At 40.7% G+C, this 72,089-nt stretch overlaps 2 protein-coding genes across 2 annotated transcripts; both read right to left on the bottom strand.

Annotated features, from left to right (window-relative positions):
• Positions 1 to 27,187: 27,187 nt before the first annotated feature.
• Positions 27,188 to 27,490, bottom strand: LOC113925266 (late cornified envelope protein 1D-like). The gene has a single exon (XM_027599932.1). It carries the CDS (start codon positions 27,488 to 27,490, stop codon positions 27,188 to 27,190), a length of 303 nt encoding a protein of 100 aa, XP_027455733.1.
• A 13,362-nt stretch (positions 27,491 to 40,852) lies between these two features.
• Positions 40,853 to 42,640, bottom strand: LOC113934698 (keratinocyte proline rich protein). Its single transcript, XM_027616236.1, has one exon. The coding sequence runs from the start codon at positions 42,638 to 42,640 to the stop codon at positions 40,853 to 40,855; it is 1,788 nt and encodes a 595-aa protein (XP_027472037.1).
• Positions 42,641 to 72,089: the final 29,449 nt, after the last annotated feature.

Here is a 72,089-nt window from a genome sequence, read left to right on the forward strand (position 1 = left end):
GTTGGAGAGGATGCAAGGAATTGGACACTCATGCTTCACTGGTATGAAAATAAATCAGTACACTAATTATGCATAACAATACAATGATTCATTAATTCAATACATTATGGTGTGTAAATGAATTAGAATGTAAAATGAGAACATTCTTTTATACTGTCCAAATATCTAAGAATTTAGCCTTAGGAGATAATGTAACTAAACTCAAAGGGTATGCAGCTTGCAGTGCATTAAATTGAACACAACCCAAGGAAGTGTTGAAAGCAAAGAACTTTTTATTACTTGTTACAAGTAAGGAGACAGAGAGATAGCTCTCAAAGCACTGTCTCTCCATGGGCTTAGTACAGGATGCTTTTATTCAATGCATTCGGGGTGAGGGCAGGGAGCTTGCATATACATTAAAGGAACTTATGGGGGTGCCTGGGTGGCTCAGTCATTGGGTGTCTGCCTTCAGCTCAGGTCCTGATCCCAGGGTCCTGGAATCGAGCCCGGCACCGGGCTCCCTGCTCTGGGGAAGCCTGCTTCTCCCTCTCCCACTCCCCCTGCTTGTGTTCCCTCTCTTGCTGTGTCTCTCTCTGTCAAATAAGTAAATAAAATCTTAAAAAAAAATAAAGGAACTTATGCATATTTTATTACTTGGGCACTTCTGTTCAACTGTGCATGCCTAGCATGCCAACATGCTAATGCATAGATCCTATGCTCAAAGAAATGTTGGACTCCCCCATAGGAGGAGATCTTAGTACTATAATGAGCTAAAGGTAACTTTAGGACAACTCGGAGGGGCTTCTGCACAGATCCTCATCTCCAATCTGGTTCTAAGTGGCTCATGTAAGGGGCTATCAGGTGAAACATCTAGCTGGGCTTTCTCCCTGCTTTTGTCTCTTCCCCACCCTCCCTCCTGCTGATAGCTTTCAGCCCTCTGACCTGGATAACTCCTTGTGGCATCCTAGCTAACAATATGGGATGATAAGAAAACAATATATGCATAAACATATTCCTTGTAGAAAAATACAAGTAATAAGAGTACAGTAAATTGTCACACCAATATTTTTATACTTCTTTAAAAATAACAGAAGATAAAAAGATTTAAAAATGTCTTTTTAAAAAAGAGCAAAATACATAAGCTACATAATATTTTTAAATGAACAAGATATGTATAAAATGTTAAAACTTTATTGAAAGAAAAAAATTTAAAAACTTTATCGAAGGATACTAAAGAAGATCTAAGTAAATAAGATCTATACAGGAGGAGGAGCAAGATGGGGGAGGAGTAGGAGACCTAAATTTCAACCGGTCCCAGGAATTCAGCTAGATAGGTATCAAACCATTCTGAACACCTATGAACTAAACAGGACATCCAAGAAAAGAATAGCGGCAACTCTCTGAACAGAAAAGTGACCACTTTCTGGAAGGTAGGACATGCGGAGAAGTAAATCTGAGGCGATATACAGGAAGATAGATGGGGGCGGGGGGGGCCTCCATCAGCCGGCTACCAGCAAGTGATAGAGCAGTGGAGCACAAAATCGGAACTTTTGGAAGTCAGCTGTGCTGAGGGACGTCGCTCCAGTGCCTAAGCGGGGGTAAAACCCTCTCTGGGACAGTGTGCTCTCAGGACCCTCGGAGTCACAGAAAGAATGGGGGTGCCTGAGTGCGGCAGATCTCCCAGGTATCAGAGCAGGGAAGCCGGCTGCAGAGAGGGAGCCGAGGAGTGGGCTCTCTGCTTGGGATTGCCATAAACTGTGATCCGCAGCACAGTTGGGCAACTGCTCTTCCAGCAGGGACCCAACAAGCGGCAGATCCGTGGAGACCCCCTTTCTCCCCAGGAAGAAGTGGCATGGGAGTGCACCACAAGAATCTGCTGGGTTTGGAGACTCTAAACAGGGTCGTTTGCCAGAGACAGAAACACTCGGTCACAGGCCGGGTGAGCACGGAGTGGGGCCAGAGACCAGGGAGACAGGCATGATTGACTGCTTTTTCCCTGGGGGCCCCGAGTTCTCCACTCCTGGAGGGGGGGGGGGCGGATTGGGAGGCCGCCATTTTCAAAGCTGTACAGAAAGCTTGCAGGGAAAAAAAGCTACCAAGAGCAAACCCAAGCAGATTACTGAGCCCAGCCCCCAGCAAAGGCAGTGCAATTCTGCCTCCCACAAAGACCTCTCATAATCACTGCAACAGTCCCCTCCCCCAGAAGATCAGCAAGAACAGCCAGCCAAGACCAAATTTACCAATCAATGAGAACAGCAGAACTCCAGCACTAGGGGAATACAGCACATAGAATTCTTGGCTTTTTTCCCCATGATTCTTTTGTCTTTCAAAATTAATTTTTTCTTTTTCTTTTATTTTTGAATTTTTCTTTTTCCCTTTTCAACCAACATCTTATCAATCCCTTTTTTAAAAATCATTTTTATTTTTCATTTTTAGAGTCATATTCTATCCCTTCATAGTAGTTAACCTTATTTTTGGTATACATATAAGTTGTTCCCTCTTTAAAATTTTGAGATACAGTTGCTTCTAACAGACCAAAATATACCCTAAATCTCTAGTGTATGGCTTTGTTCTAGTCTCCTGACTAATCATGTTCTCTCCTCACCTTTTTTTAAAATTTCTCTTTTTTCTTTTTCCAACCAACTTCTTATCGTATCAATTCCTTTTATAAAATCTTTTATAATTTTCATCTTTACACTCATATTCCATCCCTTAATCATATTTACCCTTATTTTTCTACATATGTAAGTTTTTCTTTCTTTAAAATTTTGGGAGGCAGTTTATTCTAACAGACCAAAATACATCCAAAATCTAGTGTGTGGCACTGATCTATTCACCAGCCTGATCATATTTGATCATATTCTTTTTTAAAAAATCTTTTTTTCTTTTTTCTTTCTTTCCTTTTCATTTTACCCAGTTTCAGGTCACTTCTGATTTGTTTAGGGAATATTTTTCTGGGGTCATTGTTACCCTGTTAGCATTTTGTTCTCTCATTTATCTATTCTCCTCTGGACAAAATGAGAAGACAGAAAAAAATCACCTCAAAAAAAAAAAAAAAAAAGAACAAGAGGCAGTACTGACTGCCAGGGACCTAATCAATACAGACATTAGTAAGAGGTCAGAACTATAGTTCAGAATGACGATTATAAAGATATTACCTGGGCTTAAAAAAAAAGCGTGGAAGATACTAGAGAAGCCCTTTCTGGAGAAATAAAAGAATTAAAATCTAACCAAGTTTAAATCAAAAAGGCTATTAATGAGGTGCAATAAAAAATGGAGTCTCTAACTGCTAGGATAAATGAGGCAGAAGAGAGAATTAGAGATATAGAAGACCAAATGATGGAGAATAAGGAAGCTGAGAAAAAGAGAGATAAACAACAACCGTACCACGAGGGCAGAATTAGAGAGATAAGTGATACAATAAGACAAAACAATATTAGAATAATTGGAATCCCAGAAGATGAAGAAAGAGAGAGAGGGGCAGAAGGTATATTGGAGCAAATTATAGCAGAGAACTTCCCTAATTTGGGGAAGGAAACAGGCATCAAAATCCAGGAAGCACAGAGAACTCCCCTCAAAATCAATAAAAAATAGGTCAACACCCCGACATCTAGTAGTAAAACTTATAAATCTCAGAGACAAAGAGAAAATCCCGAAAGCAGCTCAGGACAAGCGGTTTGTAACCTACAATGGTAGAAACATTAGATTGCCAACAGACCTATCCACAGAGACCTGGCAAGCCAGAAAGGACTGGCATGATATATTCAAAGCGCTAAATGAGAAAAATGTGCAGCCAAGAATATTATATCCAGCTAGGCTGTCATTGAAAATAGAAGGAGAGATAAAAAGATTCCAGGACAAACAAAAACTAAAAGAATTTGCAAACAAGAAAACAGACATACAAGAAATATTGAAAAGGGTCCTCTAAGAAAAAGACAGAGCCTAAAAGTAACATAGACCAGAAAGGAACAGAGACAATATACAGTAATAGTCAGCTTACAGGCAATACAATGGCACTAAATTCATATCTTTCAATAGTTACCCTGAATGTAAATGGGCTAAATGCCCCAATCAAAAGACACAGGCTATCAGATTGGATGAAAAAAAAAAAAAGACCCATCGATATGCTGTCTGCAAGAGACTCATTTTAGACCCAAAGACACCTCCAGATTGAAAGTGAAGGGGTGGAAAACAATTTACCATGCTAATGGACATCAAAAGAAAGTTGGGGTGGCAACCTTTATATCAGAGAAATTAGATTTTAAACCAGACTATAATAAGAGATGAGGAAGGACATGATATCATACTTAAAGGGTCTATCCAACAAGAAGATCTAACAATTGTAAATATCTATGCCCCAACATGGGAGCAGCCAATTATATACAATTAATAACAAAATCAAAGAAACACATTGACATTAATACAATAATAGTAGGGGACGTTAACACCACCACCACAGAAATGGACAGATCATCTAAGCAAAAGATCAACAAGGAAATAAAGACTTTAAATGACACATTAGACCAAAAGGACTTCACAGATATATTCAGAACATTCCATTCCAAAGCAACAGACTACACATTCTTCTCTAGTGCCCATGGAACACTCTCCAGAATAGATCACATCCTAGGCCACAAATCAGGTCTCAACCAGTACCAAAAGATTGGGATCATTCCCTGCATATTTTCAGACCACAGTGCTTTGAAGGTAGAACTCAATCACAAGAGGAAAGTTGGAAAGAACTCAAATACATGGAGGCTAAAGAGCATCCTACTAAAGAATGAATGGGTCAACCAGGAAATTAAAGAAGAATTAAAAAAATCCATGGAAACAAATGGAAAGGAAAACACAACTGTTCAAAATCTTTGGGATGCAGCAAAGGTGGTCCTCAGAGGAAAGTATTTAGCAATACAAGCCTTTCTCAAGAAACAAGAAAGGTCTCAAATACACAACCGAACCCTACACCTAAAGGAGCTAGAGAAAAAACAGCAAATAAAGCCTAAACCCAGCAGGAGAAGGGAAATAATAAAGATGAGAGCAGAAATCAATGAAATAGAAACCAAAAGAATAGTAGAACAGATCAACGAAACTAGGAGATGGTTCTTTGAAAGAATGAACAAGATTGATAAACCCCTGGCCAGACTGATCAAAAAGAAAAGAGAAATGACCCAAATCAACAAAATCATGAATGAAAGAGGAGAGATCACAACCAACACCAAAGAAATACAAACAATTATAAGAACATATTATGAGCAACTCTATGCCAGCAAATTAGATAATCTGGAAGAAATGGATACATTCCTAGGATGTATAAACTATCAAAACTGAACCAGGAAGAAATAGAACAGACCCATAACCACTAAGGAAATTGAAGCAGTCATCAAAATCTCCCAACAAACAATAGCCCAGGGCCAGATGGCTTCCCAGGGGAATTCTACCAAACATTTAAAGAAGAATTAATACCTATTCTTCTGAAACTGTTCTAAAAAATAGAAATGGAAGGAAAACTTCCAAACTCATTTTATGAGGCCACCATTACCTTGATCCCAAAACCAGACCAAAACCCCATCAAAAAGGAGAATTACAGACCAATATCCCTGATGAACATGGATGCAAAAATTCTAACCAAACTACTAGCCAATAGGATCTAACAGTACATTAAAAGGATTATTCACCACAACCAAGTGGGATTTATTCCTTAGCTGCAAGTTTGGTTCAACATCCACAAATCAATCAATGTGATACAATACATTAATAAAAGAAAGAACAAGAACAATATGATCCTGTCAATAGATGCAGAAAAAGCATTTGACAAAGTACAGCATCCTTTCTTGATCAAACCTCTTCAGAGTATAGGGATAGAGGGTACATACCTCAATATCATAAAAGCCATCTATGAGAAACCCACAGCCAATCTCATTCTCAATGGGGAAAAACTGAGAGCTTTCCCCCTAAGGTCAGGAGCACGGCAGGGATGTCTACTATCACTACTGCTATTTAGCATAGTACTAGAAGTCTTAGCCACAGCAATCAGACAACAAAAAGAAATAAAAGGCATCCGAACAGGCAAAGAAGAAGTCAAACTCTCACTCTTTGCAGATGATATGATGCTTTATGGGGAAAACCCAAAAGGCTTTACTCCAAAACTGCTAGAACTCATACTGGAATTCAGTAAAGTGGCAGGATATAAAATCAATGCACAGAAATCAGTTGTATTTCTATACACCAACAAGACAGAAGAAACAGAAATTAAGAAGTTGATCCCATTTACAATAGCACCCAGAACCATAAGATACCTTGGAATAAATCTAACCAAAGAGGCAAAGAATCTGTACTCAGAAAACTCTAAAATACTCATGAAAGTAGAAGAAGAAGAAATGGAAAAACGTTCCATGCTCATGGATTGGAAGAGCAAATATTGTGAGGATGTCAATGCTGCCTAGAGCAATCTACACATTCAATGCAATACCCATCAAAATACCATCCACTTTTTTCAAAGAAATGGAACAAATAATCCTAAAATTTGTATGGAACTAGAAAAGACCCTGAATAGCCAGAGCAATGTTGAAAAAGAAAAGCAAAGCTGGTGGCATCACAGTTCCAGACTTCCAGCTTTATTACAAAGCTGTCATCATCAAGACAGTATGGTACTGGCACAAAAACAGACACATAGATCAATGGAACAGGATAGAGAGCCCAGAAATGGACCCTCAACTCTATGGTCAACTCATCTTCGACAACCAGGAATGTCCAATGGAAAAAAGACAGTCTCTTTAACAAATGGTGTTGGGAAAATTGGACAGCCACATGCAGAAGAATGAAACTGGACCATTTCCTTACACCACACACAAAAATAGACTCAAAATGGTTGAAAGACCTCAAGGTGAGACAGGAGTCCATCAAAATCCTTGAGAAGAACACAAGCAGCAACCTCTTCGACCTCAGCCGCAGTGACTTCTTGCTAGAATCATCACCAAAGGGAAGGGAAGCCAGGGCAAAAATGAACTATTGGGACTTCATCAAGATAAAAACTTTTGCATAGCAAAGGAAACAGTCAACAAAACCAAAAGACAACCGACAGAATGGGAGAAGATATTTGCAAATGACATATCAGATAAAGGCCTAGTATCCAAAATCTATAAAGAACTTACCAAACTCAACACCCAAAGAACAAATAATCCAATCAAGAAATGGGCAGAAGACATGAACAGGCATTTTTCCAAAGAAGACATCCAAATGGCCAATGGACACATGAAAAAGTATTCAACATCACTCGGCATCGGGGAAATCCAAATCAAAACCTCAATGAGATACCACCTCACACCAGTCAGAATGGCTAAAATTAACAAGTCAGGAAACAACAGATGTTGGTGAGGATGCAGAGAAAAGGGAACCCTCCTATAGTGTTCGTGGGAATGTAAGCTGGTGCAGCCACTCTGGAAAACAGTATGGAGGTTCCTCAAAAAATTCAAAGTAGAGCTACCGTACAACCCAGCAATTGCACTACTGGGTATTTACCCCAAAGATACAAATGTAGTGATCCGAAAGGGTACATGCATCCCAATGTTTATAGCAGCAATATCCACAATAGCCAAACTGTGGAGCGAGCCAAGATGTCCATCAACAGATGAATGGATAAAGAAGATGTGGAATATATATACAGTGTAATATTATGCAGCCATCAAAAAAAAACAAACAAAAACAAAAAAACACGAAATCTTGCCATTTGCAACAATGTGGTTGGAACTGGAGGGTATTATGCTGAGTGAAATAAGTCAATCAGAGAAAGACATGTATCATATGATCTCACTGATATGAGGAATTCTTAATCTCAGGAAACAAACAGGGTTGCTGGAGTGGTGGGAGTTGGGAGGGATGGGGTGGCTGGGTGATAGACATTGGGGAGGGTATGTGCTATGGTGAGTGCTGTGAAATGTGCAAGACTGTTGAATCACAGACCTGTACCTCTGAAACAAATAATACATTATATGTTAAAAAAAATAGTAGGAAGGGAAAAATGAAGTGGGGGAAATCGGAGGGGGAGATGAACCATGAAAGACTATGGACTCTGAGAAACAAACTGAGGGTTCCACAGGGAAGGGGGTTTGGGGGATGGGTTCACCTGGTGATGGGTATTAAAGAGGGCACGTATTGAATGGAACACCGAGTGTTATATGCAAACAATGAATCATGGAACACTGCATCAAAAACAAATGATGTAATGTATTGTGAGTAACATAACAATAAAATAAAATTTAAAAAATAAGATCTATACACATGTTCATGATATAATGGAAAGAAAAAATAAATATCACTAAGATGAAAACTGCCTTAATCTTATTATATATATTTAGTACAATACCAGTTAAAATTCCAACATCACTTTGCTTTGCTTTGTTTTGCTTTTGTGGAATGTGATAAACTCATTCTAAAAATTATATGGAGAAATAAACCCTGGTAGATAGCATGATTGATCATACAACTTAGTGATAAAGATAGTGGATAATCTCATAGAGATCCATGGCTAGAGCATGGAGCAGAATTGTAAGCCTAGTTTTAGATACAGAAAAATATGCAAACTTGCTATATGATTGAAGTGGTAGTGCAGATTTTTAGGGAATAATGACTATTTTATAATGACCAAATGGTTATCTATATGGTGAAAATAAAATTCATACAAATATATAAAAATGAAAATTTCTTTAAAATATAAAGAAAATATAGTAAAAATTACAATAAGTAGTGATAAAGATTTCTTAAATAAGGCACTGTAGTGTTTCTTTCCTATGTGTCTACTTTACTACTCACATAGAACACCTTGCTTCTAACCCTCATGGTGTTTTTTTTCTCCCCCCACACCGACAAGGATTAGCAGACACCAGCTGGATGTCCTACAGTTTAACTCAGTTCTGACACCATCTACCTGGAATCAGTGTCAGAGCCCACAGGTTAAAGCCCCAGTCCCATGAAACTGCCCTCCAACTTCAGATGCCAATCACAGGTAGTAGGTCACCAGGTTCCCACAACTTTTGTTCAATTTGACATTTAAACAGAGGTTCCCATGACTCCCTTCTCAGGTTTGATTAAATTGCTAGAAACTCACAAAACTTAGGGAAGCACTAACATTTACCAGTTTATTAGGAGATATAATAAAGGATACAGAAGAACAGTCAGATAAAGACATACAGAACGGGAGGTCTGGGAGGGTCCCAACTACAGGAGTTTCTGTCCTCTTGGAGGGGCGCCTGGGTGGCTCAGTCAGTTAAGTGGCTGCCTTCAGCTCAGGTCATGATCCCGGAGTCCTGGGATAGAGCCCCGCATAGGGCTCCCTGCTCAGCAGAGAGCCTGCTTCTCCCTCCCCCTCTGCCTGCTGCTCTGCCTACTTGAGCTCTCTCTCTCTCTGTCAAATAAATAAATAAAATCTTTAAAAAAAAAGTGCTAATATTCTGTCCCCTTGGAGGTGGGGTGCATCACCCTCTTGGTGTACATGCGTTTGCCAGCCTGGAAGCTCTCTGAATGCTGTACTATTGGTGTTTATGGAGGCTTCCTCAGGCATGATCAATTATTAACTCCATTTCCAACCCTCTCCCTTCTCTGGAGGATATGGGGTGAGGCTGAAAATTCCAATCTCTTAATCATCGCTTGGTCTTTTTGGGGACCAGCCCTTATCCAGGAACCACCCAGGAGCCCACCCAGAGTTGCCTCAGTGGAAACAAGAAATTACTAGTGTTTCAGGAGCTCCTTGCCAGGAAATAGGGGCAGAGACCAATATACACATTTTCTATTTTCTGAGTCATAAAAAAATAAGAAAGTAAAAATCTCACAAACCTGGCCATTTTAAAAGTATATAATTTTATTCATGAAAAGAAAACATTTAAAAATGTAAGAAGCCAACATTGGGAAGATATTTGCAACATCTTTCTATGGAATAAAAGGTGGAATGTGCAAAGAATTCTCACAAATCAAATGAATAAAAAATATTCCTAAGGTAAGAAAGAGCAATTTACAAAAGAAGAAAACGTTGTTCAAAATATATGAATAGATGCTCAAATGGATAACACAGCAACAATGAAATATACACAAAAAATATAGAATGAGTATTTCATACACACTGAACAATTATATAAACATTTGATATCACAAAGTATTGCCAGAATGAAGCAACAGGAACTCTTGTACTAACAGAGGGATTTTAAACTGGAGACCCATGTGACAATATATTGTAAGGTTAAAAATGAGCATATCTATAATCTGACCTTGGAATTCCTAGGTAGGTAGATATAAATATAGATATATATCCTTGGGAGGCTGTTCTACACATAAACAATATGTAGAGATTTTTTAATAATGAAATTGTTTAGAATTGCAAAATAATTAGAAGCAACATAAATGTTCTTTAATAAGAACTGATTAAATAGTGTGGTTGTAAGGTGGAGTACAATATAGCAGTAAAAAATAAACTAAATGACACTGATTAACATGAATATCTCACAATTGATTCTGTGATAGAAAAGCAAGTTTACACAAGTGCATCAAATATGTAGTATTTAAGTTAAAATATGTAAACAATTCCACATATTTTAAGGAAATTTAAAATGTACTAGAAATATAAGGAAGTACATAGGAATCCTTAACCTCAAGCTCAGGATGAGTCAGGCTAATGAATTAGGTCTGGAAGGAAGGAAGAAAATAGACATCAAATGTATGAAATTTTTTTATCTCAGTATGGATAATGGGCAAGAAACTATTTATTAAATAAATATTCTTTAAATATCAATTTTTCACAATAAATTTAAAATATTTTAATTTAAAATTACTTAAACTATGTTTAAAATATTTAATTCAAAGTTTTTCAAAAAATTTAATTCAACATGGAACACTACATCAAAAACTAATGATATACTGTATGGTGACTAACATAACCTAATAAATTTTAAAAAATTTATTTCAAAATTAAAACTTAAAATTCTCTATAATTATATTTTATTGTATATTATATAATATTATTATATATAAATTATATATAACATAAGTATAATATATGAATATTATATATATTATATCATTATATATAAATATATTTCATATAAATATATTATATTTAAATATAATACATAATCTGTATAAATATATTTATTATATAATTATTATATAATTATTATAATCAAAAATTAAATAATTTAATTTAAAATTTAATTTGATTTAAAATGTAATGGCATGATCTCAGTATTTTTGTACTCATTGAGGCCTGATTTGCGACCCAGTATGTGATCTATTCTGGAGAACATCCCATGTGTACTTGAAAAGAATGTGTATTTTGCTGCTTTAGGATGAAATGTTCTGAATATATATGCTAAGTCCATTTGGCCCAGTGTGTCATTTGAAGCCCTTGTTTCCTTGTTGATTTTCTGCTTAGATGATCTGTCCATTGCAGTAAATGGGGTGTTAAAGTCCCCTACTGTTATTGCATTATTATCAATGAATTCATTTATGTTTGTTATTAATTGTTTCATGTATGTGGGTGCTCCCAAGTTGGGGGCATAAATATTTACAATTGTTAGATCTTCTTGTTGTAGATCTAGACTCCTTTATTATGATATAGTGCCCTTCTTTATCTCTTGTTATAGTCTTTGGTTTAAAATCTAGTTTGTCTGAAGCCATAAAATACTTAGAAATAAACTAACCAAAGAGGTAAAAGATCTATAGTCTGAAAACTATAAAACACTGATGAAAGAAATTTAAGATGACACAAAGAAATGGAAAAACATTCTACACTCATGGATTGTAAGAACAAACATTGTTAAAAATATTTATACTACCCAAAGCAATCTACACATTTAATGCAATCCCTATCAAAATATCACCAGCATTTTTCACAGAGCTAGAAAAAAATCCTAAAATTTGTATGGAACCACAAAATATCCTGAATAGTCAAAGCAATCCTGAAAAAACAAAGCGAAGCTGGAGGCATCACAATTCTGGACTGTAGTGATTAAAACAATATGGTACTGGCACAAAAGCAGACACATAAGTCAATCGAACAGAATAGAAAACCCACAAATGTACCCACAACTATATGGTCAACTAATCTTTGACAAAGCAAGAAGGAATATCCAATGGGGAAAAGACAATCTCCTCAACAAATGGTGCTGGGAAAGCTGGACAGCAACATGCAAAAGAATGAAACTGGCCCACTTTCTTACACCAGACACACAAGCACACACAGACACACACACACACACACACACACACACATATTCAAAATGGATGAAAGACCTAAAAGTGAGACAGGAAACCATTTAAATCCTAGAGGAGAACATAGGCAGTAACCTCTTTGACATCAGCCAAAGCAACTTCTTGCTAGACGCATGTCCTGGAGCAAAGGAAACAAAAACAAAAATGAACTATTGGGACTTCATCAAGATAAAAAACATCTGCACAATGAAGGAAACAGTCAACAAAATTAAAAGACCAACCTTTGGAAAAGAGAAGATATTTGCAAATGACATATCATATATAGGGCTAGTATCAAAAATCTATAAAGGTCTTATAAAACTCAACACCCAAAAAACAAATAATCCAGTTAAAAAATGGGCAGAAGACATCAAGAGACATTTTTCCAAAGAAGACATACAGATGGCCAACAGACACATGAAAAGATGCTCAACATCACTCATCATGAAGGGAATACAATCAAAACTACAATAAGATATCACTTCACACCCATCAGAATGGCTAAAATTAACAACATAGGAAACAATAGGTGTTGGCAAGGATGTGGAGAAAAGGGAACACTCTTATACTGTTGATGGGAATGCAAACTAGTGCAGCCACTATGGAAAACAATATGCAGTTTCCTCAAAAAGTTAATAGCTCAGTGATGGCCATTAAGGAAGGCACATATTACATGGAGCACTGGGTGTTATACACAAACAATAAATTATGGAACACTACATCAAAAACTAATGATGTACTGTACGGTGACTAACATAACATAATAAAATTTAAAAATTTAAAAAAAATTTTTTTTAAAGTTAACAATAGAACTACTTTGGGGCACCTGAGTGACCCAGTCATTAAGAGTCTGCCTTCAGCTCAGGTCATGATCCCAGGGTCCTGGGATTGAGCCCTGTGTTGGGCTCCCTGCTCAGCGGGAAGCCTGCTTCTCCGTCCCCCACTCCCCCTGCTTGTGTTCCTGCTCTTCTTGTCTCCCTCTGTCAAATAAATAAATAAAATCTTTAAAAAAAACAACAATAACAGAACTACCTTATGATCTAGGAATTACACTACCAGGTATTTACCAAAAGGACACAAAAATACTGATTCAAAGGTATACATGCACCCCTGTTTATAGCACCAAATTATGGAAAGAACCCAAATGTCCACTGACTGATGAATGGATAAAGATGTGTATATGTGTACACACACACACACACACACACACACACACACACACACACACACACACACAGGAATATTACTCAGCCATAACAAATGAATGAAATCTTGCCATTTGCAACAATGTGAATGGAGCTAGAGCATATTATGCTAAGTGAAATAAATCAGTCACAGAAAGACAAATACCATATGATTTCATTCATATGAGGAATTTAAGAAACAAAACAAATGAACATAGTTGGGAAAAAAGAGAGGCAAACCATAAAACAGACTCTTAACTATAAAGAACAAGCTGAAGGTTGCCAGATGGGTGGTGGGTAGGATGGGTTAAATGGGTGATGGGGATTAAGGAGGGCATTTGTTGTGATGAGCACTGGGCTGAGTGTTGTATGTAAGTGATGAATCACTAAATTCTACTCCTGAAACTAATATTGCACTATATGATAAAAAACTGGAATTTAAATAAAAACTTGATGAAGTCCCAGTCGTTCATTTTTGCCCTTGCTTCCATTGCCTTTGGCGATGTTTCTAGGGAGAAGTGGCTGCAGCTGAGGTCAAAGAGGTTGCTGCCTGTGTTCTCCTTTAGGATTTTGATGGACTCCTGTCTCACACTGAGGTCTTTCAACCATTTTGAGTCTATTTTTGTGTGTGCTGTAAGGAAATGGTCCAGTTTCATTCTTCTGCAGGTGGCTGTCCAATTTTCCCAACACTATTTTTTGAAGACACTTTTTTCCATCGGACATTCTTTCCTGCTTTGTTGAAGATTAGTTGACCATAGAGTTGAGGGTCCATTTCTGGGCTCTCTATTCTGTTCCATTGATCTATGTGTCTGTTTTTTTTTTTTTTTTTTTTAATTTTTTATTGTTATGTTAATCACCATATATTACATCATTAGTTTTGGTGCAGTGTTCCATGATTCATTGTTTGTTCATAACACCCAGTGCTCCATGCAGAACGTGCCCTCCTCAATACCCATCACCAGGCTAACCCATCCCCCTACCCCCCTCCCCTCTAGAACCCTCAGTTTGTTTTTCAGAGTCCATCATCTCTCATGGTTCGTCTCCCCCTCTGACATACTCCCCTTTTCTTCCTCTCCTGTTATCTTCTTCTTTTTCTTTTTTCTTAAAATATGTTGCATTATTTGTTTCAGAAGTACAGATCTGTGATTCAACAGTTTTGCACAATTCACAGCGCTCACCGTAGCACATACCCTCCCCAATATCTATCACCCAGCCACCCCATCCCTCCCACCCCCAACCACTCCAGTAACACTCAGTTTGTTTCCTGAGATTAAGAATTCCTCATATCAGTGAGGTCATGTGATACATGTCTTTCTCTGATTGACTTATTTCACTCAGCATAACACCCTCCAGTTCCATCCACGTCGTTGCAAATGGCAAGATCTCATTCCTTTTGATGGCTGCATAATATTCCATTGTGTATATATACCACATCTTCTTTATCCATTCATCTGTCGATGGGCATCTTGGCTCTTTCCACAGTTTGGCTATGGTGGACATTGCTGCTATAAACATTGGGGTACACGTACCCCTTCGGGTCCCTACATTTGTATCTTTGTGGTAAATACCCAGTAGTGCAATTGCTGGATCGAACGGTAGCTCTAATTTCAACTGTTTGAGGAACCTCCATACTGTTTTCCAGAGGGGTTGCACCAGCTTGCATTCCCACCAACAGTGTAGGAGGGTTCCCCTTTCTCCACATCCCCGCCAACATCTGTCGTTCCCTGACTTGTTAATTTTAGCCATTCTGACGGGTGTGAGGTGGTATCTCATTGAGGTTTTGATTTGGATTTCCCTGATGCCAAGCGATGTTGAGCACTTTTTCATGTGCCTGTTGGCCATTTGGATGTCTTCTTTGGAGAAATGTCTGTTCATGTCTTCTGCCCATTTCTTGATTGGATTATTTGTTCTTTGGGTGTTGAGTTTGATAAGTTCTTTATAGATTTTGGATACTAGCCCTTTATCTGATAGGTCATTTGCAAATATTTTCTCCCATTCTGTCAGTTGTCTTTTGGTTTTGTGGACTGTTTCTTTTGCTGTGCAGAAGCTTTTTATCTTGATGAAATCCCAATAGTTCATTTTTGCCCTGGCTTCCCGTGCCTTTGGCGATGTTTCTAGGAAGAAGTTGCTGCGGCTAAGGTCGAAAAGGTTGCTACCTGTGTTCTCCTTTAGGATTTGGATGGACTCCTGTCTCACGTTTAGGTCTTTCAACCATTTGGAGTCTCTTTTTGTGTGTGGTGTAAGGAAATGGTCCAGTTTCATTCTTCTGCATGTGGCTGTCCAATTTTCCCAACACCATTTGTTGAAGAGACTGTCTTTTTGCCATTGGACATTCTTTCCTGCTTTGTCAAAAATAAGTTGACCATAGAGTTGAGGGTCCATTTCTGGGCTCTCAATTCTGTTCCATTGATCTATGTGTCTGTTTTTGTGCCAGTACCATACTGTCTTGATGATGACAGCTTTGTAATAGAGCTGGAAGTCCGGAATTGTGATGCCGCCAGCTTTGCTTTTCTTTTTCAGTATTCCTCTGGCTATTCTGGGTCTCTTCTGGTTCCATACAAATTTTAGGATTATTTGTTCCATTTCTTTGAAAAAAGTGGATGGTATTTTGATGGGGATTGCATTGAATGTGTAGATTGCTCTAGGTAGCATTGACATCTTCACAATGTTGATTCTCCCAATCCATGAGCATGGAACGTTTTTCCATTTCTTTGTGTCTTCTTCAATTTCTTTCAGGAGTATTTTATAGTTTTCTGAGTACAGATCCTTTGCCTCTTTGGTTAGATTTATTCCTAGGTATTTAATCGTTTTGGGTGCAATTGTAAATGGGATAGACTCCTTGATTTGTCTCTCTTCTGTCTTGTTGTTGGTGTATAGGAATGCCACTGATTTCTGTGCATTGATTTTATATCCTGCTACTTTACTGAATTCCTGTATGAGTTCTAGCAGTTTTGGGGTGGAGTCTTTTGGGTTTTCCACATACAGTATCATATCATCTGCAAAGAGTGAGAGTTTGACTTCCTCTTTGCCGATTTGGATGCCTTTGATTTCTTTTTGTTGTCTGATTGCTGTGGCTAGGACTTCTAATACTATGTTGAATAGCAGTGGTGAGAGTGGACATCCCTGCCGCGTTCCTGACCTTAGGGGAAAAGCTCTCAGCCTTTCCCCATTGAGAATGATATTCGCTGTAGGTTTTTCATAGATGGCTTTTATGATATTGAGGTATGTACCCTCTATCCCTATACTCTGAAGAGTTTTGATCAAGAAAGGATGTTGTACTTTGTCAAATGCTTTTTCTGCATCTATTGAGAGGATCATATGATTCTTGTTCTTTCTTTTGTTAATGTATTGTATCACGTTGATTGATTTGCGTATGTTGAACCAGCCTTGCAGCCCAGGAATAAATCCCACTTGGTCGTGGTGAAAAATCCTTTTAATGTACTGTTGGATCCTATTGGCTAGTATTTTGGTGAGAATTTTTGCATCCATGTTCATCAAGGATATTGGTCTGTAATTCTCTTTTTTGATGGGGTCTTTGTCTGGTTTTGGGATCAAGGTAATGCTGGCCTCATAAAATGAGTTTGGAAGTTTCCCTTCCATTTCTATTTTTTGGAACAGTTTCAGGAGAATAGGTATTAATTCTTCTTGAAAGGTCTGATAGAATTCCCCTGGGAAGCCATCTGGCCCTGGGCTTTTGTTTCTTGGGAGATTTTTGATGACTGTTTCAATTTCCTTAGTGGTTATAGGTCTGTTCAGGTTTTCTATTTCTTCCTGGTTCAATTTTGGTAGTTGATACATCTCTAGGAATGCACCCATTTCTTCCAGGTTATCTAATTTGCTGGCATAGAGTTGCGCATAATATGTTCTTATAATTGTTTGTATTTCTTTGGTGTTGCTTGTGATCTCTCCTCTTTCATTCATGATTTTGTTGATTTGGGTCATTTCTCTTTTCTTTTTGATCAGTCTGGCCAGGGGTTTATCAATCTTGTTAATTCTTTCTAAGAACCAGCTCCTAGTTTCGTTGATCTGTTCTACTGTTCTTTTGGTTTCTAGTTCATTGATTTCTGCTCTGATCTTTATGATTTCTCTTCTCCTGCTGGGTTTAGGCTTTCTTTGCTGTTCTTTCTCCAGCTCCTTTAGGTGTAGGGTTAGGTTGTGTATTTGAGACCTTTCTTGTTTCTTGAGAAAGGCTTGTATTGCTATATACTTTCCTCTCAGGACTGCCTTTGCTGTATCCCAAAGATTTTGAACAGTTGTGTTTTCATTTTCATTGGTTTCCATGAATTTTTTTAATTCTTCTTTAATTTCTTGGTTGACCCATTCATTCTTTAGTAGGATGCTCTTTAGCCTCCATGTATTTGAGTTCTTTCTGACTTTCCTCTTGTGGTTGAGTTCTAGTTTCAAAGCATTGTGGTCTGAAAATATGCAGGGAATGATCCCAATCTTTTGGTACCGATTGAGACCTGATTTGTGACCTAGGATGTGATCAATTCTGGAGAATGTTCCATGGGCACTAGAGAAGAATGTGTATTCCGTTGCTTTGGGATGGAATGTTCTGAATATGTCTGTGAAGTCCATTTGGTCCAGTGTGTCATTTAAAGTCTTTATTTCCTTGTTGATCTTTTGCTTAGATGATCTGTCCATTTCAGTCAGGGGGGTGTTAAAGTCCCCCACTATTATTGTATTGTTGTCAATGTGTTTCTTTGCTTTTGTTATTAATTGCCTTATATAATTGGCTGCTCCCATGTTCGGGGCATAGATATTTACAATTGTTAGATCTTCTTGTTGGATAGACCCTTTAAGTAGGATATAGTGTCCTTCCTCATCTCTTATTACAGTCTTTGTTTTAAAATCTAGTTTGTCTGATATAAGGATTGCCACCCCAGCTTTCTTTTGGTGTCCATTAGCATGGTAAATGGTTTTCCACCCCCTCACTTTCAATCTGGGGGTGTCTTTGGGTGTAAAATGAGTCTCTTGCAGACAGCATATTGATGGGTCTTGTTTTTTAATCCAATCTGATAGCCTGTGTCTTTTGATTGGGGCATTTAGCCCATTTACATTCAGGGTAACTATTGAAAGGTATGAATTTAGTGCCATTGTATTACCTGTAAGGTGACTGTTAACTGTCTGTTGTCTGTGTTCGTTTCTGCTCTTTGCTGTTTTTAGGTTCTCTCTTTGCTTAGAGGACCCCTCTCAATATTTCTTGGAGGGCTGGTTTCGTGTTTGCAAATTCCTTTAGTTTTTGTTTGTTCTGGAAGCTTTTGATCTCTCCTTCTATTTTCAATGATAGCCTAGCTGGATATAGTATTCTTGGCTGCATATTTTTCTCGTTTAGTGCTCTGAAGATATCTTGCCAGTCCTTTCTGGCCTGCCAGGTCTCTGTGGATAGGTCTGTTGCCAATCTAATGTTTCTACCATTGTAGGTTACATATCTCTTCTCCCGAGCTGCTTTCAGGATTTTCTCTTTGTCTCTGAGACTCGTAAGTTTTACTATTAGATGTCGGGGTGTTGACCTATTTTTATTGATTTTGAGAGGGGTTCTCTGTGCCTCCTGGATTTTAATGCCTGTTTCCTTCCTCATATTAGGGAAGTTCTCTGCTATAATTTGCTCCAATATACCTTCTGCCCCTCTCTCTCTCTCTTCTTCTTCTGGGATCCCAATTATTCTAATGTTGTTTCGTCTTATCGTATCACTTATCTCTCGAATTCTGCCCTCGTGATCCTGTAGTTGTTTCTCTCTCTTTTTCTCAGCCTCTTTATTTTCCATCATTTGGTCTTCTATATCGCTGATTCTCTCTTCTGCCTCATTTATCCTAGCATTTAGTGCCCCCATTTTTGATTGCACCTCATCAATAGCCTTTTTGATTTCGATTTGGTTAGATTTTAGTTCTTTTATTTCTCCAAAAAGGGTTTCTCTAATAACTTCCACGCTTTTTTCAAGCCCAGCTAGTATCTTTAAAGTCATGATTCTGAACTCTAGGTCCGACATCGTACTAATGTCCGTATTGAGTAGGTCCCTGGCTGACGGTACTACCTCTTGTTCTTTTTGCTGAGGTGATTTCTTTCGTCTTGTCATTTTGTCCAGAGGAGAATAGATGAATGAGAGAACAAAAGGCTAACAGGTTTACAACGTCCCCAGCAAATATACTGTATACAAATCAGAAAAGACCTGAAACCAGGGGAAAAGAAAGGGAAAGAAAGAAAAAAGAAAGAGAAAAAGAAAAAAAAAAAAGATAAAAACAAAAACAAAACAATTCAAAAAAGGCAGAATATGATCAAATATGATCAGGCTAGTGCATAGATCAGTGCCACACACTAGATTTTGGGCGTATTTTGGTCTGTTAGAAAAAAGTGCCTCCTAAAATTTTAAAGGAAGAAAGACATATATGTACAAAATAAGGGTTGATACAATGAAGGGATGGAAGATGACTGTAAAGATGAAAATTATAAAAGATTTTATAACAGGACTTGGTAAGATAAGTTGTTTGAAAAAAGAAAGAAGATTTAAGGAAAAAAAAAAAAGGAAAAAGGGAGAGAATGTGATCAGGCAGGAGACTAGAACAAAGCCATACACTAGTGGTTTAGGGTATATTTTGATCTGTTAGAAGAAACTGTACCTCAAAATTTTAAAGAGAGAACAACTTATATATATATGCCAAAAACAAGGATAACTACTATGAAGGGATAAAATATGACTCTAAAAATGAAAAGAAAATAAAAAATGTTTTTTTTTTTTTTTTTAAAAAAGGGATTTATAAGATGTTGGTTGAAAAAGGGAAAAAGAAAAATAAAAAAAAGTCAACAAAAATTAACTTTGATGAAATAATGAATCATGGTAAAAAAAAAAAAAAAAAAAAGAAGCCATGAATCTATGTGCAGTATTCCCCTAGCGCTGGAGTTCTCCTATTCTCCTTGATCGATCAACTTGGTCTTGGCTTGCTGGCTGTTTGTGTTGATCTTCTGGGGGAGGGGCCTGTTGCTGTGGTTTCCAAATGTCTTTGCCGGAGGCGGAATTGCCCCGCCCTTGTCGGTCCGGGCTAAGGAAGCTGCTCCAGTTTGCTCTCAGGAGCTTTTGTTCCCTGCAAGCTCTCGGTACAGCTTTGGAGGACCAGGGCGAAAATGGCGGCCTCCCAGTCTCCGCCCGGAGGAGCCGAGAACTCGGGGCCCCACTCCTCAGTGCGCCCCCAGAGAAAAGCAGTCACTCCCGTGTCCCCGGTCTCCGGCCGCACTCCGTGCTCACCCGCCCTGTGACCGAGCGTTGCTATCTCTGGCACCCGACCCCGCTCGGAGTCTCCAAACCCAGCAGATCCCTGCAGTGCGTTCCCGCACCGCTCCTCCCCGGGAAGGAAGGGGAGTCTCCCCGGATCTGCTGCTTGTTGGGTCCTTGCTGGGGGAGCCGTGCCCCGACTGGGCCGCAGATCACAGTTTATGGCAACCCCGAGCTGAGAGCCCGCGACTCTGCTCCGTATCTGCAGCCGGCTTCCCCGCCCCGACACCTGGGAGCTCTGCCGCACTCAGGCACCCCTGGTCTCTCTGTGACCCCAAGGGTCCTGAGACCACACTGTCCCGGGAGGATTCCACCCCCCGCTTAGCCACTGCAGCGGCGTCCCTCTGCCGAGCCAACTTTTAAAAGGTCCGATTTTGTGCTCCGCGGCTCTAGCACTTGCCAGAAGCGGCCGGCGGAGGCCCCTCCCCCGCCGTCTATCCTCCCGAATATCGCCTCGGATTCACTTCTCCGGACGTCCTACCTTCCAGTAAGTGGTCGCTTCTCTGTTCAGAGAGTTGTTGCTACTCTCCTGTTCGATCTCCTGTTGAGTTCGTAGGTGTTCAGAATGGTTTGATCCCTATTCAGCTGAATTCCTGAGACCAGACAAAATCTAGGTCTCCTACTCCTCCGCCATCTTGCTCCGCCCCCTATGTGTCTGTTTTTTATAAAAAGCTTTTGCACAGCAAAAGAAACAGTCAACAAAACCAAAGACAACCAACAGAATGGGTTGCTGGCTGGCTCCTTGGGCTTAATGACTCTCAGTAAAAATTTAGTAGAGTACTCTTTGGGTACTGATCCCTTTCCTCCCAAAGATGGTCTTTGTTTTTCTTTGGGTCTTTTATGTCGTTTGTCATAAAAAGGAATTATCATAGGGCAGAACACAGGTGTAAGTCCTATAAACCTGCTGTTCAAGCCAGTCCCACAGATTGATGAGTTCACGGTTCTCATCAGACCAGTGTCTGTTTGGACAAATTTTGCTGTGGGTTAATGTGCACATGAGGCAAAGGCAGTTGTTAAGAAACACCTTGGAAGTCAAAACTACAAAATTGGTGGGCAAGGGTCTAGCACTTAAAAGCTGTTAGAGTGCTCACCACCTAACCCAAAATCTCCTATCTCAGGATAAGTTGATCAAGGTTAAATTGACACTAGGTCATCTGCCAAGACAAACTTCTGTGCATCAAGGTACGCAGTAAAAAAAAAAAACACAAAATCCCCAACTCTGTGATGCATCCCTCCTAGGTATTACCATGGCTCTAAGACACCCAAGGCTTGGCCAAAGCTATTAGTGTGCATATAAGAAAAATCAGATGAGGTTTTCCCTTTCATCTTATTCTATGTCCTAAGATGTTGGCTTTGTGACCAGTGAGAATATTCTCCCTGGTCTCTGCCATCTGGAGGGTGCACTTACCACTTACAGGGGTGCACCCCAGTGACCAGTGGAATAGACTGGGGATCCAAGGCATGCAGTTACAAGGAGCTGTTGTCCATGGAAGCTCTCGAGGTTTGTCATAAGGGGTCCCAGCCCATAAGGTGTCTTTGTCGTCCCAACCTTCATTGCTTGTTAGTGCAGGAAAAATCCCATTCCAATTCCAATAGCACTGAGGTAACTGGGTATCATAGATCAGCAGATCTGTGACTGGAAGTGTCTCTCATTTGTGGGATACCAGAGACACTGGAGACACCACATCATTCTTACCATCTGTGTAATGGAGGTCTTTGCATTCTTTGACTATTCTTGGAGTAAACTTCGGGTCATAGGGCCTACTCATCTGTTCCCTCTTAGGACACTACTTGCATCCATGGCAAAGATTTATACTCAGCCTGGAAAGTTGTCTCTGGGTCTTTCCATAGAGAGGCTTATTGGATTGAGTTGTTATTGGAATAAATATACTAATGCTGATCCCACTTTTTAGTGGCCAGATGGTGGATCTTTTGAATTGGAAAAACTTCTATATTTGAAAAAATTTTAGAGACTTCTCATTCTAAGCAATACCTTATTGGTTTTTATGGGAAGATCAATTTGGAAATCCCTTGGATTCTTAACTTCTGCAGGGACTCTCATTGCTAATGGGCATGTAATTGCTGTCCTGTCACAAGTTGTTCCCCTCCCTTCTAAAATTGCCAATGCTCACTGATCAGACCATATACAGAGGAAACTGATGGTACATCTTTAGGAAATGGTAGAGCTGACAGCTGCCCAAAACACAGCTCCAGATGGACCTCCTTATCCTCTCTCCACCCAGTTTCTAACCCAACCTATATCCCTGACTGATATTACTCATCAAACAAATGCCTCAAATCTGAAAAGGAGGCTTGGACACAAAAGGGTGCAAAGCAATTATCAGATGGATCATATATTGGGCCAAACTGGATTCCTACATCCCCTTTTCTTTTAACCTTTTGGCTTGCACTTATCTCCCACAAATGGGACATATGTGCAAATGGGGGATAATTAAAGAAGTAAGACAATTGGCTTTGCCCTGACACCCACAAAATTTATGACCAAATCATTTCCCAGTGCAATACTTATAAATCTCACCAAATCTCTGGAAGAAATCAATATACACCATGAAGACCTCCTGAGCCCACACTGCCCTTTGCAGACTTCAAATGGATTTTATAGACTTGCCCCCAACCTTGGCTGTTCCCACTGGTTGATCATTGTGAATGTCTACTGGATGGACTGAATGCTCTCTGACTGGACATGCTGATACCACAACAGTGGTAAAAAAATTAATATCTGAGATTATTCCTTATTTTGGCAGTCCTTTCGTGATTGAGTTAGACCAAGGAACTCACTTTACAGCAGAGATAAACCACCTGCTTGCAAAAACTCTGGAGTACTCATTAAAATCCTCAATCATCAAGGCAAGTGGACTGTAAAAAATCTTTACATAAAAAGGAACTTAGGGGAGCACCTGGGTGGCTCAGTTGGTTAAGCGACTGCCTTCAGCTCAGATCATGATCTCAGGGTCCTGGGATCGAGCCCCGTATTGGGTTCCCTGCTCAGCGGGAAGCCTGCTTCTCCCTTTCCCACTCCCCCTGCTTGTGTTCCCTCTCTCGCTGTCTCTCTCTCTGTCAAATAAAAAAAAAAAAAGGAACTTAGGATGGATTTGTCAAGAAACTGGACTTAAATGGCCAAAAGCATTGCCCTTGGCCCTTATTAATAATACTCCAAATAGGAGGCATGGATTGACACCTTTTGAAATAGTGTTTGGTTGTCCAATGCCTACTGGCACCTCTAAACTTTTCACTCGGGCATTAAGTGAGCAATGTGATGCTATGACTAACTATATACAAGGACTAACAAGTATACATGAAGCGTATCATCAACAGGTAAATGAAGCATGGCCCTCATCAACTTATGGACCCTTTCAACCAGGGACAGGGTCTACATCCAGGTCTTTAGAAGAAAACACTGGCTGGCACCTTGCTGGGAAGGGTTCTATGAGGTGCTGCTGATGACCTACACTGCCACCAGAATAAAAGAGAAATCCTCTGGATTCATGAGAACCATACCAAAATAGACCCAGATCAACACTGCAAGACAACTGGGAGACCACCCCCTACAGGTGACCTGACAATAAGGATTTCCAGGCTCAAGTCCCAGGTCCCAGAAGCAATGGTGCCATGATGTAGACAGCTTTTGCCAAAATCATGATCAAAAAACTTCTCTTTTCCCTACTCCCCCTTTTTAAAACTCATGTATATATATATATATTCCTATATATAAATTTATATATAATATATACTATATGTTAATTGTTATATAATGTAAATTTATATATAATATAAATTATTTATACAAGCATATTATAATATATTATATAAAATACTAACTAAATACTATATATATACTTTTTAATACTTTTTCCCCATTTATAGATTATTTGTTGGAAGGCTAACTGGAGAGTGCTTTTCTATCCTACTTCCTCTCTTGAAGTCTCCACTATGGATTCCTTTCCAACCTGTGTCTTGCTCTTACTAACCCTCTCTTTTTCAATAGGTCAGGCACAGACCAAACACTTCCTTATGCCAGTTTACCTGGCCACACATATAAATCAGTCTGACTATTGGCTATGTCAACATCTAGATAATGCAAAAGAACCTGAAATGGTCTTCATTCCTGCAGATGTGAACACCTGGTTGTCTGAACGTGGTAGATGGATAGATTGCAAGGTGTGGTATCTACAGCCAGAGGAACATCACTCCCTCTGCCTTTTTACCTGGTGAACTACTTGGGCTCCAGAAAATCTCTACAGAAGCTCAAAGACTATCAAGAAACTTCTCTTTTCCCTACTGCCCTCCTAAAAAATTTCTGAAAAGTTTTTCTGAAAAAAAAAAAACTGAAAAATTTCCCTTTTGCATTGAAAACAGATGTCTGTTTCAATGGACTGGGACTGGACTTCTCCTGAGAGATACACCAAAACTTTATAGCTACCTAATCCTGTGGTTTGATACTAAAAATATCATCTTTAAACTTAGCAAGGAGATTAAAAATAACTCTAGCATAGACATTTGCCAAATCACCAGATGTTTTACAGATCAACGTACAACATGAGGTATCTTAGCTACCCGCCTTGTTAGACCACCGAATTCCACAAACCGTATTTGGGTCAATCAAAATTCTGGACTTACTTGGCTAGGTGACAAAACTAAGCTTTATCACTGCCAGAACCAAACTACGGGCCTCCTACATCAGCTACTCTCATATACTGACAGGACTACATGAAAAATGGAGATGTATGAATGTATGAATGTTAACATTATCAAAGGTCATAGAGCACTCCACACTTGAAAGTTCCAAACTAACTCTGTCTATAAACTACACTGGTCTTATTTTATGCGGCAACAAGGTCTACAAAATATTCCCACCTACTTGGTCAGGATGATGCAGACTTAGATACCTGGCTCCATTTGTTACTAAGTACTCCACCCTAAATGCCAGCCAATTACAAACTTGGGCTTCTTTGTCCATAAAACTGTGCTACATAAACGTGCCCATCAAGAAATTGTAGAAAATCCACTGTTATATCAATTCCAAGTTCTTTCAGTGTTAAGTCTCTTATTCCCAAATTTTGGGGATTATAAATTAGAAAAAGCAATCCTAAATCTCTCTGTGGTGATGGGACAAGAATTCAATACCACTATGCAAACTTTGAAAATACTCCAATCAGAAGTTAAAAGTTTAGCCTCTGTGGTACTCCAAAATCATCATGCTCCAGATCCACTGAGTGCCTCTGCAATCACTGGTGAAAAGTTTTGCTTCTATGTAAACTAAATGGGCCAAATAATATCTAACGTGAATCAGTTAAAAGAAAGAATTAACATTTTTCATTAGATAAATGAAGCACAGACTTTCTATTGGACCAATCTATTTCCGGGTTTAGGGAATTTGGTTTAATGGGATGTGGGGAAGTGTGCTCCATTTGTTCTTTTCTGTTTATTCATCCTCATTCTAGCCTGTGGCCTTTCTGTTCTTTGCAGATTTCTTAATCTTTGCAGATTGGTTTCTTCCTCCTCAGTCACCAGCTCAGCTTTAATATGAGAAACTTTCAGAGAAACATTCAGAGGATGGAACTGTAGGGGCCCAGGGTAGGCTACCCCCAAATATACCACAATGGTAGATCAATTAGTTCAAATTAAAGCTACTTAAATAACAGCCTGCGCTAGAAGGACACTCAGACTCTCCTCCATCCCCCTGAAAGCAGGAAATACTTCTCCATGTGAAAAGTACCCCCCCTGTAGCAGGAAGTAAAGAGACACCCTTATCACCAGAGGTGGGAAATTTAGAGCAGAGAAGTCTGTCTAAACAACTCTTGTTACTTTTTACTAATTTACCACCCCTGCCCAAACTCTGCTTAGAATCCCTTACTAATTGAAGCTCCTAAGGTTGTTTTCTTTGTCTTGTTAATGCCTGTCTAAAATGAGTAAAATTTGCCTGTCTTGGTCACTTCTTTGGGCCTCGGTGTCATTCCTGGGCCTCCGTGCACACGTAATAAAACTTTGACTTTTTCTACTGTTAATCTGTCTCATGTTGATTTAATTCTTGGTCTGGCTGGAAGAATTTCTACTCTTGAAGAGTAGAAAAGAATTTTTCCAGCCTGTCAAAAACAAGCAGTGCTACATCAGGGCCCAGATGACAAGGGGAGACTGAGCTGAGATCGGACATGCTCATCTTTCCCAGTACATTTACAAGCAAGGGAAAAGCAGGCTAGAACAAGATGGTGAGGAGATTATTTTATTGTTTTGCTTCAGGTAGGGGACTGCCAAGGAAATTATCTGTGGAATGGCATAGGAATTACTATCTGGGGTTCCCAGGGCAGGCCGCAAACATGGGATCAGAGTTCCGAAAATGAGTTTTTAAGAGAGGACACAGATATCCGGATTTCAGGTAAGAAGTATCCTCAAGAACAGAGTTTGAAGTCTTCACTAAAATGTCTCAGCAGCACAGGTAGAGCAACGGAAGATGACCTTGCCCCTTTCTGCCTCTATTTCTGTGCTCCTTGGCTCAGGGTCCACTTCAGCAGCAGCCTCCAGACAACTGACCGCTGCCCCCTCCACAGCAGCTGGAGCCCCCCGAGGGCTGGCTGCAGCAGCCAGAGCTCTGGTGTCTGTGACGATGGGACCTGTGTCGCCTGTGGTGGCTCAGGCAGCAGCCGCCGTCCCCAGAGCTGCAGCAGCCGCCGCCCCCAGAGCTGGAGCCGCAGCAGCCCCCAGAGCTGCCGTTGCAGCAGGAAGAGACTGGGGGGCACTTGGGGGGGCATTTGGGGGCGGGGCACTTGGGAGGGGGCTGGCACTGATGCTGGTTCTGCTGGCAGGACATCTCGGCTGGTGGGGTCAGGACCTGAGGGAGAGTCACACAGCGAGTCAGACCCAGGACCCAGAGCCCTGCTGCCCCTTCCTGTTCTTAGCATCACTTCTAGTGCCCTTATTGTGAAAGTTTTGAGATCAGACATAGAAAATCATCTCTGACAATTTTATCACTCTTACTGGTGTACCATGTGCCTTGTTTCACAGAGTCACTTTCAATTCCATTTGGAATGTTGTCAACAGTATCATGCCCAAATATGTAGAGAAAATTGATGCTTATTAACATTTCCTTAGCGTCAGAGAAAACACCAGGAAATAAATTTGCTCCAGGCAAGCTTTCATTTTCTCACATCACCAAGAATCTTGCAGACATCTAGTGTAGGGACCATTTTAGCACTGAAAGTCTCTTAAAGGAAAAGGCAAAAGTATTCTCTCTTGGAAAGATTTCTGATATGTTTTGGTTTTGCAGAATATAGAAAATCATAACTGCAAAGGCCTTGGAGTCACTTTGTCCAAACCAATTCAACTTATAAATGAAGAAATTGAAAGGAAAAAAGGCAAATTCACTGGCCCAGTGCTAGTCACTAGCTTGTCTCAGTTCTGTTTCCAGACTCCCTGACTCCTAACCCAGGGCTCTAATCCACATAGTCCTTCTCCTAAGGACTGCTTCCCAGGCAAAACCCAGGGTTTCTCAGCTCCAGTGTGCCCCCAGTTCCCACTATGGACCTTCTTGTTGGAGTCTAAACAGATCCGCAGGTGTCTCTGATTCTCTCTTCTGTTAAGTACCAACATCCTCAACACACTGTCTCTGCAACTGGGTCTGGCTATATTTCCAAAACTGTATTCCCACTATGCAACCACTCCAGCATAATCTAGCCATCAATGTTTCCATTCACTAAAACAAGAGAAACATACCCAGCAACTTCGAACAATCGGCTGTTTCCAAAACTCTAGTATGTAGCACACAAATCTCTTCCTAGTTGCTCTGGGTCTTTCTCACCCATCTCACCCTGGCCCTCCTGATTCAGATTTTCTTGGTCCTCATCCTTCCAACCATAGCCCAAGGCCTTGCCTACCCCCTGCTCTGGTTTGAGCTCCCTCTGTGGAAGTCTCTGTTCTCAGTCCCAGGGGACACTTACTGGTGCACAGGCAGCACTGGATCCGTCAACACCTCAGGAGAGGAGTGCTTGGAAGGGCTCTGGCCCCAAGGCCCTTTATCCTGGCCTTGGGCTCTGCCCCCAGCCTGTGAGACAGGGCCCCAGTATGACATGACCCACCTCCTGCCACCCACATGGTCCTGTGACAGGTAATGACTGGCAGCTCCTCCCTGCGTCCTTCTAGAGACCTCAAGGCATCTCTTCCCAGCTAGGAAAGTACCTGCTTATAATGGGGACTGTGGTGGGTCAAAATGAACATCCCCATTCCTGGAGTCATCTGTTGTATTTTTTTCTATGGAAGGCACCTTTTTTTCTATGGAAGGCCTTCTAGTCACATTTATGGACCTGGTCACATAGTCCCTCCTTTCTTTCTACCCTAGATAGCAATTTTTCACCTGGACCTTTTGGGTTTTTTTTTTAAGTTTTTATTTAAATTTCAGTTAATATACAGTGTCATAATTGGTTTCAGGTGTACAATATGGTGATTCAATACTTCCATATATCACTCAGTACTCATCACAAGTGCCCTCCTTAATCCCCATCACCTATTTTACCCATCCACCCACCCACCTCCCCTCCGGTAACCATTAGTTTGTTCTCTATAGTTAAGAGTCTGTTTCTTGCTTTCTCTCTCTCTCTGTCTCTCTCCCTCTCTTCCTCTCTCTTATTTTTTCCCTTTGCTTGTTTGTTTTGTTTCTTAAATTCCACAGATGAGTGAAATCATATGGTTTCATCTAAACCTTTGAATCTACATGGCTTGGGTGAAAATCTACATGTCTGAGTTGTGAGGGGTGGTGTGTATAGCATAGTGGTTGAGAAAATAGGCTTTAGGACCTCACCAAAGTATTCAACTTCTTTGAACCTCACAATACAGATCTTTTAAATGTAGATAATGATAGAAAAGTCTTTTTTGCATAATCTACATATTGGCTAAGATGGCAAAGGGGAAGTAGGCAAGATAAGTATGTGGTACTTGGTGACACTCAGGAAATAGATGGATAGATAGACAAAAAAAAAAAGAGAGAAATAGGATTTTTAATGGACAGGGGAATTTTTTAGGCCATCGACACCTTTAGTAGCTACATCTTGTTCAAACTAAATGCCATTTTTTCCTCCCATATATCTCAGTGAGTTTGGTTTGATGAATGTAGATCAGGAAAGGGGTACTGAAGGTGAGCATATTGCCCATAATGCCTGAAAATTATAGCCTGAAAAGAATTCACAGTTTCCCAGGGGCAAATTGAAGGGAGGAGGTAAAATAAAAATGGAAAGGGTGAAGAGAAGGGAGCAGCCCAAGAGGTGACCTGATAACACTACTTGAAGTGGCGCTGGTCTACCTGGCATACCTAAGAACAGATGCACTCAATATTCAAGTTAAAATTGTTTACATTGTTGCAATATGAATCACCTGTGTTTCCATGCTCTAACCAACTGGAAATTCTAAAAATGAAAAACATAGTCTCTGAAAAACTAAATGTGTTCAAAATTAAATACAATGTCAAAAATTTATTGGATGGTCTTAGCAGGTTGTAAACAGCAGAAGAATAGATTGGTAAATTTCAACTTGAAGAATTGAATTGAAAAGAAGGGAAAAATACAAAACAATGAACAGATGAATGGTAATCTGTTGAATTATAGCAAATAGTCCAACATTCACATATTTAGAGTTTCTGAAAGAGAATAAAGAGAGTGGGGGATATATTTTTAAATACTGATCAATTTTCCAAATTTCACATAAACTATCAAGATGAAGGCAGGCCAGGTCTGAGGACCCAGAGGGGTCCCACATGACCAGCTGAGAGGATCCCTGGCTACACACAAGATAGAAATCAAATGTGAGGCAGGAGGAAGGGAAAGCAGAGTTTTTTGAAGGCATAGAGAGAGTGCAGATACAAGGGTCTAGGAGATTCAGAAAGGAGAAAGATTCTCATCTTTGTTCAGGGTCTGGTATACATGTCCTGTCAGGTATCTAGGAACTGACTGGAACAAAGGTGAGAGCCCAGCTGTTATTCCTTGGAGCCACGGGGTCTTGGCATCAAGATGTCTAGTACTAGTGGTCTAGAATATTCATATGATGGCTTTATCCAGTCATCCTCACCTGGTCCTTCCTTAGATGTTATCTGTTCTAAATAAATCATTAACTCCTTGCGCCTTAGGAGGAGGACATATACATTCTGAGGCATGTACAAAGTGAGGTGGTGATGCAGGTCCTAGCAAGAATAGAAGCAGGAAAAGGAGCAAAAAGCAGAATTTTATGGAGCCCTTCAGTTTCCCTATCTCAATAGGACAAAAAACTAATACATCCCAAGCAGGATAAATAAAAAGAAAGCCAATAAGTGGTACAACATGTCCAGAAAAAAGGATACAACTTAGTCTTGGAAAAGATGTGAGTGAGGGGAATTCTAAGGAAGGGTGTCTGGGAAAGATTTGTCAAAGAGACTTTGACCCATGGAGGCTGGGGGTTGGGGGTCGAAGGACATTCCAGGGAGAAGCAGCAGTGTGAGAATAGATACAGGCAACAGGATGCAGGTGGTCTTTTGTGAGTGATCCAGCCTGACTGGAATGTAGGGCACATATGCTGGAGCCGGGAGAGAGAGTGAGGACAGGGGAAGACTAAAGAGAAGTAAATGGAAGGCTGGGTGGTAGGGAGACCTTTGCCAGGGTCAGTCACTTGGGTTTTATTGAATGTTTACCAGAAATCCATGGAAGGTCTTAGTTTAATTTTATTATTGCAAGATGTATGGTTGTCATTTTAGCAGGTAAGGATAATCACATTAGCACTGGGTCCCAATACGGAAGGGGACTGTGTAGGAGACCCTGGGACAGAGGACAACAGCAGCAAGGATCGAGATGAGAAAATACCACTGCCACAATCCCCTAAATGTTACTGCAGATTCACGATCCTTTATTCCATCCAAAGGTCTCTGAAAACTGAGTTTCTTGTCCAATTGTTGATGACACCCATTTGGTGGCAAAAAACTGACCTGAACTGACAGTGAGATGGCTTCACCTTACTGTGAATATTCGTGTGTTTTGTTGCAGAGGTATTAATGGCCTTCTCAAAGGGGCAGGAGTCCTGAAGCCATGGGTTTGGGGGATCTGAACAACACACTGTGCCTACCCAAGATGTGGTAGACTCCTTGGTTTGACTTGCATGGTGATGGGATTGTGTATGGCTAAGTCTGAAGTATGCCTGTAGTGTTACTAATAAATTCTGCTCACTGCACTACTCCTCTTAAAAAATAGTTCTGAACCTCATCTGGTACCGAGGGTTTCAGATAAGAGATTATGGTCTACAGTATTTACATTCTTTGGTCACTAGAGGAATACAGAAATCTAACATTTTCCAAGAGTATCAACTTATGGCTAATAATCACTCCTTTAACTAAGGAAGCCTTGCTGTGCCAGTTTGTCCAAATTCTGAGTTGAGCAAGGCTCAGGTTCTCTCCATTTTTAACTGACAGCTCAAGATTTTCCCAACTCAATCACACCGTCAACCTCAATTCATAATGCATTCTTATACGGTATTTTTTTTTTTTTTACTTATTTTCAACTATTGTATTGTATTCAGTGAGGAATCCAGGAAAACAGAAATGTGGGCATGCTTACTGAACACTTTCCTAGGGCCTTTGTACATTTTTCTCTCTTTTACCTATTAATCCTATTAACCAACCATCAATAAAAATTTATTCTTTTGGGGGCGCCTGGGTGACTCAGTCGTTAAGTGCCTGCCTTCAGCTCAAGTCATGATCCCAGGGTCCTGGGATAGAGCCCTGCATCGGGCTCCATGCTCCGTGGGAAGCCTGCTTCTCCCTCTCCCACTCCCCCTGCTTGTGTTCCCTCTCTCACTGTGTCTCTGTCAAATAAATAAAATAAAATATTTTTTAAAAATTTTATTCTTTTTGTTTAAAACTGTCCTGTGTTCTTTTTTTTTTATTAAGATTTTATTTATTTATTTATTTGACAGAGAGAGACACAGCGAGAGAGGGAACACAAGCAGGGGGAGTGGGAGAGGGAGAAGCAGGCTTCCCACCAAGCAGGGAGCCCGATGCGGGGCTTGGTCCCAGGACTCTGGGATCATGACCAGAGCCAAAGACGGTTGCCCAACCCGCTGAGCCATCCAGGCGCCCCCAAATGTCCTGTGTTCTGATTTTTCAAGACAATGTTAATTCTTGCTTACAATTTTTTTCAGATTGCCACTGGCACTCCTTAGCAGACCCAGCAAAAGAGTTAGGGAGTATTCTGAGCTATTGGATAAATTTGCCAAAAAATTATAATGACAGCCACAGCCAATCTACTCATAATCGCCCTAATAGCCAAGATAATCTACTCCTCTTCCATAATCAATACTCAGTTCCCTCGATGAAAAATAAGAAGCTTTTGTGGATCCTTGAAGCTGGAATCCTTTGCCTGTACTCCTGCCTTACATCAACAGAACCTTTTTATTGTTAATGGACGGGAGTCTTTTGGGATGGAGGTGAGGGCAGGATAGCATTCTCTGTGGGATTGGGAATGTCTTAAGGGCAAGGCCAGAGTTTCTTTCCTCTAATTCAATGGTTCTCATTAAAGGATGGTGGGTAGATTTTGTATACTCCTATTCCATGCCCCCAGAAGGAAGAATTTGACAATCTGCAGAGGCCTTTAGTCATCACAGCTGGTGGGGAGGGCGTTGTGTTTGATACTGTCATCTAGTGGGTAGAGGCCAGGGATGCTACTTAATATCCTACAGTGTGCTCCCATGACAAAGAATTACCCCAACCAAAATGTCACTAGTGCTGAGGGTGGGAAACCCTGCTTTGCTGCAGGAGGATTAAGACTATGCTCACTGGAAACACTTCCTGGATTTCTGACTGAACAAAACAAGCCTCTGAAGAATGTTGATGAGATGTTATGGAAAGAACTTATAATTTAAATGATTGCCCAATCCAGCCTTTTTATCCAGGCTGGGTCAAGTCAGAAGGCCTTTCAATGACTAAGGGCCCAATCTCGATTCAAGTCTTAAAAGTATTTCTGATTGATTGAGAGCCTCCCCTCCCTGGTACTTCCTCTCCTGCTGGCTAACCTAAGGAACCATGTCATTGGCAAACTGGCTGAATGGCATCAACACACTGATGACCATTTTTGATAGCAGCTCACCTCACTGTCCTTGAAGCCAACATTCACCTTGGTATCTGAGCAAACTATCCCCAAATCTCTTATTCCTTCTAGATTCAGCTTCCATCCTGAGCCACTTCCCACCACCTATCCCCCAACCCTCTTCTGTCTGCCCTCCCATGTCCCTTCACTCCTTCAATTCTGTCTCCTCCATGCCTCCCTTGACTTGCCCCAGCTGACCACATCCATTTCTGTTTGTGCTTCCCTTGTCTGCCTGTCCAGGCTTTCTTGGGCCTGGACTTGGCCTGCCTTTTTGGCCAACCTCCCTCATCAGATGAGCCAATCATCATCTCTTCCTTGTACTTCTCCCCTTAAGGGTGAACATTTCACTGCTAAAGGTAGATATATTTGTAGTGTTTTATAATATGCAAAGTGTATGTAACTTAAATAACCTATTTAATGCTGTGTGACACAGGGGTATATTACAGGGGTACATTTTTCTTTTAACCACATTGTCAGGGAAACTGCTAAAGCTAAGACCTCTCTGCTAGTAAGTGGTGGAGCTGGGATCCAGCTCATACTTCATGATGCCTTTCCTAAGCCCTTTCTATTCCTGCATGCTGGCTCACAGTTCCATACCACTCTGGGCCCCTTTCTCCCACACACCAGCTCAGTCCTCTTCCCCTTCTTATGCTGTCTGTGATGCCTGCCCAGAATATCTCCATTGCTATATTTGTTCTTATTTCCAAAGCAGTTTGTATATTTTAATGTTACATATATATTTTTAAATATGTCCATTTTTTATCTGTTTTCCTCTGCTAGAATATCAGTTCCTTGAGAACAAGCATCTTTGTCTATTTCATTCATTAATATAACCCAAGCATCCAGAATACTGCCTGACACATAGTAAAAACTCAGGATTTGAATAAGTGTTTGTTGAATGCAGAAGTAACAGTGCATTCCATTTCCACACAGTTCTGATTATTAAATTATTCTCTTTATTTCTAGTCAGAAATTTCCATCCATTGGATTTAAGCTATCGAGTTTTACTTTTTCTGAAAGAGATCCTTTCAAATAATGGAAGAGAGAGAGCAACATGCTACTTCTTGGAAAATACATTAGGGGCACTTGGGTGGCTTAGTCGGTTAAGCATCTGACTCTTGATTTTGGCTCAGGTCATGATCTCAGTGTTGTGAGATGGAGCCCCAGGTCAAGCTCCATGTCCAGCCCCATGCTGGGCATGGAGCCTGCTTAAGATTCTCTCTCTCCCTCTCCCTCCACACCTCCCCTCCTCTCTCCCCCTCTATAAAAAATAAAATAAAACATAACATTATTCTTCCTTCCACAGGAGGGGAAACCAAGTTTTGGAGCAAGATAAGCCTGGGCTTGGATTCTAGCATTATCAGGTCTTAGATGTGTGACCAGACAATCAGTAGATGTGTGTGTGTGTGTGTGTGTGTGAGAGAGAGAGAGAGAGAGAGAGAGAGAGAGAGAGAGATGCACTGTCTATAAATTGGAGTAAATAATAGCATCTTTTCAAGTTGTGAGTATGAGGAAGGATGTAGGTTTCTTGTCTCAGGTGATGGCTGACGCATAGTTGGCTGACACATCATCCTCCAGCCTTCCTCCCATTGGACACTGTGGACCAAGGAGAGCAACACTATATGACTAACTATGAAGAACAAGAGCTCAACACCATGTGCCACAGACAATCTCACATTTGCCCCATGCTAAGATTTTAATTAACCAAACTTTTCTCCATATGTGTGGCTCTGCATATATCTACTCATCTTCTACAAGTGCAGGAGACCTTAAACTTAACTCAGAATTTCACCTTTATCTTAATTACATTTTACCTTGTCAGATTAGGTCCATTATTCTAACCCATGTTGACAGACATGTTCTTCAATCCTCCCTCATAACTTGAAATCACTTGAAATTTTAGGTCAGTTTCCTCTCAAGTCTTACTCTAAAATATTGATAAGAAGTTCATTAGAGCAGGATGAAGATGGACATGTTTGGAACTAGGAATGATGGTCATGTAAGGAGGAAATATTCCTCCCTGCATTGTCTGTCATGATGTCAGTTTAATGACAATGGCCTACCTGTTATTGTCTCTTCCTGGAACTCTCTCCTCTTTCCTCCCTTCATTAGATAACTCCCACCAATCTTTCACACCTCTGACTGTAAGCACCTCTTCTAGGCACTTGAGCTGCTTAAGTGCCCCTCCTACAGGTTTCCATGGTGCCCTCTGCCTCCCATGTTCAAGCTCTCATAAACTCTATTGTCTCTCAAATTCAAGGTGGGCAAGACACTGCCTTACTCACCATTGTATTTCTAGGACCAAGCACAATTCCTGGCAGATAGCTAGGTCTCAATAAATTTTTTTCAAGTGAACGGATGTGTTAATATAAGTTGATAAATGGTTTTCTTCCTGACAGATATAATAGTCAAGAACAAAGAAAAGATGTTACCCTAGCTCAGGGTTCCTATGACAAGATGTGGTGAGGAACATCATGGGTGGGTTTGGCATAGCTTGGGTTATTTCTAGCCTTCCAGATACTTCTAGTTTAGTCTTCCAGGTCAGGAAGCTTCATCTTTTGGAGGAATGAGTTTGATGGTCCCTGGTGATGGGGAAGCCCATGGATCATCATGTATCACCCTCTCTTCCTAACTAGTTTCAAGCCACAGGCATGCGGATCCTCTGGACATCCAACCAGGCCAGAAATCAGGAGTATGCTATGGCCAGGGACCAAGTCTTGTTCACTACCTGGCTATTCTCCTATATATTGTGTACACTGTCTGTCTTCTGATTTCTACTATCTACATATCTATTCCATTATAAAGAGCTGAGCTATTCCCTTATGCATTACAGTTCTATTTGCTTATTCATCCAGGACCATTCTAGTCTGTAGGACAAACTATGGATTGTAGAATTCCTCCCTCTTAATGGTTAGGTAATGCCTGAATAAAGGAGGGATATACCAAAACTAGGCCTATCTTCTCCCAGTAAAAATCTGTAACATATATCAGACAATCCATTTCCCTAAGCCATGCACAAGAGCCTAATTCTGGGTTTTGGGGGTGGCAGTGGTTAGGGATTTAACTGAGAGGAAAGAAGAGACTCTTTGGTCTTGAGGTGCTCCTAGACTGAGGAGTAGAAAATTTGACTCTCTCATAGGGTAATTACATAAAATTTTTCATAAAAAACAGTTAGTGGTCAGCCCCATTTTTGCCACCATGTCCACCTCCTTCTCGTGCTGTGGCCAGATGTGTGCAAGTTTCAATTCTCCTTGCAGATATTGAATAAACTCCCTCACACCCTGGTTATCACTACAGCAATGGTTTCTATCTCAGCTGATCAGAATAATTATCAGATGGAGGTCCCAGATTCTCTCTCTAGAGAATATTCACTTTAAATAGGTCTGGGGATGGATCTGGGGGTTCTGTGTCTTTAAGTGGGTTCCCAGGTCATTCCACCCTAGCCTAGTGCCTGTGACAAAGAGCAACTGTGGCTAACCCACTTGGTCTGGAAGGAACTTCTGAAAACATCTAGTGCAATTCCCTCATTCGACAGTGAGGATGCTAATCCCAGGGAGGAAGGCTTAGAAAGAGGGAAAGGATAGAGAACTACACACAGATATAAGAAGGATTCCAGGGTGGGAGGCATGGTCTTTAGACCCAATCTCTCTTACATTCATTCAGACTAACTAGCCCCTCATCTCTGGAAGACAGGTCCTCGTATTGAATGCCAAGCCTAGGAGTCTGCTTGACCTCTGTTTCATACTGTTTGTGATGTGCCTGATGCACTGGCATTTCTGGGCAACAGTCTGTTCACCTGAAATGGAAACAACACCATGCAACCTGTGCACTGCTTCAGATTGTTAGTGTGATATTCAAAGAGAGATTCTCTCACAGGTCTTTGAGCACCTTTAGCAGGCTTTTATAAATAGTCTTTTTTACTATGGAATTCCAATTCCTGGCCCTTCAAGTTTTGTTCAAATGGTTGATATAGAAGGAAAAGGCAGAGCACTGGAAGGCAGGTCAAGCATGAAAGGGTGGAGGCTGGGGAGTGGAAGGGGTGATTGGAAGGGCTGTCAAAAGCCAAGGCTGAAGGGTCATAGGAGATCTTAACCCATGCTTCTGGGGTTGCAACCCATCACTGCATACATTTTAGAAGCCCCACACTTTACAGCATACAAACAGATACAGCAGACCCACACTCCTGGGCACCTCTTCCTTTAGAGCTGCCATATATAGGCTGTAGCTTTTCACAGGTGGCCTACCTAGAGGCTCAAACTTGAGCATGCTGTCAGAAGAGGTGAGAGGACCCAGTTCAGACTAGTGCCCCAGGAGAGAGAAGCACCGGGCTCTGAGCCTCTCTGGCTACGGAGATGGCACTGAGGCTGGCTGGTGCACAGCCCTGGTCTATGAGGGAGCCCCAGGCCCAGCCTGACTCACCCAGAGACACTCTATTCTGCCATCATCCAATATCTTTCCATATCCAGGCCTACTTATCCTGGGGAGCCAGAGTCTATCTCCAGAGAATAGAGCAGGTCATGGGTCATTGCAACAAAGAACCTGTGTGGTGACCTGTACCCTGAACCTGAGGGGGCTGGGGCTTCCTAGGAGTGAACGCCCTTCTCTCCCACCCAGGTCTGTGTTTCTTCCATGTTTTGAGGAGATGGACTGCTCTTCCCTCATCCTCCAGACAAGAGGGTCCTTGTTTAAGTGTATGTTTGAGAGAACATGGGGAGAGATCTAATGAGAGTCCCCCTCTGGGTATTTCAAGCCTCCCTCCACCCCCAGTCAGGGGCCTAGGTGATGGAAAAATAGCGGTGCCTCACAGGAGTCATTTGGGCCCTGCCAGGCCCCTGGGAGCTTGTGCCACGGAGCAGATAGACTCCTAGAGCAGCCTGGATTTGAAAAGAAGAAGCAAAGGTAAAACTGGTAAAAATAACCTGTCCAATAAAAGTAATTTGGAAAAATGACTGGGTTGATACAGGAAATATCTCTGGAAGAGGCAGGGACTATGACTGAGATGAAAGATGCCATGTGTAGTAGAAAAGAACGTAGGCTTGGAATTGAGTCTGGCTGTGTGGCTTTGGCCTGTGTGCTTAGGTTTCCAGCTCTGCAAAATGGTGAGAGAATAATGCCTGTGTGATGGGCTATTCTGAAAATTAGAGAAGATATATATACAGAAAATCACACACATACATATACATATATTCATGTTCTATATGTATAAGGTATTTTACTAAACCAGTAACAACCAAACATTCTTGGGCATCAGAAACACCTGAATGGCTGGTTAAAACCCGGCTTCCCAGGCCTCACCCCCAGAGTCTCTGCTTCAGTAGGTCTGGGGTGATGCATTTGTATTTGTCACAAAGTCCTATGTGGTGCTGACGCTGCTAGTCCAGGTACCACCCTGAGAACCAGTGCTCTAGGCTGTAAGCTCTCTGAGAGCAAAGAAGAGTTATTTCTGTCCCTTTTACTAGTGCCCACCTCATAGGTAGGCAATGAATATTTGCCAGTAAAAAAAATAAATGAACGAATGGACTTCACATAAAGAAACTCAGTTTTCCTTTGCCGGGTGTCTCTTGGGTCTCCACCTCTGACACTGCAGAACCAGATCCCTGGGGCAAGGGAAAGACATCCTCAGAGCCAGGCCTTAGATCTGTGGTGCCCAACTGTGGAACTGAATCTGTGAGGCCAGGCCAGAGCCACCCCCTGCTGTCCTCTTAAGAGGACCCCCTTTATCTCTACAGACCCTGGTGGCCTCGGGGCACTGTCTCCATTTGGGGAAATGTTCTCCTCAAGAGCACTCATTCTACAGCACCCATCTCATAGGCAGTGAGTGGGGAGAAGAGGCACCCCTCTCTCTCCAGCCCCTCTAAGCCCCACCTTCATGCTGCCAAGACCACTAATGCCCAGTGGGATTCAGGAGCGTGGAGGAACACAAAGACAACCGTGGGTGCTCCCTTTTTTACAATGTCAAAAAAAAAAAAGAAAAGGACAAATAGTTTATTCTGAACAAAAGAAGAGTGTATCCTGTGGAATATCACAGAGAATTTCCAGTTCTCCTCAAGCTCCCCTCTCTCTCCTGACATCCACAGCTGGGTGACCTGCCCAACCTAGACCTGAGACTTTTACCCCCAGATTGAGGAGCAAGAGTTATTCTTCTTGTTCCCTCATTCCTCCTGCCTTTTCATCCAGCTTCTCCCACCAGACGCCAGGAACACTGAGGGGAGACAGAAAACCCACCAGGAAGCTTACCCAGTTAAGGAAAGTTCAGACCACAGGTACAATACACTCAAGAAAAAAAAATTATAAAGAAGCTCATCCCAGAGAGTCAGGAAGGATAAAAAACAGACATTCTGCAGGACTCAGACTATGAGGGTATCATCTTTATTGTTACAGAGAAGGGCTTCTTCTCTCCCAGATTCTGGGGTTGCCTGTCAGGATAGATCATGGCTCAAGCTGCCAACCCACAAGATTTGCTGAGCAGCTGTTTGCCCCAGGAGAAGCAAGGGACTTTAGGGATATTCTCACTCCACTCAAATGGGAGTTTATAACCTTATTGGTCAGGAAAAACAGACACATCTTAAAAGTGAGATAATTCAAGAGACATTGCAAGACAGTTGGCAAATGGCTGGTATGGACAATGCAATGGGTTCTAGGAAGTCAGTGTAGGCTCCTGTGGGTAAGAACAAACAAAAGACTCCAAGGAAAAGGTCTTGAAAGATGGGCTGGATTTCAGAGGCTGGGCATAACAGAGAAGTGGTCTATGCAAGGAGGGTGGGGAGTGAGCAGAGGCTTGGAGACAGGGACACCTAAGGTATGTTCTAGAGGACACCCATATGTGCCCTGGTGGCCAGACTGGTTTGGCTAGAACTGAGGATGTGTACAGGGGAGGAGCCAGATGTGAGGCTGGAGAGGTGCCTGAAACCCAGGTGTGGATCCTGAGATGACATGCGATGGAGTTTGGACATCACCTCTGCAGCAGGGAGACTGCGACTATCTTTGGAGAGATGCACAAAGAACGTTGGAAATTGAGGTTGCTAGAAAAGGAGGCATGACATTTTCAGGGCAAGAGGCAAGGATGTCTCAAACATGCTTCCTTAAAAATAAGCCCCCTTTGTTCCAACAGAAGAACCTCCTTTCAGTCCAACACAGGTGCCTCCTTGGTCTCCACAATCACGGAAACCCTGTGGCTCTGGAATCCCATCACAAGGTCCAAAGCTGTCACCACTTCCTTGCCACTGGTTATAACCAGCTGGGCCACAGCTGGGGGCCTCGGTGTCCAGGCGGCACGGGGTGGACTCATGGCAGCCTAGGTCTCCCGGGCATGGGATTGGATTTGGTCCCGAGCATGGGCTGCTGGGACAGCGCCCAGGCTCCACACAGGGCTCTGGGCTCGGGCAGGGTGCTGGAAGGGGAATTGGCTCTGGAAGTGAATAAGGTTCCGGGAGCTCACAGGGCTGTGGACATGGACGTGACTCGGGAAATTCACGCTGCACTGGTCTAGGATGTGGGACTGCGCGCGGGGCTGGACGTGGTTCTGAACACAGACAGGGATCGGAACGTTGCCGTGGTGGAGGACATGGGCGGGGCTCTGGCCTTGCACGTGGTTCTGGGCGTGGATATGGCAGTGGATATGGCCGTGGAGCAGGATGTGGACATGAACATGGGGCAGGAAGTGGGCATCTTTGCAGTGATCTCTCTGGACTTTGGTCCAGACGCCGTGGTGGACAGAAACTTGGGAGTGGACGTGACTCTACACGTGGCCTCAGCTCTGGGCAGGAGGCATCCCAGGAGGGTCGTGGGGCACAACTCTCAGAGCAGCGTCTGATGGGGGGAATCTGAACCGCACACTTTTGAGGGGGTACCTGCCTGGGGCAGCAGGGGGAGGAAATCTCTATCCGGCACTTGGGACCACATCTGCGAGAGCAGCCTGAAGTGGGACCCCGAGGACAGCCACTGCTATAGATGGGCTCAGAGCGGCGCGGTGGGGTGCAGTAGTTATAGGAACTCGAAGAACATGCTGATGGCAGCCAGCTGCTGTAGTAGGGTTCAGACCGTCGTGGAGGGGAACAGCTGCGGTAAGAAGGTTGCAGCTGGCGAGGAGGGAGGCATCTGCTTGTGCTCTGGGAGCGACGCTGGGCGGGGAAGCTCCCATAAGAGCCTCGGGCCTGGCACTGAGGTGCACAAGTGCTAAATGAAGCCCGGGACTGACGCTGGGGGGCGCAGTTGCTGTAGTAAGTGCCGGATTGGAACTGTGGCGCGCAGTTGCTGTAGAAAGCTGGGGACTGACGTTGCAGGACATATCTGCCATGGGAGCCCTGATTCTGGCACGGGGTTGAGAATCTTCCCTGAGTCTGGGAAACTGGGGGACAAGCCATGTAAGTCTGGACAGGCTGAGGAGCTGGACGGGGTACAAAGGTCTGGACTGGGCATTCCACATAACAAGTTTCTGTATAACAAACTGGAGCACATTCTACATAGCAGGTCTGAACAGGGCATGGAGCTTCACATTGCACACAGGACACCTCAGGCTGGCATGGGGCCTGGCATTGAACACTGGAAATCTGAGACTGGCATGGAGCCTGGAACTTCACCTGGGTGGTCTTAGACTGGCTTGAAGCCTGGCACTTTGCTTGGGTGGTCTTAGACTGGCATGGAGCCTGGCACTTCACCTGCATAGTCTGGGACTGGCATGGAGCCTGGCATTTTACCTGGGAAACTTGAACTGGGCATGATGTGGGATACCCCACAATTTGCATCTCACAAGGGGCTTGGACCACCACCTGGCTCTTGGCACTGGGGAACTGGGAGGGGTAGAAGGAGGGACCCTTCACACAGCACTGGGGGAGTGGCAGGCAACACTGAATCTGCTGCTGGTCACACATGGTTCTGATGCAGGCAGGTGAGTGAGACCTGACGGTAGAAAAATCAGTGTCAGGAGGGTGAGTTGTTGGGAAGAAGGGGAAGACACCCTGCTTCTCCCCTGTACTTTCATCCCCAACTCTCAACCTTTACCCTAGAACACTTACTGAGTTAGATGGACCCAATATTAGTCACCACTGTCTATGAGACCTGTCTTGGATCTGCCAAAGGACCTAACTGAAGTCCTGATCTGAGGGAACTTCAAAGGCACAGCCAAGGGTGCAGGCATCCAGGGTCTCCCCCTGGAGGGTTGGCATACCAGTGTCCAACACAAGAGGGTGTTAAAGACAACGGGATTCCTTGTCCTAAGTGGCAGGAGAGCACTCTACAGGAGGTAGAGGTGCTTCTAAGGCTGCAGCCTAAAGTGGGGTCTCCACACCCACAGGAGCTTGGATATCCTCACATACATGGCACTGACAACACACACATGTGCAATCATATAAAAATGAGCATATGGGAGCAAGCATTCAGGCACCATCTGCACTCAAAACATCCACTGGAAAGTAAAGGATCCAGTCAGTTATTGGGCAGCTCAAACCCAACATATCTACATTCAATATTTTTAGGTGAATTTGTTTAAATGACCCTCGTGGACATAGGCAAAACACACACAAACAAAACACACCAGCCTTGGAAAGGCTCAGAACCACCATGGCAACTTGCCCAGGCGAGTTGTTGTTGTAAATCACCTGAAGTTGGACAATCTGCTGGCTTCAGAAATATTTTACCCCAGCCACTCTTAAAGGCAGAGAATGACTGCCTAAGATGGAGTAACCCAAAAAGTAAAAGATTCCTAAATCACAAGACTCCATTCAGGCACACATAAGCCCCTACACAACAGGAGCATTACAAACATGACTTGGGGGATTCAGGCATACTCTCTAACACTACACTTATCCAGGGAGAAACAGAGGGCAGTCTCCATTCCTCTGCCCTCCCTAAATTCACCTGCTCATATACAGGCAGCCCAGTGACCAGCACAGCAGGATGGCTGATTTAACAATTAACTCATCCAACAAAACACTTCTCAATAAGCTCCAGATATACTGAAAATGCTTCTAATGAAAGGCAAAGGCTTCCATTCTCCATTAATAAAGAATATCTAAAAACACATGCCCTTAGGGAAAATAACCCCCCTACACACAACTCTTCTTACAAAGTGTAAATTACTAATGCATCTTTTCCAGGGTGAGATGTCCTGATGTGGGAAAATGGTATCTGAGCAGGAAGCCAGCATTATCAAAGGCAAATACACTGACTTCAGACCCTCAGTTCTTCACAAAAACTCCACAGATATTCTTATGTCCTGTAAAAGTCTACCAGACTTTTCTCCTCAGGTTTATGTACCACTCTTCCTCTGCTTACAGTTCCCGCCTCCCTCACTATGCCTCACCCTTGTGAATCTGGGCATCCCCTGAGACACATCCCTACCCCAATCCCAGGACCCAACCACAAGACTCACCCTCCTCACAGCAGGCAGACATTCAGGCTGAAGCATTTGGACAGAGGGCTGTCTTTATATAAAGGGTTCTGGGTCTGGCTTACACCATGAGACAGCTGGTTGGCATCTGCCTGGCTCATCACCCAGGTTGGCATTCCAGCAGCCAGTCCCCTCCCTGTATGTCTGTCCTTGCAGTCACCTACAGAATGTGGGAGTGTCTCACTTCAGTGTCAAAGCTTCTGGACCATGAAGGAGCAGATTCTTGTTTTCTTCCTCCTTCTTCACCCTATTGGTTTCTTCTCCATCCTTAGGAGACCTGGTGGTGGAGATAATGAGGGGTGGCAAAGGTATCATCTGTCCTGAAAGATGATTCCAGGCCCCTGACTTCCTCTTTATGTCAGGTTCTCATCAGATAAATATAAAAAGAGGAAAAATTCCCTAACTTGAAGCAATTAAAGTCACCTGAAAGATGCAACACTACAGAATGAAGAGAACATGGTCAGACCTGAAGCTAACATCACAGGTTGGCTATTTACGGCTGGGTGACCTTTAAAATCAACCTGAATATTAATATACTCAACTGAAAAATGAAGATAATTAAATCTTTTCAGAGTTGTTGTGAGGGTTAAGGCAATTATTTTATGCAAAAGCATCCAGCCAAGAATGATACTCAAAATCTAACATTCACTCAGAGTAAATGCTGACCGTAAGCAACAAGGCACAGCATTTACTTCTACTCCTGAGCTGAGCAGCCTGGTGGCTTTACAGCAGGTGCTCAGCTAATGCTATGGAGTAGTCCTTGAAGACAGCATAGTGCAGGACAAAAGTACTAACCTGGCATCCTGTGAGCCAGATACAGTCAGGATGAGACATCTTTTTATTTTTTGCCTACATAATTTTTGTTTATATAATTTAATAAGTAATCATACATATTTAGAAAAAGAAAAATTGTACTTAAGATTCTAGACATCCAGCTTTTCCTCTAATATCAAAAGATATGTCATAGGTGAGCCTAATTTCCATAAACCAAATAATTAATAGTGTCCCTCTTAGATAGGGCATATATTTTTATGTTCTACATCTACTTACATGTTCTACAATTCTCCATCATTCTATAATATATCTGCAATGCAATGCAAAGTATAGTTTCTTTTTATTATTTTACTTATGCTCTTGTTTTCCTTTGGTGAGATTAAGGGAAAGTGAAATAATCCTTCTGCCTGGATCATTTCACTTTTTTATGTAATCTTCCAACCTCTCTAGGCATTTAAGATTCTGACCAAGCTTATGAGCACAGACTTTAGACAGATTTGGGATTGAATCTGAACTCTAGTACTTGTTAATGGGTGAAAGCTACTTAACCTCCATGAGCCTCAGATTGCTTATTTATAAAATGGAAATAAGAAGAAGAACGTGAAGAGGAGGAAAAAGATATAAGAAGAGAAATAAAAAAGAGGAAGAAAAATTGGAAAAGCCATAGGATTATCATGTGACTTAAATGAGACAGCTGATCTAAAGTAGTTAGTACTCATTTACCCAATTAGCTCTCTGGGCTTTAGTTTCCTCATATGAAGATGGGAGTAAAAAATGCCTCACTAGGTTTTCATGAAGATAAAATCAGATAATGGGTATGAAAGTGCTTTGTGACCTACAGTGCACATACCAGTCCCTCCTATGGAGAAGTCTCTGCCCAAGTCCACCTGACTTCAGAGTCCAAGTTCTGGGTCCCAACGCTCATTCCAAAGGGGGTCTCCAGATATCATTTCAAACGTGCATATGATCATAGACTTTCAGAAGGTCAAAGCAAAAGGGTCCCCAGAAATTTTCCAGTCCCACCCTGTCATTCTACAGCTGAGGACTCCGAAGCCCCGAAAGAGGAACCTCTCTGGGGCTTAAAGCTAATGGCTGTGTTGGAGAGATAAGACTCCAGGTAGCTCTAGTCCCAGATCAGGGCTCTTTCCACTACAACAGAGAAAGTAGTTCTCTGATCACACAATTTGGCCAAGGTGCTCTGAACGTGTATAGCCCTGGGCTTGATATTGGCCTAGAAAGTATTCAGGAAATCAGTGAAGAATAAAAACTGAAAACATAGACCAGCTGGCCTCACCAGAATGTGAATTATTGAGTCCCAGAGTCTCCCTCACTCATCTCTTGATAGGATGTACACTTCCTGAAGGAATTTCTAACTTCTTCCTCTTTGTATCTCTAGATTCCTGAATTAATATCAAAGAAAGGAATGGAAGAATGGCATGAAATTGGGCTTGTTTCACACATCTTAAACCACTGGAGAATGAATTGATATTGTCCAATCCAAAGACCAAAGAGCACTGTGACCCTTGTTACTTCCTGCTTCCTGCTTTTTTTCAGAGAGAGGTGGGAGGAGAGTCATGGAGGAGGATGCTGTGGATAAGTCTTGCAAATGACCAGGAGGTTGGGTGTTAGTTTTCAACAATATCTATAGATAGAGGGGGCTATTTAGAAATATACATGGCTAGACATATAACCATATAAACCGAGGAACAGGTGATAACAATGTAGTGACTTATAAAATTGATATAAAGATATCAAAAGAGAGCTGAGTAGATATCTATAAAAATGATAAAAATAGAGGTAGATATAATGAAATATAGAGCAAAAGATAGAAATGAGTTAGAGATTAAAAATATACAGAAGTATAAAGTGTACAAGCTGGGAGTGAAATAGGTCATGTGAAAGAGACACAGAGGCACAGGGATAGCAACATATATAGATGCATTAATTTAAAAAGATGGAGGCAACTCAAAAGGCATGCATGAATCCAGAGATAACTGACTGAGACTGAGCTCTTGTTATATAACTGTCTCTTGGCTAAGAATTTGACATATTTTAACTCTCTTCATCTTTAAAATAGCCCTGGTGATAATAAAATAATTATCATTATTTTATAGCTGAGAAAATCAAAGTTCAAAGTAGTAGTAAATTGTTGGTGGTCACAAGCTTGGAAATGGCAGAACCAGGATTCAAAGCCAAGTTATCTAGAGATAGAGGCTCAGGAAGTAGATACACAGTGAGACAAAGTTACCTTGAGTTACAGTTACATAGAGAGGCACTCTATGTTTTGTTGTACTATGAGACACTTTTTAGGAGTTATGATCCTTTGGGGCCCAGGCTTGCTGAACCTTAACAGAGTTCACTAGTGTGTTAAGATGACTTGATCCTAAGAGCTAGAATAAATACTTACCTCGCTTTTCAAAGATGTATGTTTTTAAACTGATTTGATAAAACTTCTCGCTTTGTATCATTCACATTCTTCTTTTCATTTGAGTCCCCTCTTATCACTATAATACTGGAGGTGCAGGGACTCACCCCTGAAATGCAAGTAATATTTGTCATCTCAGATAGCTTTCAATCTTTCCATATAAATTATCAGAATCTTATGACCTCTACCCTCAAGAATTGGAGTAATCACGGTTTTATCCTGTCACCCGGATACTACTGAGTTGTCCTCCCCAGTCCAGTTTCAGTGGATCAGATGTGTATTTAAACCACATAGTACCTATGTGTCAACTAGGGTAAAGGTAAAGGCACAAAATACTATCATAGATTGTCACCAAATGGCTGTTTAATAGATAAAGAAATAAGAACACCTCTCTGTGTGAGAGAACAAAGAAAAGTCAATACTAAACAGAGCAGAAGAGCTCCCCAGTTCTGTTTGCAACCACCTTTAACAGAGACATTAAAAATAAAAGAGGAAGCAAGCACAAGAGGGATGGTGATTGGGAACATCAAAAGGACATACAAGGAGATGTAAAGATGTAGAAGGACACAGGGAGAGGCTGGAGTTGGAAATTCATGAACAGAAAATGTGTAGAAACCAGGAAGTAGGTATAAGACCCAGAGTAGAGTTATATATCTACTTTAACTCTTTTTCACATTTTGCAAATTTGATAATGTTGCCTCAATTAAATTTAATAGTAATATATGTACATTTCCTCAGCGGGATAAAAGCTAGGCTAGACAACTTGTACTCCTGCTTATACAGAGAATTTGGGGCCTCTGAAAGGGTTACTGACTATCTTGTAACACTCATACCATCAAACAGTAATACTCTGAGTCTAGTGCAGAACTAAACCAACTACTCTTTTAATCACAGTAAACTCTGACAGTTGTCACCATGGCGAATGGACAGTTCTGCTTCATCAGAAGCTCAGCCTTGTAGGATATAATCGGTGTAGCATCGTTGTGTTATCAATATCCAGTGATTTAGAAAAGTGTAAAAGGGGTTTTTTACACTGGCAAGCTGGCAAAGATACATCAAATGCCAAGCTGTCTTTGGTTACAGAGAAACCTTATGCCACATCCTGCTGCTCAGTTATGTGCTCCCATTGTAGGCTGGTGCTTCATGTCTGATGACTTTTCTCAGAATTCTTTCCTCTGCTCAGAACACTGTCTCCTGACCCTTTCTCCCCACCCACCCCATTCCCCTATGTGTCAGACATCTGCTAGAATTTGTATCACTCCAAGGTCTCCATAAGCCTCACTTAGATCTACTATTACCATTGCCTCAGATGAAATAAGCCACACTGGGGCCCCAACAGTCTTCTTTTATGGGACCTACAAATAATGCACATCTTTACCAATGGGTCTGTTTTTTTCTCTAGATGATGAGCATCTTGGTGGCAGAAGGCTGTGTCTAGCAGAAAGCCATGTTCCTAGAAAGTGTCCACTAAATGTTTGTTGAATGACATTATGAAAATCAGTCTAGTAGTAAGTCCCAGGAGCCAATTAAAAGAGTTGGTTGCCTGATAGGATACCAAGAAAGACTTCAGTAGATATAAGTTGGCTAGAAAGAAGATGAGATTTCACTAAATTGAATATAAAGATATAGATTCCTCTTTTATGTTTGAATTACTTGTTTGCTGTGGATTTCAAAGATAAACTACCCTCCAGTTTAGAGACTGGAACCTTATTATATATATGTTTTTGCCAAAATATAATCTTGAGGTTAACTTATTACTGTAAAATTCCTTTATTTATTGTAAATCTCTTTTATTAACACAAAGAAGACATTAAAATTTGTATGGCTTCCAGAAAAATCACTTAAATTCTCTGGGTCTCAGTTGAACTGGTAAATTCTGAAGTTACTTCTGGTTCTAATAATTGATTCAAATTATAAAGATAGAAATAGAGTGAGAAAGAGAAAAAGAGAGAAAATTATAGATTGAGGTAGAACAATGAAATAAATAAATATAGAGCTGTGATAATAGTGTCAGCATTAGATATATATACAGAAAGATAAGAAGATAAATTTGTATAATAATGTTCATAAGAGTACACAGGTGAAATTAAGATTAAAATATATCATTCTTCATACTGTACATAAAAATTAACTCAAAATAGATTACAACCCAAAAGCTAAAACTATAAAATTCTCAGTAGAAAACATAGAAGTAAATTAGTCAACAGTTTCTTAGATACAACACCAAAAGCAGAAGCAATAAAATAAAAAATAGTTAAATTGGGCTTCATAAAAATTGAAAACTTTTGTGCTGCAAATCATATCATCAAGAAAGTGAAAAGATGTCCATAGGCAATGATAACACTAATTTGAAAAGATATATGCACCCCCATGTTTATTGCAGCATTATTGACAATAGCCAAGATATGGAAACAACTAAGTGTCCATTGATAGATGAATGGATAAAAATTACCTCTGTGTGTGTGTGTGTGTAGTGGAATGTATATATACAATGGAATATTACACAGCCATAAACAAGATGAGATCTTACCATTTGCGACAACATGGGTGGGCCTAGAGTGTATTATTCTAAATGAAATAAGTCTTACTGAGATTTCACTCATATGTTGTATCTAAAAAACAAAAAATGAATAAATGAACAAACAAAAAGCAGAATCAGACCTATAAATACAGAGAACAAACTGATGGCTGTCAGAGAGAAGGGGGTTTAGGGGACGGGAAAAATGGGTGAAGGGGAGTGGGAGATACAGGCTTCCAGTTATGGAGTGAATAAGTCAGAGAGATGAAAGGCACAGCATAGAGAATATAGTGAATGATGCTATAATAGTATTGTATGATGACAGATGGCAGCTACACTTCTAGTGAGCACAGTATAACATATAGAGATGTTGAACCACTATATTGTACACCTGAAACTAATGTAACATTGTGTGTCAACTATACTCAAATAAAAAAAATTTTTGAACCTCAAAAAATGTGAAAAGATAACCCATAGAATAAAAGAAAATATTTGTAAATCATATATCTCAAAATGGACTTGAATCTAGAATATATAAAGAACACTTACAGCTGAATGATAAAAAGATGTGGCAATTTAAAAATGGACAATGGATCTGAATAATTTTTTTTCCATAGAAGATACACAAATGGCCAGCAAGCACATAAAAATATGTTCAAAATCATTGGTCATCAAGGAAATGCACATCAAACCCTCAATGACATAGCACTTCATACCCATTAGCATGACTATAATAAAAAAAAAAGAAAAGAAAAGAAATAGGCAATAACAAGTGTTGGGGAAAACATGGAGAAATTGAAACCCTCAATACATTGCTGGTGGAAATGTACATGGTGCAGCCACTGTGGAAAACAGTTTGGCAATTCCTCAAGTTAAACACAGAGTAACCATTTGATCCACCAAACCACTTCTACCAAAATGAGAATATCACCAAGCAAAATGAAAATATGCATCTACTCAAAAATTTGTACATAAATGCATTGTAGCAGCATATTTACAGTAGCCACATTGTGGCAACAATCCAAAGGTCCATCAGTTGATGAATGGATAAACACAAAGTGGTATACTGACACAATGGAATATGTATTTACCATAAAAAAAATGAAATTCTGATACATGCTACAACATGGATAGACCTTGTAAACATTATGCTAAGTGAAAGAAACTGGTCACAAAAGACCACATATTATATGATTCCATTTCTTTTTTTTTTTTATGATTTTATTTATTTATTTATTTAGAGAGAGGGAGTGTGCACAAGTGGAGGGGAGGGGCAGAGGGAGAGGGAAAGAGAGAATCTCAAGCAGACTCCACACTGAGAGCAGAGCCCAACATGGGGTTCGATCTCATGATTCTGAGATCATGACCTGAGCCAAAAATCAAGAGTCAGAAACTTAACCGACTGAGCCACCCAGGCACCCCTGTATGATTCCATTCTATAAAATGTCCAGAAGAGCCAAATCTGTGGGAACAGAAATTAAAGCGTGGGGAAATGGGGTGTGACTTACAATGGTTTCATGATTTCACAGGATTTCATTTTGGAGTGATAAAATATTCTAAAATTAGATTGCAGTGATAATTATACAGCTCTGTGAATATACTAAAACATTGAATTGTAAACTTTAAATAGATGAACTGTATGAAATGTGAATTAATTTCAGTAAAGATTATATACATATATTTACATGTATATGTACATATGTGAACATATTGTATACAGACACACACACAGATACACACACACATCCCTAAATCTTGGTAAAGCCTAAATCACATTCATGAAGCATAGAATCATAGGCTTTTGGAGATCCAGCCTCCCTGCCATATATGGTACCTCCTACAATATCCCTAGGGAACCTCAGTCAGGCATCTTCCCCAAGCATCTTGGGAACACAAATCACCCAGACTGACATGTTCCCTGGAAACTGACCCATAATCCAAGGAAATAGTATATGTATTCTTCTTAGTGATGACTTCTTTTTTATATATTCCCTATTAATAGTCATTATCTCAAATACTATATGCGAAAAGAATGTGATCTATTTCATGAAGTGGAGTTTATTAAATATGGTTCACTCAAAAAGTATTTATAGATCACCTATTGGAATCCTAGAATTGGATTAGAGGTAGTCATCATCCATTCACTCAACAAACACTCTCTGAGCAGCTACTTACAGCCTCTGCCCTCAAGGAGCTTGCAGTCTAATGAAGAAAACACATAGATGAGTAGACATTTGCAATGCAGGGTGATAAGTAAGAGCTTTGATAGATGTAAGCATAGGGTAGGAGCCTAGAAAGGGGAGCACTTAAATAGGGAGAATCAGGAGCTAATGCCTTTCAAAGACTTGACTTTCTCTCTCTGGAGAAAACGCCACAGATAGTCACCAGTGGGAGAATGGGACTGTGAACTTCCAAACACGAAACTGAGTGGCCCATAGCATAAAAAGACAAGTGTTTGTGATAGAGTCACCAGATTTAGCAAATAAAAATACAGGATGTGCAGTTGAATACAATTTCAGATAGACTACAAATATATTTCAGCATATGTATATCCCAGGGGCTGGAGCAATTAATAAAGGTATTTCAGTACTAATACAGATTGAAGGGATTATGGTGATAATGTCGGTGATGCTGATTCATTCATTTGCCCCTGCATGCATTTTTCATTCAGCTGGTGGGTATTTACTGTGTATAAAGCATTGTGCTATACCCTGGGGCTACAGTGGTAAGATAAACAAAGGAATGTAGCCCCCCTCCCCCTTCTTAGAGAGCTTTTGGTCAAGTAGAGAGACAAACATTAATCATAGGGCCAGACGGATAGTCAATGATATCCCTGATTAGCATTTGACAGAGGTTCACCGAGCCTGAATGCTGCCAGGGAGGCGGGAAAAGGCTTTCCTGAGTAAGGGAACATGGGGCTGAGATCTAAAGATAAGGAGAAGCACTGGAGCATGTTGGAGCATGCTAGAACATGTGTGTGAAGAGACAGCAAGGAAGACAGGAGGGATGATGGCACATTCACAGAACTGAAAGATGCCAGTGAGTGTGGACAGGAGGAAGGCGCCACCAGGTGTATATCCTCAGATGGCAAGCCACAGTTCTAAGCAGAAGTATGGCAAGAGCAGACTCTGGGTGTCCTGCGGGGGTGGTGTGGAGGTTACTGGAGGAGAAACAGGGACACAGGTGTGGGGACTATTTATCTTAACCCAGATAATGGATTGTTGATTCTATGCTAGTGTTAGGCACCCTCAGACACAATCCACATTTTATGTTACTGGATCTCAAGAAGTAAAACCAGTCAGGAGACTGAGCACCCCAGGAAAAAGGCAAGGTCTCTGGGGGCAGACATGCCTGGGCTTATCCTGTAGCTGTCCCTCCAAGCAGCTGTGTGGAACAGCAAGTCACTTACTCTCTTTGAGCCTTGGTTAATTTTGACATATATATAATGTAAACAATATCTGCTGCATAGGTGGTTGTAAAGTCTAAATAAAAGGTATGTGACAAGTCAAGCCATGAACAGACCCTCAATAAACACAATTATCATTATTATCACAATCAAATTGTTATTATTATTACTTAACATTACAGCCACTTTTATTACATCATGATGCTCACCTAATGGAAAAATAATCATTTCTGAAACAGTTTGCAACGAGCCAACATTATCTGGAGTATGAAGTCATTTAGGCCTGGTCATATGACTTCAGAAATAATTAAGAGTAAGAACTGGGGCTTCACGACATGGTCTCAGCTCTCACGTGTCCCATCCTGTGGCCCACCTGAATCTCTGTATCTTCATATCTCAATGCTGTTGGTTGTTTCTCCTGTTGATTTATCAAAGAATGTTATAAAAATAAATTGTCAAAAATAATTATTCCTGCCTTCGAGGCCATCATGAGCCAGCATGGAAGACAGATGAGGGTTCATATGACTTCTCTGTTAGACATAAGCCCTGGGTGCTATTGGAGCTTAAGGGAAGTCATGTAACCCAACTGGAGAAGGACATGGTATCTGGTTGATGATATGGCAAGAATGAGGTCATCATATTTTCAGGATCACAGAGAACTTGGGACTCTAAGACATCACTGATGGACAACAGGTGAGGAAATAGAATGGGCAGCATAGGAATGGTCAGTATTAGCCTAAGAAAAAGAGAACAAAAAGACTTGCATTCAAAGAGTCCTAAGGAGAAGGTGATCATCATTGCAAAATTTCCCAAGGAGTCCATTCCATGTGGCCGTTAGGACATCAATAGTGACCTCAGAGAGACTGATTTCAAAGAAGATGTGTGAGTAGAAGTCATTACTTATCCTTTCTGTTAATGAATTGCATTTATAAAGTGGTAAATAATTGAGAAGTGGAAAACAACTTTATAAGGAAGAAGAAAGGCCAGAGATGAGATAACCACTATTTCTTGAGGCTTGCCAAAACAAACACTAAGACAGTATCCAATTGAGTGTGGAATGTGCAGAACTGATCACAAGAGTTTTAGATATTCAGGAAAGAAGAGAATAATGTGGGCTGGGTTAGTTATGGAGGTTGGTTCAAAAGACCAAGGTCATTGTTGGGAGTAGCCATATAATGGTGATGATGTTGATATTAATGATGAAGGTAAGTTTGATCATGATGGTGGTTTGCAGAAAAACTGTAATCTGTGAAATAAATGTGTTCCTGACGGTCTTGTGTCACATGAGAGCAAATAGTTATTGTCCTGTCCTAAGCCATTTAGTTGCACATAGTAACTCATTTAATCCTTACAACAACCCTATGAGTTATGTGATTGTGTTAGTCCTTTCTGGCAGAAGAGTACACTGAGCATAGAGAAGTTAGTGACTTACTTCAATGTTGTACAACCAGAATTTCATTGAAATAATATGTAAGTATTTAGTTCATATGTATTACCAATGAAAGAAAAATTTCAATAATGTAATAAAACACTTAAAATGACCAACTTAAGTGGAATTAATCATTATTTCACAAAAAGCATTCCTACACATTTGCCAGAGTATAACTTAATTTAATGACACTTCCACCTGTCATTGGCCAATGAAGAGGAAGGGGGGCACAAGAGAGACAATTATCCAGATGTCTTCAAGCTTTGAACTGGGCAAATGATGTTGCTATTCTCTGACTTGAAATCAGTAGAGAGGAGGTTTGATGAATGGAGGGCTAGGGAACGGTTTTATAAGATTTTTTTTTTTTTTTTGAGAGATAGTGTGTGCTTGTGCCCATAAGCAGGCAAAGTGGAGGCCTGGAGCAGATGGGGAGGGAGAGGGAGAGAGAATCTCCAGAGGACTGGGGACTGAGTGCCAAGCCCTAAGCAGGTCTTATCTCAGGATCCTGAGATCCTGACCTGAGCTGAAACCAAGAGTAACAAAGCTTAACTGACTGAGCCATCCAAGAGCCCCTAGAGAATGATTTTTATATTGTAAATTTTGAATTTGAAACGAGAATGGTGACTTTGATTGGTAAAATCTGCAAGGCACCCAAATGATGCCATCTGAAACTCAGGAAAATGTATGAACTCTGACCTAGGAGCCGGGTAGATAAAAAACATTTTTCATGCATCCACAATATTCCATTCTAGATATAGGAGAGATGGTATTGGGCAAAGTAACAAGGTTCACTCTCTCAGGAAGTTCACATTAAAATGGGAAGAGGAGGGCACAAAAGTAAATAAATAAGAAACCAGTTGTTGGTGATATGTGAAATGAAGAACATAAAGCATAGTTATGTGCTTGAGTGCCAAGGGGGCTATTTTAGATTCAAGGATCAATGAAGGGCTCTCTAAGAAGGGCTTCTTAGCTATAGAGTAACAGTGTTAACTGAGGCCACAGGAGATAACACTGCCCAGGAGAGGTGAGGAGAAAGAGGAGTGAACAGGAGTGAAAGGCTCAGACACTGTTAGGGAGCTGGCTTTGTTCTTACTGTGTGACCATGGATGACTTATTTAACTTCTCTGGAACTCAATTTCCTTATTTATAAAATTAATGGGTAACCAAAATTATACATTTGTGAGAATCAAATTAGAAAATTATATAAGTTAATGAATTTCTGGCAACACAAGACTTCAGATGTACAGACTTAGAGAAATCCGATACACTGTCCTCCCCCTCATTAGTTTGTTGACCTATCCATCTGATCGTTTGTTTGTTCATTCACTCATTCACTCATTCATTCATTTTAATAATATAAAAAGACTAGGGAGCCCACCCAAATGAAAGCCAGGATTTGACAATTAGCCCACCTCTAACCATAGGTTCCTGTCCCACAAACCCCACCATGCTGTCCCCAACCAAAATACTTATTTCCAAAAAAAGCACTTTTAGACTTTTATAGATACCACACTTTCCGTTTCACATAGTTTATTTCCAACCATATACAGTAGACAAAAATGAGATATTTTGCTTCTTTTAAACTTAGAAATAGGACATCATGCTGCATATAATCTTTGCAGAATTGCTTTTTTCACTTATTTATGTATTGTGTGTTGCTTTAGTTCATTCATTTGAAACACTGACTCACAGACCCTGTATGACTATGTAATAATGACTCATCCACCTTCTATCTGATGTGCCTTTGGCTTGCTTCCTACTTTTGCTGTTAGATATAGTACTAGTGATGAGGGAAACAAAGGCAAGAGAAATGTAGCTTAAATTAAATTTCCTTACAGCTTGCAGCCACTGATAGATACCTGTAACATGCAGAGTGTGACCTTCCTCAAGGAACTCATGGCTGCCTCAGTGCCTTAATGTTTAAGTTTTATAAAAGACTAAAAGTAACCAGCAGCTAGCTCCTCAAGGTCCTGAAAGAAAGCCTTGCTTCCAAATTCCTTAGAGACTTATGCTATCCCTAAACCCCACTAATTAAAAAGTATATCATCAGTCACTCCTTACAATCCCAGTGCAGCTCTTTTGTCCATGGGTCCTGTCCCCATGCTATAATAAAATCACCTTTTTGCACCAAAAACATTTCAAGAATTGTTTCTTAGCCATTCACTCACAAAGCCAAAACTTCAAATCACATCATTTCATCATTTGGGCGCCCTTACATGGGGCTTCGAGTCTTTTCACCTGGACTCTGAGCCTCAGTGCAACGTGGTAATTCCTCTTATCTTCCCTTACTTTCATTTCAGGGGCTTTTCAAGGAGTCTTACTGGAACACTTTCAAGTAGAATGCTCAGGCTGCAATCCTCTAGCCCATGGCTACTCTGTGGTGGAGGAGAAAGCCTGCCTTTTGGCTGGAAGTTAGTAGCCTGACCAGAATGGTAATAAGACCCAGAAACTTGATGCCCTTTCTTTATTCCTATTCTTATATAAATTGTCTTTCTGGGGCATGGGACAGACACCTAAGTCACTAGCACAGCTGCCAATCTAAATATTACTGTGTGAGGTTTCCTCCTCATTGGTCTAATGTGATCCTCTCCACATCTCTGGTCTAGCCACTTCTGGCCATGGGGCCTCCCTTAGGAGCCAGCCAAAACTAGTACCCGACTGAATTAAAACCCAACCAGGGACTGTTTCCTAGGGATGTCAGCTGTAAGGACTACATGTGTTGGAATGTTGCTTAGATCATGATGGATTTCTATCTTTACTGTTTTTCATTAGTGTCCCCTACTGACTACTTAAGTTACAAAATTGGGTAATTTCTCCTTGTAAAACTTTTCTAGTGTTTTCCATGTGTTAAAAATGGTGGGTTCTTCACAGCCTTCATAACACAACAGGGCTTTTACAGCTTGACATGACCCGACACACTCTTTCAGTCCATTCACCAGCACTCATTTGTAGCTTAGGATGCAATGGGGAAGGGAGGGGACGCCGGCATTCCTACTGCAGGGCCTTTAGGGCAGAATGGCGATCAATAGCAATTTTGTTCAAGGGACACCTCTGGTCACTTTTGACACCCGGAATCTCTGACATATCCAGTGTGGGAGTCAGGGGGCATTTTTGGTAATGGACCTTCTCTAGGCTTCTACTTTGGTTGCAAAGGACTCTACCTTGGCATGCCTTTTAGGCCACTGGAATCAATTTGGATTGCAAGATTTAAAAAAGGACTGGTCTTCTGTAACACTGCACAGCTTCAGTACTCCTCAGGAGATGAGGGGAAATGGCTCATTAATGGGACATTAAGCTTCAGTATGGCCTATCATTTAGATGTCTTCCGCAGGCAACAGGGCAAATGGATTGAGGTACCCTATATCCATGCCTGAATGGCCCTAAATCAGGACCCTGATCTAACCAGCCAGGTTAATAAACCCCCTCTGGACATACTGGATGATGACTGTCTAAACAGGCCTCCTCCAAATAAACCCAGGTTACTGGAGAAAACACAAGCCATCCCTAATGAAGGGGACACACTCTCTCTCACTGTTCCTCCTGATAGACTCAGGTTACTCTAGCTATATGTGGGGGCTTCTCCCTCATTCATTTCCGGGTTAATGGTTATGATAATTGGAGTCAACTATCTGAGGTTAGTCTACCTTGGGACAGGGACTTTAAGGAATATCCACAAGCAGCTGCCCAAACTCCTTTTGTTTGAGGGAAATTCCCTGTCTTCTCCAGCCTGCCATGGACTGCATATTTCCACTTGTTGGTGGAAAAAAACCTGTCTTTTCATCTGTCCAAGCTGATGAGCTTTATGACCAGGAGACCTCTTTCTCTGCCCTCTGGGCTTTTATCTGCCTCCAGCCTTTTTGGCAGCGCCTTACCTCTTCTGTCTCCCCTTCTCCCTCCCCCTGTTTCTGCACTACCTTGGATGCAGCCTGAAACTGGCTCCTATTCCATCCTTGGTGCCTCCTGCACCATGGGCTCCTGCTCCTCCCCTCACTGTCAAGGAGCAGAGAGCACCCCCTGGTCCTACACGGCCCAAATCAGATTTCCCCACCAGTGTTCCAAGTAAAAATTGACAATGGGGAACAAAATGATTGACTTTTAAGTGGACCCAGGTGAAATATATTCAGTATTTAAACTAATTTAAGTTTGTTGGTTTAATTAAGATAGGTACGTCTCTAGAGTTATCAGGATTATGAAACTTTTATTCTACCCTGGTTTGCTAAAGGTCAAATAAGTTCATGTTTTCTCCATTGCAATTTTTTCAGCAAAAAAGATGCCTTAAAATGATTGTTAATTTTATCTGTCTCAAAGTTTTCATGGGTAATTGTTAAGATAGCTTTCAAAGTCTTTGGTAACCCAAAACTTTAAAGTTTTGCTTGGATGATAAATTGGATTGAATTTGTTGGACATCTAGGTCTTTTCCAAATAGGACGGAGCGCTGAAGCATTGGTATGTTTGTGCTTTTGACTTCTTATTGCAGAGATGCTAAAAATACTTAGGTCTGTGGGTAAATATGCTTGTGCTTTATTAAAAGATTGTACTATGAAAAAGCTTTTTAAAATTATGAAATGTAGGGCGCCTGGGTGGCTCAGTTGGTTAGGCGACTGCCTTCGGCTCAGGTCATGATCAGGAGTCCCTGGATCGAGTCCCGCATCGGGCTCCCTGCTCCGTGGAGAGTCTGCTTCTCCCTCTGACCCTCCCCCCTCTCATGTGCTCTCTCTCTCTCATTCTCTCTGTCTCAAATAAATAAATAAAAAAAAAAAATCTTAAAAAAAATTATGAAATGTATTTATAAATTTCAGATCTAAGAGAATTCTGGTGTAACAGATAGCTCTCAATCGGTTACTACTTAGTTTTCACTGGAGACTAAGGTTTCTAAGAGTTAAAATTCTGCTAAATATAATTAAGGCTGCTGGGGGGGAAAAGGGCTTAGGTCAAAATCTGAATGAATTAAAAGAAGTTGTACAATGTTTATGAAGGGAAATCTTTGGAAAAGAATTTTATGTGTCATCAGGACTAAGGTTGAAATAAATTGATTTTATTTATTCATTTATTTGAAATAAATGGATTTTAGCAGTACACTAGTATAAGATTGAAATTCTGCTTTTCTCTGTTAAAAAGACAAAATTTTCTTGGATTGTTGGTCTGCTCTTGATAAGAAAATGTAAACAAAGTGTCTTTTTTGTCTCTCTCTGTCTTTTGTCTGCTTGGAAAACCAAAGTTGGTATGTTTTGTTTCAATTGAGTCTTGGATTACTTAAGATAATTAAAACTTCTCAATTTTAGGGGTGTCTGGGTGGCTCAGTTGTTAAGCGTCTGCCTTCGGCTCAGGTCATGGTCCCGGGGCCGGGGATCGAGCCCCGAATCAGGCTCCCTGCTTGACAGGGAGCCTGCTTCACCTTCTCCCACTTACCCTGCTTGTGTTCCCTCTCTCGCTGTCTCTCTCTCTCTGTCAAATAGATAAATAAAATCTTAAAAAAAACAAAACTTCCCAATTTTAAAGGAGCTAGGTTTTGCTAACAACTATGTAACCCTACATATTTACCTTTGGAATCTCTTATTGCCACCTTGGTTAAATAAATAATTAAATTTTAAGTCTTATCTGTAATCCTACTTAGGCTCTCTACTACTTTTAACTTTCTGAGGTTTTTAACAAACTTCCCCAAGATTTAAATTGTAAATGAAGTCTTTTTGACCAAATAAGCCTTTGGTTATGTTTAAGTAAACGCTCCAACTGTTCTAGAGATATATACAATTTCTAAAGTTTTGATATGTTTTGGTATAAAGCCATCACTTGATATTCTGATTATTAAAATGTTATGTGTCACAGAAATAACCGGATTTTCTTGCCAGCTAGATTATGTTCTCTCATCAGATCTTTAACCATGTCCATTTTTGAGTCTTTTGTCATTTATAGTTATTGTTCTGATGTTCTTGCAAAACAAGTTTCATCTTCAAGGAGATTGGTAACAACAAAAAAAAATTTTTAACAAATACAGGGTTTTGATATCTTTAAAATCATAAAACTAAAATGGATAAGAATTTCAAAAACTAACTAAAAGCTGCATTCAAACAGAAAAAGAATTAGTAACATGAGACTAATAAACTAAAGAAAATCATTATAGTTTTTATGACTCTTGTTGGAAACATTGCTGGTTCTCTAATGTTTGCTCTTCCAGATTAAGGAAACTTTCTCTTAAGATAGCTATGATGTATGAAAGTATGATAAAATATTCCTTTGTAAACAAATTGAAGCATTTAACTTTTCTCTCTACCTAAACACTCTGAAATTCAAAAACATTCAGTGAGTATTCTTTCTTTCATGGGAATCACAGTTATTTGCATAAATCCAATAAGAGTCTGTTATCCCTATAACAGTGATGGGGTTTTGGAATATAGGGGAGGTTTGATGTGGTGAGATCCAGAGCCAACAACAAAGAAAAAATTCTTGAGATGTCTCTGGTGCAAAATGGTGGTTTTATTAAGGCACAGGGACAAGACGGGTGGGCAGAAAGAGCTGCTGCCCAGGGTTGTGAGGGGTGGCTGATTACATACTATGGGGTTGGGGGAGGTAAGGGAAAGGGAGGTTTCAAGAGGATTTTCATATGTTAAAGAAGACTCACAGGATACTGGAGGACTTGCCATTGTCAAGTTAAGGTTGTTTACCCCTCTAGTGAGGCATTAACATGAAGATAGTTGGGAACTTCCTGGAGAGACATTAACACTTTGCCAGCTTCAATTATCTGTCAATGGGCTGCAGGTTATAAGGACATTTAATTGTATCTACATTTCCTTCTGGAAGCTAGATTATTGATAGAAATGCTTTGTTCTTGTAAGTTGCTAAGGCTTTTGTAAACTGAGGGAGACTTAGATCTTGCAGGATTGTGGTCTCTATAGGTTAACTATTTGTTTTTCCTTTCCTTAACTTTAGGGCAGCCAGGAGTGCATGAGGAATGTCACATATATCCCATCTGGAGGGAGGGGGGGTTGTGGGGTGTCAGCTTCTGCTTTGTCTTCGGCTTGCCTTCCCTTCCTTCATCAACAGGACACCACTGGAAATATTTACCAAGGCTTTGACTGGAATATCATATTTGAGAGAGACATTCAGACTCAGATACGACCAAACAGCTATAAGGAATTAAGGTTGACTTAACGGAGCCAATAAAGCCCCTTAGAACTGGCCTGATATCTTGCTTATAGAGTTCCCAGCAGCTTCACCAGGTGAGTAAAGAATGTCACTTCCTGGCAGGTGCAGGAACCTCAGGATATTTTGGGGACCTTGAAAAGAGGAATTTGCCCAATCTACAGGTATTGCAGGCATGTCTGATGGCAAGTATTTGGTTTGGCTTCTGATGTAGAGAGGCTACTGAATGTTCAATCGAGATTCCTTATAAAAAGTTCCAGTAAAGCAAAAATTTTTTAAAGATTTTATTTATTTATTTGAAAGGGAGAGGCAGAGGGAGAGAGAGAGGCAGAGGGAGAAGCAGACTCCCTGCTGAGCCGGGCCACTGATAGGTGGCTGGATCCCAGGACTCTGGTATCATGACCTGAGCCAAAAGCAGACACTTAACTGACTGAGCCATCCAGGCGTCCCTCCAGCAAAGCAAATTTTAAAAGATCTGTAAGATCAATCACTATTCTTGCTGAGCTTACATAAATAATTAGGCCAAGTTTGTTAAAACTGTGCTTGTTTTTTAAATAGTCTTGATTTGGCTATGTCTCATTAAAAATGAGGGTGATTCTAGAGAAAAAAATGTTTCAATAACACATCTTTGTAAATATTATATTTTAACACTATTTCCTGAATTCTTCTGGTTTCCTCAAATATCTAGCTATGGCTCTCCAAACTAGGTTTCCAATCTTCTTTTATTCTCTTGACTTAAAGTCATTAAAAGCTAAAACTGCTTTTTCCTAAAGCCCTAAAAACTAATGCTGGACGACTTGAGGTCAGCTTCATAAAAAATTGCCACAAAACTCATGTATAGACAATCTTTGTACCTGTTGCTCTATGGGCCATTCAAAAGGATCATCGGAGACATTTGAATTACAAACCAAAAAGCCTATCTGATTCTGGCTGCCTGTTCCCACTCCATCTGAGAATGCTTCCGAGCCTGACATCTAAAAATCTCCCTGGCAGCACTGGAGACTCAGACATTGGGTTTATAGTTTGCTGTAACCATCAACCTATATTTTTCTTTTGTTTCCATAAAAGTGTCTCTTATTAATTACCTGATTGCTTACTAAACAAAACAGAGTCTATAAGATGGTTAACATCACCTGCTACACAATTAAGACCTTAAATGACTCTCAAAATAGCATTATTATTATTAAACACTGAAATAACTCAGATCCATAAAACAGTTCTACAAAATAAAATGGCATTAGATGTTTTAACAGCTGCAGAAGGTGGAACATGTGCCATTATTAAAATGAAATGCTGTGTATGTATTCCAGATTATCACAAAAATATAACAGGATTGCTAAAAAATATAAACACTCAAATTGGTGCTTTAAATAATCCCTCCTTCTCCTTTAGTAATTGGTTAAACTCCTGAGCTGGAGGAAGATTTTGGTGAACTAACAAAGGTCTTTTATTGGGCTTCTTTTTTCTTGCTATTTTAATCATGTTTTACTGTTTTCTCTCATGTCTTTCCACCAAGTACCAAGACTCCTTCACTGCCATAACTTCAAGCCGACATGGTATCATCTGCTCAAGGAGACTCACATCTATTATCAACTTTAAATACTGCTGCCTTAGCCTTTCTTAACTCCTATTAAATTCTCAACTGACCTACCTTGACCTGTAGGTAGGAACATCTCTATGCCCCTAGGACTGCATGGTACTCTCTAATTGAATTAATGATTTTAATTTTGTGGAAGTTCAGAGAAGGAAAGGATTCTTATTGGCTGGAAAAATTAAACTTACTTTTACGAGAATTATAAATAATGAAAATTATAGTGGGATTGATATTAGTGGTGGTTGCATGTCCATGATTCAGTGGGCTCAAGCAGGGCAAGGATTGTATAAACTGAATTTATCTTAACCTGAATATTTCCCATTATTTCTTATAATATTAAGAGTTTGTTTCCCCCCTCAAATATATCTGTCAAACTCCCCATTAAAAGTATAATAGTTCTTTAAAAAGAGTGATTTTAAAATATAATTCTGATGAAACTTTATAGTTATAATAAGTGAATTTGGTTTTTCCTGATACAAGGAAGCCTAACTTAGCCTTCTTAAAATATGTGAGTATGTTTTAAAAAAAGGTTGAGGGTTTCTCTCCTTACCCCACCCTGAGCCATGAAGAAGCCCTGGTTCTTTTTAAGACTCCTGCAGGAATGTGAATGTGTATCAAGACATGGGCATGAGGATGCAGGAGATTGAGCTAAGGGCACAGAGCAACAGTTTACCTTCTCCCTATTCCAGAGTCAGAACTCTATCCCTGCTGAGGAAGGATAGTCAGGGAGCTCCACCCAGAAATAAAGAATAGAGATTTCTTTTCCATAGACCTCTTCATTCATGGGCAGATATTTGCCAGGAAATAGGAAATGAGTGGGGGGAAAAATCCACAGAAAACCTCTTTCTGACCAGCTAGTGTGGGCAATTAAGAAGTGACTTAATTACTCACAATAGCCAAGATACAGAAACAACCCAATTGTTTGTTAGTAGATGAAAGGATAAAGAAAATGTGGTGTATATATACACAATGAGATATTATTCAACTATAAAAAGAAGGAAATGCTGCCATTTACAACAACATGGGTGACTTGGAAGATATTATGCTGAATGAAATAAGCCAGACACAGAAAGCCAAACAATACATGATTTCACTCCTATGTGGAATCTAAAAAAGTTAAACTCATAAAAACAGAATAGAATGGTGGTTACCAGGGACTGGAAGGGGTGGAGATGGAAAATGGGAGATGTTGGTAAAGGGTACAAACTTCCAATCATAAGATGAATAAGTTCTGGGGATCTAATGTACAGCATGGTGACTACAGTTAATACTATATTGTGTACTTGAAATTTGCTAAAAGAGTACATCTTACATGTACTCACCCAGAAACACACACACATACCAGTCACTATGTGATATCATGGATATGTTAATCAGCTTGATTCTGGTAAACATTTCATAATACATATATCAAGGTATCATGTTGTACACCTTAAATAGATACAATTTTTGTCAATCATACGTCACTAAAGATAAGGAAAAAAACTTTCATTTAGGATACCACACAGAAATTCTGTGGCCCTTTTGAAGCTTCTTTGAAGAGATTTTAACTGAGAAAGTTTAAAAATAAACACTTGTTAGGGAAAGTGCACACCAATTCACAGCTGTGTGATAAATTCATAGTGGGTTCCTCTATTTAGGACTGTATCTTCAATCTGTTGAGGAGGTTGGAAAAGCAATCTAGTTGGAAGCAAAACAAACAAATATGTGACATAGTATTAGTAGTAAAGCAGTCCACTAAAGCAGTAAAGAAAAATAAAACAGGGTAGGGTGAAGAGCTGGAGCAGGGCTCTCTCTGAGCCTCGTGGTCAGAGGTGGGATATATGGAGGGTTTAACACTGAGACAGGTTCAATGAACGGTTGATAGTATTTAGTTTGGCCTTTTTCTGTTTGAGAAGTCCATAGAAACTATGCCTCTGAGCCTTTGCTCTTCCCTGGGTAATCAGACTGGATTAAAAAAAAAAAATACAGGAAGTTCCCATAGGATAGACATATAAATAAGGAAGATTCATCTGTGCTAGACTCTGGGGACATCAAATCAGACAGTACCTAATTTCCCTCTTCTATAAATCTTCTGTCTAGTAGGTTAAGATGAACACATCTCCCAGCAGAACGTGAATGTGGGTTGGACACAGGGCTGGCCATGAGGATCTCTGAGAATATTAATCATTGTCTGCTTTTCTCAGCCCTTTGGAGCCACACATACTATTCCACCCCTTCTCCCTGCTGTGGGGAAGGATGCCTGCTGCATCACCCACCTGTCCCACACAGCCAACTTGCTAATTGTGCCATCAGCAACCATCAACAGGGTGGAGATGCTTACATTCCAGTGACAAGGAATGACAGCTGATTGTGACATTTTCCCCAGCTAGCTTTTGTCTAAAGACCTGGCCTAGATTCTCCCTTATTGTCAAGCACTGAGTCCCAGGGGAAGAGTTGTTAATCTAGGTGCCCCACTGACTATGTCCCCTTAAGGAAGGCCACCAGTTAGCTTTCAAACCTCTACCCCATTTCCATTTTCTTGGAAAGCTACACCGTCTGAACTTTGAGGAAGAGTCAAAGAATTGGAAGTACAGACTGTCAGGGCTAGAAACGGCCCTTGGTGATTGTCTCATCCAACTTCCTAATTTTATAGAGGTGGACACTGGGACCCAAAGAGGCAAAGTGGCTTATTCAATGTTAGAGAAAGTACTATGGCAGAGCTGGCATGAGAACAGAGGTGGAAGAAGCTGGTAGACTATAGTCACTCGAAACATCAGTACACCTTTTCATAATCAGATCCATAAATAAAACCTTTTCTCATTGCATTTTACTTTAGAACTATAAAATTTCAAACCATGAGAATCCCTTAATAGTCTTCATCTGATATGATTGTCACTCTCTTACTCTACGTGGCTTTCAGGTTTACAGACAGAGCCCCTCCAACCAGGGACAGGACAATGGCTTCATGGATTGTGGACCTAATATGTGCTGGGCACTATTTCAAGCAGTTTTATGAGATACCATCCCTCTGGGTAAAGAGATCATACAACTTGTCTGACGTCATAACATCAATAAATGGATCTGTCTGACTTGAGAGTCCCAGTCTTAGCATAAGCTTAGCTGCTGCTCCTCCCACACCTGCCAGGCAGTTCAGATCCGTCATCTCATTGCTCAGATAAGAGAGGCATCACATGTAAAGCAACTAGCACAGTGTCCAGCACATAGTAAGCTCTCAACAAATAAAGGACAATTCCCTCTGTCCTTCCCTGTCTGTGTCAAGAATAGATCTGGGTCCTTTTTCTTATGGGTATTTAATCATATTATACATTCATAGACAAAATATGTATAATGCATTTTAAAATAAAAAAACTTAAATGTATTTGACTATATGTTTATTTCTTAAATTTGGAAATATTATGAGGTCTGTGTGTATTAGCCTTACTTGTGAATAATTTTGGCATAGACATTTTCCTGAGAGAAAACATTATTAAAAACTATTCTACACAGGGAAGTGGGATTAGGATTCAACTCAGTAGATTTTTCTATTCCAGAAAAACTGTGGGAAAGCAGACTCATGGAAGAGCCCAGGAAAGCAACACCTCAGCACGTCCGAGAACACTGTCCCCAATCTCCCACAGGTTTGCTTCATGTTCTGGACTCGCCATTCCCTTTAACTCATTCCCAATAAGTCCTCTATAAGTAGTGTAGAGGGATCAGAAGTCAGGAAATCTGGATTATTTTACATGAAAAATGACACATCGAGATTTTTTTAACTACAAAAAACAAAACATGGTAGAACTTTTGATTAGCCTTAAAATGTCCTGAAATTGAATATTTTGTACTTTTCTAACCCATCAGTTTTAGAGATGAGAGCACCAGCTGTGAGCAAAGACCATCGGATGCTGGCACTTGAAGGCACCCTTACTCACAGAATGGCCTGAGCTGTCATATGATAGCTATATAAACTAGACCCAGAACTAGGCAGCTACACAGGACAGGGTAGGAAAGAACCAGGCAAATTAATGTTACTGGGCAGTTGTTTTAGATTATTCTTTATATGCACTAAAAATATGAATTTATTTTGCAGAGAAAAATAAACTTTAAGAGGCACAAATAATATAGTATCTACCACCTGCCCCCTTGAAACCTTGCAACAGCTCCCTTTGGCTGAATGAATATCTCCAGCAACACCATCCATTCCCACCTGTAGCAGTACGCATCAGGTACTCCTGCCCTTCTGTCTTACTGTGCACTCTCTCCCTTCAGCTCCTTACTCCTTCCAGGCCCCCTCTCCCACAGAGTTCCTGGCTGTGCTCTTGCCTCACCTGGAGAAGCCTTCCCTTGCTGCTCTATAATTAACTCCTACTTAACCTTGAGATCGATCTGCACTTTTTCAGAGAACTCCTTTCTGATCTCCCTGATCAGGTAAAATGGGTATATTGCAGGATGTCAGAGCACCCAGCACCCTTCATAGCTGTGGACCTTTACATTTATTTATTGGGTTTTTATCGTTTATTCTCCCTTTCTGCTGTAAACTCCAACATGACAGAGATGGTACCTGGAACAAAATAGATGTTCAGTAACTATTTATTGGATGAATGAATGAAAATTAAACACAAAAGTTACTTCTAGACCTTCCAGACTGGCCAAGCTCACGCAGGCTTTTCAGGTCCTGGTGTCTGGCTTCTCAGTTTCCTGAGGTCTGTGTAAGGGGAGGGGAGTCCAGCATCATATGTCAGTGTTCTTTGAAAGGTGCTCCTTGAAAGCCTGGATTCCATTGGCTGTTTCTCCTCACATAGTCTTTCCTACATAAACACCCCTGGCACATAAGCAGCGCTCTTCCAAAACTTCTGGAGTTATAGAAGGATATTTCTGTTCTTCTCCACCTCATGCCTCCAAACCTAGTCCCCTGCTCTGTGGGGATCAGGGGCTTTGATTTATTTGCTTTCAACATGACATTAACTTTCTGGGGTCCAGGTGGTAGTTATACAGATGTGTTCATTGAATGATGAACTTACGATGTATGTACTTTTCTCTGTGTTATATTTCAATATAAAATGTTTAAAATATTTATAAAGACCTTAACAGCAACTCACAAATAATGAGAGACAGACAGAGAGATTGAGGCAGAAACCAAGAGAAAGAAAGGCAGAAGGAGAGAAAAAGAAAGAGAAAGAGAAATAAAAATATATGTCATAAAAGGCAATAAGGGGATGGTTAAATATATCACTGACTAGCCACACGACAGCAATGTCAGAAAGCAAACATTGAAAGCAAAATTGAAAAAGATACAATTATATGCACTAACCAAAACTGATGTTGAATATTCACTATTAAATGAAAACATGTCATCATAGAGCAATACATACTGTGCTTCTACACAATAAAATGGGAGGGGGGAATCTTCAGGATATGTAATGGGTTGAGATTTACTAAATGCATGTGTTTGCTTTCTTCTCCATTTCCTCTACTTACAGTCCCTACCAAGAGAATTATGTGTTTGCCTTTTAAGCTTTATAGTCTCTTCCCTCTTCCCTGTACAAAACCAACAGAATGCTCTAGAGCTGAAACAGCTGGGGAAAAAGGAGAGGTTTCTCTTCCTGGGTGAGTTCCTCTGGAAAGGAGAATCCCAGGATTGGGTAAAGGATAGAGAAAACTAGCAAAGCAGCCAGGGAGGCTCAGGCTTCACAACCACGACCAGACTTTAGTCAGGTGGGAGGTGGGGGTGGCAAGGGAGAAAGAGACAAAGAAGCCACACTGTCTGGATGTTAGAGAGGACTTGGGGGCTTTTAGTGAGGGAAACTTGAGCATCTGTGCTTAAGATATGGGAGAATTGTAAAGGAGAGAAAATGGAAATTTTAGAAGAATGTTATGAGTTATGAAATGGATTCCCTACAATACTTTCTGACACATCAGTGCTGGGCTGGGCTTTTAGGATGCCATCCATTCTCTACATACATTGGGTCACTGGGTGCTAGAAAAAGGTCTAATCCAAACTCAGTATGGTCATCCCTGGAAAAGGGTGTGGTATTGGAAATCAAAAAGTAACTAAATTTTTATCTATAAATGTCATGCCGTTCACCCTTGAACAACCTGGATTTGAACTGTACAGGTCCAGTTATACGTGTTTTTTTCAATAAATACAGTTTTATAAATGTATTTTCTCTGTCTTATCATTTTCTTTTTTGTTGTTGTTGTTGTTTTGTTTGTTTTATTTATTTTTTTTAATTTTTTTATTGTTATGTTAATCACCATATATTACATCATTTGTTTTGGTGTAGTGTTCCATGATTCATTGTTTGTTCATAACACCCAGTGCTCCATGCAGAATGTGCCCTCTTTAATACCCATCACCAGGCTAACCCATCCCCCTACCCTCCTCCCCTCTAGAAACCTCAGTTTGTTTTTCAGAGTCCATCATCTCTCCTGGTTCGTCTCCCCCTCTGACTTACTCCCCTTCATTCTTCCTCTCTTGCTATCTTCTTCTTTTTCTTTTTTCTTAAAATATGTTGCATTATTTGTTTCAGAAGTACAGATCTGTGATTCAACAGTCTTACACAATTCACAGCGCTCACCGTAGCACATACCCTCCCCAGTGTCTATCACCCAGCCACCCCATTCCTCCCACCCCCGACCACTCCAGCAACCCTCAGTTTGTTCCTGAGATTAAGAATTCCTCATATCAGTGAGGTCATATGATACATGTCTTTCTCTGATTGACTTATTTCACTCAGCATAACACCCTCCAGTTCCATCCATGTCTTTGCAAATGGCAAGATCTCATTCCTTTTGATGGCTGCATTACATTCCATTGTGTATATATACCACCTCTTCTTTATCCATTCATCTGTTGATGGACATCTTGGCTCTTTCCACATTTTGGCTATTGTGGACATTGCTGCTATAAACATTGGGGTGCACGTACCCCTTCGGGTCCCTACATTTGTATCTTTGGGGTAAATACCCAGTAGTGCAATTGCTGGATCGAATGGTAGCTCTAATTTCAACTGTTTGAGGAACCTCCATACTGTTTTCCAGAGTGGTTGCACTGCTTGCATTCCCACCAACAGTGTAGGAGGGTTCCCCTTTCTCCACATCCACGCCAACATCTGTCGTTCCCTGACTTGTTAATTTTAGCCATTCTGACGGGTGTGAGGTGGTATCTCATGGAGGTTTTCATTTGGATTTCCCTGATGCCGAGCGATGTTGAGCACTTTTTCATGTGCCTGTTGGCCATTTGGATGTCTTCTCTGGAAAAATGTCTGTTCATGTCTTCTGCCCATTTCTTGATTGGATTATTTGTTCTTTGGGTGTTGAGTTTGATAAGTTCTTTATAGATTTTGGATACTAGCCCTTTATCTGATATGTCATTTGCAAATATTTTCTCCCATTCTGTTGGTTGTCTTTTGGTTTTGTGGACTGTTTCTTTTGCTGTGCAAAAGCTTTTTATCTTGATGAAATCCCAATAGTTCATTTTTGCCCTGGCTTCCCGTGCCTTTGGTGATGTTTCTAGGAAGAAGTTGCTGCGGCTGAGGTCGAAGAGGTTGCTACCTGTGTTCTCCTTTAGGATTTTGATGGACTCCTGTCTCACGTTTAGGTCTTTCAACCATTTGGAGTCTATTTTTGTGTGTGGTGTAAGGAAATGGTCCAGTTTCATTCTTCTGCATGTGGCTCTCCAATTTTCCCAACACCATTTGTTGAACACACTGTCTTTTTTCCATTGGACATACTTTCCTGCTTTGTCAAAGATAAGTTGACCATAGAGTTGAGGGTCCATTTCTGGGCTCTCGATTCTGTTCCATTGATCTATGTGTCTGTTTTTGTGCCAGTACCATACTGTCTTGATGATGACAGCTTTGTAATAGAGCTGGAAGTCCGGAATTGTGATGCCGCCAGCTTTGCTTTTCTTTTTCAATATTCCTCTGGCTATTCGGGGTCTCTTCTGGTTCCATACAAATTTTAGGATTCTTTGTTCCATTTCTTTGAAAAAAGTGGATGGTATTTTGATGGGTATTGCATTGAATGTGTAGATTGCTCTAGGTAGCATTGACATCTTCACAATGTTGGTTCTCCCAATCCATGAGCATGGAACGTTTTTCCATTTCTTTGTGTCTTCTTTAATTTCTTTCCTGAGTATTTTATAGTTTTCTGAGTACAGATCCTTTGCCTCTTTGGTTAAATTTATTCCTAGGTATCTTATGGTTTTGGGTGCAATTGTCAATGGGATCGACTCCTTGATTTGTCTCTCTTCTGTCTTGTTGTTGGTGTATAGGAATGCCACTGATTTCTGTGCATTGATTTTATATCCTGCTACTTGACTGAATTCCTGTATGAGTTCTAGCAGTTTTGGGGTGGAGTCTTTTGGGTTTTCCACATACAGTATCATATCATCTGCAAAGAGTGAGAGTTTGACTTCCTCTTTGCCGATTTGGATGCCTTTGATTTCTTTTTGTTGTCTGATTGCTGTGGCTAGGACTTCTAATACTATGTTGAATAGCAGTGGTGAGAGTGGACATCCCTGCCGCGTTCCTGACCTTAGGGGAAAAGCTCTCAGCTTTTCCCCATTGAGAATGATATTCGCTGTAGGTTTTTCATAGATGGCTTTTATGATATTGAGGTAAGTACCCTCTATCCCTATACTCTGAAGAGTTTTGATCAAGAAAG

Source organism: Zalophus californianus, chromosome 4, assembly GCF_009762305.2.
Source record: "Zalophus californianus isolate mZalCal1 chromosome 4, mZalCal1.pri.v2, whole genome shotgun sequence".
Lineage (NCBI taxonomy): Eukaryota > Metazoa > Chordata > Mammalia > Carnivora > Otariidae > Zalophus > Zalophus californianus.

Coding starts and splice junctions, on each gene's coding strand:
- LOC113925266 (XM_027599932.1), bottom strand. CDS start 27,490: ATGTCCTGCCAGCAGAACCAGCATCAGTGCCAGCCCCCTCCCAAGTGC.
- LOC113934698 (XM_027616236.1), bottom strand. CDS start 42,640: ATGTGTGACCAGCAGCAGATTCAGTGTTGCCTGCCACTCCCCCAGTGC.